Source organism: Amblyomma maculatum, chromosome 5 (genome assembly GCF_055883805.1).
Source record: "Amblyomma maculatum isolate TAMU_Amacu chromosome 5, ASM5588380v1, whole genome shotgun sequence".
Taxonomy (NCBI): domain Eukaryota; kingdom Metazoa; phylum Arthropoda; class Arachnida; order Ixodida; family Ixodidae; genus Amblyomma; species Amblyomma maculatum.
Window position 1 is genome coordinate 36,827,150 of NC_139348.1, and position 70,088 is coordinate 36,897,237.

A 70,088-nucleotide genomic window follows, 5' to 3' on the forward strand; every position below is an offset into this window, starting at 1 on the left:
GTAGGGTCTGCCCGCTTGAAGAGGCGTGCCATGTCCTCGATATATGCCGCGACAGTTTCGTTAGGCATTTGAACTCGAGATTGGAGAGCGCGTTCGGCCCGTTCGGGGCGATCTGAGCTACCGTAAGTAACCGCAAGATGACGCTTGAACTCACTCCAGGAAGACAGCTGGTCTTCATGGTTCTCGAACCATGTCCGAGCGCCATCTTCAAGGCTGAAGTAGACGTTGCGAAGCCGGGCGGCGTCATCCCAGAGGTTGAAGGCAGCTACCCTTTCGTAGTGCTGTAACCAGTCGTCGACGTCTTCATAGGTGTCCCCGTGAAAGGTCTTTGGGACGCGGGGGTTTTGAAACGTCACGTAAGTAGGGGCCGCTCCAGGCATTGCGACGACGTCGTGGCTGCCGGTAGTCATAGCCGATGGGGAAAACTCAGGTGGTAGGCCTCGTTGCCTGCGGCTGGTGCGGTGAACAGGCGTTTCCTCGAATATATGACCAGCACTCCTGCTTAGCGGAGGGGCACGCGACATCAGACCTGTTACTAGTTAGTTTCCTAGTAAGTCGTTTCCTCCATTGTGAGTCAACGCTTTTTAGGTGTAGTTATTTAAATACTTTAGCTGCCCATCTGTTACTGTCCAATTTCTTCAGACGTTCCTCATATAATATTTTACTCTGAGCTTGCCGTACTTCGAAAGATGCCCAGCCCATATCTTCCTGTACCGCCTCATTTGTGGTTTTGCCGTGGGCACCTAGTACTAATCGTCCGACGGCTCTCTGATTTATTTCTGATGTCGACTGTACCTCTAATTTTAGGCACAAAACCGCATTTCCGAAAGTAAGTCCGGACACCATAATTCCTTTCCAAATACCCCTCAAAACCTCATAGCTGTTGTATCCCCACAATGACTTATGCTTCGTTATCCCGGCATTCCTTCGCCCTTTGGCCTTAAGTGATTGCTCATGCTTTCCAATGTATGCCAATCCTTCGTTTACCCATACCCCCAGATATTTGTATTCTGCTACTGCGGGTATTTCGTGGCCTTGTATTTTAAGACCCTGAACAGTTGAGCCGTTGAAAATCATCAGACCCGACTTAACTGCGCTGAAACTGTAGCCTAGAGCGTGCTCTTCGTCTCCGCAATACTTAACTAGAGTTTGCGATTCTTCCAGATTCTCAGCTAGCAGCACAATATCGTTTGCATACATCAAACCGGAGAGGCGCTGCTCTACCGTTCCGTCGCTTCGGCGGAACAGCGCCGCCTGTGGCTGAGTGCCGAGGCAGCTGAGCGGCGTAGTCGTTTCCGTTCTGCGAGGCGTTTTTGAGCATGTCCCTACCCGTCGTTTTGCGGTTGGGCTTTGAGAGCTTTGAGCTGCTTTGAGTAATCGCAAGGAGTATTTTTCGACCGGGAAATCATGAAAAAGGAAAAGGCCGTCCTCGGCAGGGCGTACATGTTTTTTTTTTTTTGAAACCGCCCGGCGCATGGTATTTCTGTTATATACCCGAAAATTCCGCGCGCGTTATTTCACCACGCGCTAGGCACACCTTCGTTAGGCGCTTGTAAAAACGACTTCGAAGACGGGAATTGCGCCTGCACTGCGCGTTCATCTTATATTAGGTCTAGTCGAAACTCGCCTGAAGATCAAATACCGCCGATCCGTGTAGCCGTGGCGCCGTAGTAGTGGTAGTTGCAATGGTCAGCGTTCATGTAAAATGAAAAAGATGCTACACCTGTCTTTTTTGGTTATAGCTAGGCTCAAACGATTCAGAGTAGAATAATAGCAAATGACATCCCAGTTTCAACCTTGCAACGAGAGCTATAAAAGGAGAAAAATAAACAAGCAAGGCAAAAGTAGGATCATATTTATGGTTGGAAAAGCAAACACACATATACTCCCAGCACTTCCTGCACAATTATGCTGCAATAGCTCACTGAACCCGGCCTTCAGACTATCAAACGTAATCATAATATAAGCCAAATAAGGTTGGCCAAACACACATATACTCCCACACTCCCACACAAAGCAAACACACATATACTCCCAGCACTTCCTGCACAATTATGCTGCAATAGCTCACTGAACCCGGCCTTCAGACTATCAAACGTAATCATAATATAAGCCAAATAACGGCCCAAAGCAACTCAGGCTATGAGAGACGCCGTAGTGGAGGACTCCGGAAATTTCGACCACCTGGGGTTCTTTAACGTGCGCTGACATCGCACAGCACACGGACGCCAATTCGTTTCGCCTCCATCGAAACGCAGCCACCGTGGTCGGGATTCGATCCCGGGAGCTCCGGCACAGTGGTCGGGCGTCTTACCACTGCACCACCCCGGCGGGGCTATAAGCCAAATAAGCCAACCATCTCAGCATCATTTTTACTTGTACGACAATGCTCTTGTTGAACACGCCGGAGCTGCTACATATAATTGACTTGGAAAATATTATACTATACATGGCTTTCTCCCGACATGCTGTGGAGGTTGGGAAAATAAAAAAAAAGTACATTACTTGCTAGCGTTCTCTCAGCGCAGAAAGTTCAATGCGATTGACCGCACCTGCCTTGAACATCTGAAGGCTGTTCAGATGTTGTTCAGGCCAATACTGTCAAACTGTTAAATACAATCGAAAGAAAAAAAAACAGTGTGATGTGTTGTAAGATAAGCCACCGACAACTAAGAAAGCATTCTATTGTTAAATGAATCCCTCTTATGGCTCGTTCGCTAAGGTGTTCTACTTTCTCAGCGTGCCACGCACTTGCGGGGCCGATACCTGACCTCGATACCTGATGAGTGTGAGGGGACACGACCATGTATGTAGTTTTCTATTTGCACGTAAAGGAATCCGTATAACTGAAAGCCACTCCTTTTACAACCTTGTCACTGCAGCTTTACCGGACTGCCGCTAAATCTGTTTACATTGGCCATAGAAGCAATTTCTGAGAGAAGTAAAACGGTCTTGTCTTATACTACGCCACAATCAGGAAATCTCGCGTTCACTAAAACGCCAATAAGAAAAGCTGTATTTAGGCGGGCCAGGAAATGGGCGCTGCTGAGAAAATACGTAAACCCGGCCGTGTCGGATGAAACGTGAATGCGAAATAAAAATATATATATATTTGCTACTCGGCTTTCGTAATTAAAAAACGAATGATACATTCATTCTCGTTTCCACAAACTAAATTGTACTGTTTTTCTTGTTCGGCTTTTATATGAAGCCGATAGCAGATTTTGTGACCATGCAGTATTGATTGAGCGGTGAAATGAGTGATTTTATTAGGCGAGACGGACATGCCACAAACAAATGTTAACAAATTCTAAGAGTATCAACGCAGAGCTCTCACCACATTTTCATTGGCTGACAAACTGAGAGGAAAAATGTCAAGATCATGTTAATAGGAACTGTTCATGTCTCCTAGCTGCTCTTTCTGTTAAGAAAAAAAACAACGTAAATTATCTATAACTATATGTCAGCGAAAGTAGCCGCGCAAACGTTGCCTCTGCCCATCACTGAAATCCTGACGCAGCCCGAACGACGATGGTGGCTGCCTTTTCTTTCTCCGTACTGAGCTTTTCTTGTACACAGGCGGGGAAATGCTAGCGTTGTAACTTACGCTGTTGGGTTCCTTAGATGTTCAATTGTCAATAAAGTGATTACAGATGAAGGAGTGCGGCTTCGGCTCCGAGACTCTCGTGCCGTCACTCCTGGGGAACAGAAGGCACAAAGCACCCGGTTACAACCGAAATTAAAAAAATCCAGCACTTTCCATGACCACACAGTAATCAAATACGTAGATTCCTGCCTCTGCCTTTCAAAGAACCATGCTTAGGTCACCCGTCCCTCATGCTTGTGTGGAAACCCGTAGAAATAATCGACGTAAAAGCGTCCGACTAGTTTGCGTAGCTGCCAGTGCAGCCAACAACGCACCACGTTTCACCAGCCTTGTTTGGCCAGACTTCATTTCACTGGATATATTCACACAACCAGCCCAACTTTCTGCTCTCTTGAGGATATATTAACGCACAACATCACCTAAACCTTTCAATTTCCACACAAACCAACGACAAACAGCACGCTCCAATGCGATGGCAATGCACCGGCTCCAGCCGGCGCATGCCGGCGATTGAGAGATACGCCGAGAGGCGGCGCCACTCGTTCAGCTGTCCGGTCCCTATAGGGCCCCGCATACCGGCGTCGTGCGGCCACATTGCCATCGTCGCCGCGCGTCGCTGCATTTTGTTGATTTTGTTTGTGTGTTTCGCCATGTGCTTGTGTTTTCTTGTTTGCCATGCCGGGCAAAGCGTATTTCACAGGAGAGGAAAAGGACTTGCTGACGGAGTTCGTCAAGAAGTACACAAGTGTGATCGAAAAAAAAAGTGACGCAGTTTCGCTGAACGCGAAGGCGAAGGCATGGGAACGCCTCTGTCCGGAATACAACAGCATGCCGCACGTGCGACCAAGGGAGGTGAAACAGCTAAAGAAGAGTATGGGACAATCTGAAGCAAGAACTAAAGAAGGAAAAAGTGAAACAAATTCGAGACGTCAAGGCCACCGGTACGTTCTTGTATAATTTTTTTACCCCACAAATTTTAGTTAGTTTTTTTTCCCCGAAAACTTTCAAATATATATTGTATTATGTTGCAGGCGGTGGACCACGTCCTGAACAAATGTACGACAGATTCGCCCGAATAGAGGCGCGCGTGCCCAATCCATTTGACAGCGATAGGCAGTCGCTAGCCAACCAGCTCCATGCCAGTCAGTCCGTTGCGGACATTATTGGCAGCATGATAACGGGAAACCAACAGCCTGACGACAGCGATGACGGTAAACGGAACGCGATTTCTACGTCCACCACCACTGTGTTTCTAGTTCTGCGGTCACTGTCGCGTGTTTCACTGCTTGCGGTGCAGTAATTGCTCGATTGTTGCTGAGGGCAGGTGTCATTGCCCAAAGGATTTCTGGCCTCGTTTCCTGACCTCTCTATTCTGAGCCATTTCAGAATAAGCGGCTGGGCCACAATTTTTTTTTATTCGAGAAGTTTGCCATATGGCATATGTTAAGAAAGCGTGAAGTCTAGTTTCCGGCCACAGTTGTGTTGTCAATAAATAGGCCCTTTGTTGCTGCTATAATTGTTACGCATATTGCCCTCTTTCTGATGATTATTGGCGTAATTAGCACAGAGCAGTTATTAATAATTAGTAATTATGTAATAAAATACCCTCTATCTGTACAGTTTAAAGCATTTCGCCACATTCCTCAGTCAACCTGCGCATCTCCCAGTGTCGTATTGCTTAGTTGCCATGAATGCAGACAACTGCTTGCTCTTTTCACGTAGAACTAGTGTGAATATGTGAGTAGGTGAACACCGTACGCCTGTTGTAAATGTATATATATACTTCATCTCCCACTGCAACACAGCTGCAGGAGCTTGTGTGTTCAAAAAACTTTCTAGAATACATCATACATTGTGTATCTTGTAATGCTGAACTTAGGAGCTTGTGTGTTCGAAAAACTTTCCAGAGTACATCATACATTGTGTATCTTGTGATGCTGAACATACAGGTGGTCGTGCACCGAAATACTTGTTCAGACTCCATGTATGCTTTTCTTGAACACCATTTATTTGTTGTGTTTCCTATGTTCTAGTAACTTTTTTTTTACAAAATTTGTGATGAATCTCAATAACAACCAGCATCAGCCAGGATTTCCCGCAACTTCGCCATCCCCTAACACCACCAATGGCAGGGGGCTGCCAGCAGAAGCTACGACGATGGCTTCCCGCGCAGAGGAGGCAGTACTGCAGCCGGACTCCAGAGCTGGGCCTATGGCAGCTCGCCGTCGACAAGGTGGTCGGCTTGCTGCTGTTGATACGGCGCTCTCAACAGAGCTGGAAGCTCGCCTTCGAAGCGCCGAGGATGAGCGCAACCGAAGGCACATCGAGCATGAGAGAAGGCTGCAAATGGTAGCAAATGAAGATGCATTAAAACAAGAAAAGTATGCCGGTGAAATGAAAAAACGCAACGTGCAGCACAAAATGAAGATGCGCGTATTGCGGGGCAAACTGAAAGTGCAGAACCTCAAAAAAGCTTTTCTGCTGAAAAAGCTTGAAGCCTTTGGAGAAGCTGGTATCAATGAAACTCGCCACATGGCACAATAAATACCTTTTGTGCAGACACTTTCGTTGCGATTTTAGTTTATCCTAAAGAATGAGCACTATTTCATATGCTAACAACACTTGGCTTTAATTACGCAGCATTAACCTCTGTTTACCTCTACACAGTGTCCATGTCGCTATCATCTTCACTTAGGACACTAGTGAAGCAACGCTGGATGAGGTGCCTGCGATGCGGCGGTGCCCAGAAGTGCGTCAGGTTCACTCACTTCCGTATCTGCATCTTCAGGCTCAGGATCATTGCCATTAGGGACGGGATCCCTCAAAGTGTAAGCAATGTTGCGCCGTGCAGCACATGCGGTTATAATTGCAACCGATCGTTTTATCAGCGTTTTGAGCTTCGTCCTCAAGCAGGCGAATCGTCTCTTTCATACCCCAAAAGCCCGCTAAATTGAGTTTCTTGTTTTAATTTGGCTTCTGTTGTACCTGCAAGGTACATAGAAACATAATGAGCTCACGCTTATTTCACATAGCTTAAGCAAAACGATTTCCTCCAATTGCCTTTTCTCAGCAGCTGTCCAAGGGTTTCTCAAGGGTGTCATTAAGAAGGGCGAACATGCATGCCCTTGATCCCCAAGAAGAATTCCTGTTGTCGCCTTCTGCTCGTACATTACCATCACCCTGCTGTTGGAGAAAATGCGACTGTCGTGAACAGATCCAGGCCAGCTTACCACGATATCATAAAATTGGAGCTCGGGCCCCGAGACCGCCTGTAAAAGTAAAAGAATTATGGAGACAGTAGCATGTGGGTTGCCATATTGTATTTGTACAGATACCGTGTACAGTCTTCTACACGCCTGTCTAAAGGCCTTCTGTGCATTTATGACACTGCTGCTGTCTGATGGATTGGCCAAAGCTTTCTGCGGCATACATAAGCAGCCACTGTCACTTGGCATGTACTCTAGATAAGTACGCAAAATATATGTATTGTGGAAGAAGGCTAGGTAGAGACGGCGAGGTCGTGGCGGCAAGGACAGCGAAGCCTTGTCTAGCGTTTTAATCCGATCACGAACCCAGGCACGCGCCGGAGCCGGCGCTGCGGGACGATGATGATGGTATGTACAAATGAAAGAAGGTCCACAGAAGGCTCACACAATCTGCCCGGGGGGTCGGAAGCGGCCAGCCTGGCCGCTCCTAACTAACCGATGTACCGCGGCGCACAAACGGTTTCAAGCGAGAAACATGAACAATTTCAGTTCCACGGTGGCGTCGATCGGCTGGGGGATCAACAGGCGTGACTTTGTAGTTAACTGGAGAAGTTTGGCTGATGACCTTGTAGGGACCAAGGTAGCGGTGGTGGAATTTGTCACTAAGGCCAGGGGTGCGCAGTGGAGTATAAAGCAGTACTTAGTCACCGGGACGATAAGAGACCACGCGATGCGTGGAATCGTAGCGACTCTTGCGCTCTTCCTGGCACGCTGCTGTGTTGAGGCGGGCAAGATGACGGCATTTGGCCACACGAGATAAGAACTGGGTAGGTACCGATGTGGAGTAGTCGGGCGTAGAGAAGAAGGAAGCGTCGAGAATTGTAGTGGGACGACGGCCATAAACGAGGAAAAATGGAGAATAACCGGTAGTCCGCTGTACTGCTGTGTTATAGGCGAAAGTGACGAATGGTAGAATAGTGTCCCAATTTCGATGATCCGGTGTGATGTACATAGAGATCATATCCGATAAGGTGCGGTGAAATCGCTCAGTCAGCCCATTAGTCTGGGGATGGTAGCTTGAGGTAGTCGTATGAAGGGTGGATGACGCGCAAAGAACTTCGGCAACGACTGTCGATAAGAAGGCCGTCCCTCGGTCACGTAGAAGCACCCGAGGAGCTCCATGATGCAATACAATTGATCGCAAAAAGAAATTTGCTACTTCTTGAGCGGAACCGGTCGGTACAGGTGCTGTCTCAGCGTAGCGTGTAAGGTGGTCGACAGCTGTTATAATCCAATGGTTACCCCCATCGGAGAGAGGCAGGGGACCATATAAATCGATGCCGACTACGTCGAATGGCGTGGCGGGACAGGGAACAGGTTGTAGAAGGCCAGCGGGTGAAGAAGTCGGCCGTTTGCAACGTTGGCACAGAGGGCAGGATGCGACGTATTTGGCAACGCTGGAAGATAGGCCAGGCCAAAAGAATCGTTCTTTCACGCGGTCGTAGGTTTTGTCAACACCAAGGTGACCTGCGTCATCGTGGAGAGCCGCCAGTATACGTGGGCGAAGCACACGCGGCACGACTGGGATCCAGCGAGTGCGATCAGGGCAATACACGAAGCGGAGTAGGATGCCATCTTCGAGCTTGAAATTGCGAAGTTGTCGGCGAAGCCGAGCATTGGGTGGGTCGGAAGCGCCAATAAGGCGGTCGATGATGGGACGGCAGTAGGCATCGGCTAATTGCTGTGAGCGGAGAGCATGTTTGTTCTTAGAGTCGTCGAATGAAACTGTTGTGATATACGTCGGGGAAAGAGACGGTAGGCTGTGGTCATAGGTGGAAATGCATTGGGAAGAAAAACAGCAAGCCGATTCCGAAAGTGGACAGCGAGAAAGAGCGTCGGCGTCTTGGTGTTGGCGACCCGATTTATAAGTGACGTCAAAAGTGTATTCTTGCAGGCGTAGAATCCAACGGCCAAGTCGGCCTGTCAAATTTTTGAGCGAAGACAACCAGCAAAGAGCATGGTGATCGGTCACAACTGTGAAGTGTCGACCGTATAGGTAAGGGCGAAACTTTTGGACAGCCCAGACGACGGCAAGGCACTCCTGCTCGGTAATAGTGTAGTTTTTCTCAGCTGGAGTCATAGTCCGACTGGCGAAGGCAATCACTTTCTCACGCGAAGTTGCATCGCGCTGCAGAAGTACAGCGCCAAGACCGAGACCACTGGCCTCAGTGTGCAGGATGGTTGGAGCGCTGTCACTGAAGTGGCCAAGAACAGGGTCTGATGTGAGGGCGTGCTTCAGGTTATTAAAAGCAGCTTCGCACTGTTCAGTCCACACGAAAGGGCTGCGTGCTTTAAGTAGTTGATGAAGTGGAGCAGCAATACTTGCAATATGCTTTATAAAACACCGGAAATAAGACGCCAGGCCGAGAAAACTGCGCAATTCTGTAGTCCGTTGTGGACGAGCAAACTTCAAGACCGCAATGATTTTTTCAGGGTCTGGACGAATGCCGTCATGGCTGACTAGATGTCCCAATATTTTAATTTCCTTCTGTGCAAAGTGGCACTTCTTAGTGTTGAGCTGAAGGCCCGCTGAAGCGAGACACGTGAGGACCTCATTGAGGCGCGTGATATGGTCGTTAAAAGTTGACGAAAAGATGACAATGTCATCCAAGTAACATAAACAGGTTCTCCATTTTAGGCCACGAAGCACAGCATCGATCATCCTTTCAAATGTCGCTGGTGTGTTACAAAGTCCGAAAGGCATAACATTAAATTCGTAAAGGCCATCGGGAGTTGCGAAAGCGGTTTTTTCTTTATCGTCCTCGTGCATAGGTATTTGCGGATAACCTGAGCGGAGGTCCAAAGTCGAGAAATATTCGGCACCTTGGAGAGAGTCAAGGGCGTCATCAATTCTTGGCATTGGGTATACATCTTTGCGGGTAATTTTGTTGAGTGCGCGGTAATCAACACAAAAGCGTACCGAGCCGTCTTTTTTTTAACTAACACTACTGGGGAGGACCATGGGCTTGTCGAGGGACGAATAATATATCGATGGAGCATGTCATTTACATTTTCTTCAATTACTTTTCGTTCAGAGAGGGAAACCCGATAAGGCCGTCGGCGAACGATAGAGTTACCTTCAGTAATGATGCGATGGTGCGCAACACTAGTCCGTCCCAGTGGTGGGGAAGTGGCATCAAAAATGGCTTGGTGTTGTCGAAGCATTGTCAGCAGTTCTTGGCGTTGGTTCGGCGTGAGGTTAGGATTAATAGTCTTTGTGAGAACAGAAAGATAGAAGTCATGCGAAACACGGTGCTGAGGCAGAGGGGCGGTGAGCACCATCAAGGACAAAGGTGGAACATCCACCATGCAGGGGAGAGAAGTTCCTTTTGTGAGCACGAGGGATTCACGTGAAGTGTTAGTGGCCGCTACTGTCGCTGAGCCGTTGCAGAACCTCACAAGACTAAACGGGAAGGCGATACCGCGTGCAAGATGACGATAAGATGGTGCGATGAGTACGTCTCCGACAGTGATGTGGTCAGAAACAACGGTAAGCAGTTTTTCGCACTGAGGAGGCAGAACAGTATCAGCGGCGGCAACGAGGGGATGATATCGTTCAGAAACTTCAGATGAAAAATCGCTGTCTGTCATATGAATAACACGGTCGCCACAAGAAATTAACACCGAAGCGGTTGACAAAAAATCCTATCCAAAAATTATCTGATGCGCACACGGTGAAAGCACAGCAAACTGCACATGATGGCGGACGCCGTCTATAACAATTCGAACTGTACACTTTGCTGAAGGATGTAGAGGGACGTCATTTGCTCCACGAAGTTCAGGTCCATCATATGGTGTTGTTACTTTCCGCAAACGGTGGCCCAAACCAGAGCGAATAACAGAAATTGCAGCCCCTGTGTCAATCAAAGCTTCGACCGGTAATCCTTCAGCTAAAACGGAAATCATATTGTACGGGTGATGCGGAGGACTTTTGGTAAGTTCGCAGAGTGCAGTTTCACCTCCGGAAACTGCATCGCTTAGTTTTCTGAATGACGGACAGGAACAGTTGTTGCTGGTCGAAGTGGAGAAACAGAGCGGCTGTATGGGGAAAGGGACCGGCGTCGGGATACATGGACACCACTTGGTTCAGACGAGGATACCGGTGGTGGAGAGGATCGACGAGGTGGGCTGGGAATAAGTCGTCGCTGATAATATGAGGGTTCGTCACTTTCGAAGGCGTCATAACCACGCCGCTCGTTCTGAATGCGTCGACGACTGAAGCGGGATATATGTCCTCGTATTCCACAGCAGTAGCACACTGGGCGAGATGGGCGCCAAGGTGCGTAATAGGGTGGAGTAGGCTGAGCCGTCGTCACGGCGTTGATGTGGTGGTAGGGGGATGCCAGTTGGGGCGGCGGAACAAAAGGAGGGGGTGATGCTGCGACGTGCGCGTAAGTCGATGCTGGGCGGGATCGGACGCCATAGGTCGCGTGATTGTGCCAGCTCATCTTTAATGATGTTGCGGAGACGGGCGTCATTAGAAGGTACGGAAGAATGATCGCACCCGTGTCGACAGACAGGCTTGAGAGCTTGGAGCTCCTCCCGGATGATGGCTCGAATCAGTACCCGTAGATCCAGGTCAGCAGAGGTCGGGCCAGTAGCAATGCCGGGCTGCAATCGGGAGGACTGCAGCTGGTCGATGCGCTGGCAGGTCGCAATAATGGAGTCAACAGTAGAAGGATTCTGGGCAATCAGGGTATTATAAGCCACAGAATTAATTCCTTTTAAGATGTGGTGTACGCGTTCAGGTTCCGGCATGGTGGGACTAACACGCCGGCAGAGTGCAAGTATGGCCTCTATGTAAGACGCGTACGACTCATCGGGACCTTGGAGGCGAGAGGCGAGCTTGTTCTTCGCGACCTCAGTTCGAACTGCGGGGTCCGCGAAATATTGGCGGAACTGCTGCTTGAATGTTGTACAGTTGCTGGTGTGGGGTTCGCGGTTAATAAACCAGGTTCTGGTGACCTCAATGAGGTAGAAAGAAACATTAAGAAATTTTAGAGCATCGTCCCACCGGTTGTAGTTACTGCAGCGTTCATAGGTGTCCAGCCACTCGTCTTCATCGCGACGACCAGCGAACAGCGGCGAGTCGCGTTGTCGTGTGGGAAGAGTCGGAGGGAGTGGTGCAGTCGAGGTAGAGGGTCCTGCCGATTCGTGGGGGCTCTCGGTAGACATAATGATGGTGGCAGGCGGTAAACAGCGACCGGAACGTAGCTCCAGCGAGAGGCAGGGCACAAAAGAGCAAGGGGATAAATTCTGAACTCCACCAGTTGTGGAAGAAGGCTAGGTCGAGACGGCGAGGTCGTGGCGGCAAGGACAGCGAAGCCTTGTCTAGCGTTTTAATCCGATCACGAACCCAGGCATGCGCCGGAGCCGGCGCCGCTGGACGATGATGAGGTATGTACAAATGAAAGAAGAAGATGATGGCATGTACAAATGAAAGAAGGTCCACAGAAGGCTCACAGTATATATGCCATACGTTAACTACTTCGCTTTCACATTACAACCTTCTTTTGGGGTGTTTATATTCAGTCTGTGTGTTTACTTTAGTGTGCTGACTAGTGTTGGCACCTTTGTGGTACAGCCTTTGTCAAAAGTTTAGAGCTCGAAGGGTTACTTCTGGGCCACATCGTGTGGCCTGTAATGCAGTCCCAGCGTTCCAAATCTACTGAAGTTAAGCGTTTTTTTTTGTCCTACCCTCACCAATGGGGAGGACTTCCACAAATTCTAAAGCAGTTAGCGCCAGCACACGGCTTTTATAAGCAAATCCTCTGGCCTCTCTAAACGTTTGACAAAGCCTGTACACGTACGGAAGAAACCATAATGCAGTTGACATCATACAAATGTAAAAAAAAAAACATAAAACGAGCGCTCTTCTGGACACGCTTGGCAAGTTGGCAAGGAACCCGATTTGCGTTGTCATTTCTAGAAAGTTGGAAAAAAAAGGAGCGCTCACCTGCACATTTATGGAGAAGACCTCTTTTCTGTTCTTGAACACCTGCGCTTCGTCTCCACCTGGGCTCTTTATGGGCACATGTGTGCAATCTATGCATCCGGTAACGCCGGGGAATCTTGCCAAGGCGTGGAACCTGGTCATTACTGACCTCACTTCAGAAGCGCTTGGCAGCTGGACGTTCTTCGGGTACAGTCGCAGGCAGATCAACTGTGTGACCTCCCAGATGCATCGGCACACGGAGGGTTGCGTTACGCAAACAAAGTCGCCAACAACAGTTTGCATTGCACCGCTGCCGTAAAAGCGTAGTGCGATCAATACCTTCAACATAGCCGGTAGCGGGGCTTCTCTGTTGTCCGTGTTGGAAGGCAGTTGCAGCTCTGCTAGTATTGATGTCACTGCTCGCTTTGAGAAGCGATAACGGGCTAGGAACTCCTCTTCTGTGTAGGGCTCGAGTGGATTGTGCCTGTCGGCGAGATGCCGGAGAGGAGTGACCGCCGGCGGCTTGTCAAAACCGCCGTAAACCAGTTCAGTCGCGCGTCTAAGAAACCTTGCATAACTCTCGAAGCTGTCGTCTTCGGATAAGTAATGAAACGGCATTCTCGCTGCTCGCTGTAACAAGTAAAAATGGCAGAAAACAGCTGTGCTGTCCGCGGGAACTGGCAAGACCCGAACCGAACGTCAGTAGACCGCGGCCATCTTGTCCGCACAAGACACCTGCCCGCAGCTAAGCCATAGCCAAGCGTACTGTGTGCACAGCCGTGCGGAGAAGCATGCGTTCAGGTAGAGATGCGAGATTAGGGAGCATGAAGGGAGCATGCTGACTGCCTGAACTCGAGGAGGCACAAGGTGGCCCTAATTTAGGACCCCTTATTAAGGGACGTTTCAGAATTGACGTCAGGTCGCCTTACAGTGCGTGATGCGCCCTTATTAAGGTAGGGAGCGTTTCAGAATCCGGGCTGTGCCGTCTTAGTTAAGAGACAAGGACGGCAGGTACCTAAGTAGCGTAATAGGAGAAAACAGGGACGTGCTGGCCCCGTCCCCGCTTTGAGATGTAAACATTCTGTCATTCTTGCGTTGTGCTAGATCCGTGCCATTGCTTTTTTGCGGCTTAAGATTGTGTCATGTGGTAAAATGACCGAAGTGGTTGCTGAGGGTGTTCATGGAAGCCGCTCTGGACGAAGGGCAAAGAAATGCCGGGCGAAGAAATGCCGGGATAATGAAGCATAGGGCATTGTGGGGATACAACAGGTATGAGGTCTTGAGGGGTATTTGGAAAGGAATTATGGCGCCCGGACTTACTTTCGGAAATGAGGTTTTGTGCCTAAACTCAGAGCTACAGTCGACATTAAAAATAAATCAGAGAGCCGTTGGACGATTAGCGCTAGGTGCCCACGGCAAAACCACTAATGAGGCGGTACAGGGAGATATGGGCTGGGCATCTTTCGAAGTACGGGAAGCTCAGAGTAAAATATTATATGAGGAACGCCTGAGGAAATTGGACAGTAAGAGATGGGCAGCTAAAGTATTTAAATACCTGTACTTAAAAAGCATTGACTGTAAATGGAGGAAAAGAACTAGGAAACTAACTAGTAAGTATGCTAGTCACAAGGACGGAGAAATAAAGAGCATTAAGCAACAGGCGAAAAACACGGAATGTAAAAATTGGATAAATTCGATGGAAAAGAAACAGAGTGTGGACTTATACCGAAAGTGGAAAACGCAGATCAGGATGAAGCTTTCTTTGATAACTCAAGAGGCAGTGCCCTACTTTTTGAAGCTAGATCAGGGTGCCTTAGAACACGCAGCTACAAAAAGAAATTTAACAATGAAGATGACGCATGTGCTGTATGTGGTAACTCCAGTGAAACGAGTCCCCATATTATACACGAATGTTATGGTATCCATCCGGAATTTAATGCAGGCGCAGTCGCTGTTCCTGAAGCTCTGGGGTTTAGAGATAGCAGTGGCCGGGTGAATAAACCCGCGGTGGAAACCAGCAAAAAACTACTGGAAGATTGGTAGCTTAAAAGCAGAGAAGTGACATAATGTTAGTAATGTAGAAACAAAAATTTAATAAATGAAATTATGGTATAGTTAACCAATCTAAAACAATAATTAAGATATAGGGAGAAAAATTATCATGATGGCTACTGCTACGACCCCGTTTCAAAGGGGGCGCTCCTATATTCCATCCATCCATCCATCCATCCATCCATCCGGCTTGGCTTAATGCTCATATACGCGTTTTTTTTAACCCCGTGCCTTTTTTGCGTTGTTTTCTCAGATAAGGATGTTCGCGCCGCTTCTCGGCATCTTTACAAAATAACTGAAACTGCACTAAATCCCGTCGTCATGTTTTGGGAGGCCGTAAAACTAGAGATGGTCACTCATTTGTGGTTGTTGATCGGCGTGGTGTGCTTTTGTTCGCGTTTTCTCGTTCGTCGAATGCCTGCGGAGCGTCAGTATTGCTTGCTGCCCCTTGCAGATCTCCACCTGTGTCGTCAGCGTGCTTTCAGGGACAGGAAGTATCCTTGCGAGTAGGAGCTTCAGCAGCGATCTCGATTCGACCGTGTCGGCATCCGTTAACCGAACTGCAGTCATGCAGTTGCAGGTGATTCTGACATTGAAGTTTTTGCTACCGGCGGCTTTCTCATAAAGGCTGGTGAACCGGTCGGCGTGGACGAGCCGATGCAAGCCGGTCAGTAGGAAGAGTCGTTCTCGCACTGACTGGACACGGTAAGAGCCGCCGTTGTCATTTCACCCATTTTGCCTGTTGTGATGTTTCTTGACCATTAGAGTCAAGGCAGGAAGAAATACAAGAAAGTGTTTTAAATCGTATACCTTTATTTAGCGGTCGTTGTTATGTACAGGACCCATAGCGGACGTTAGCGACAGCGAAGCAACATTTTCAGGAACGTTTATTTTTTTTCGCTTATTACGGTCATAAGCGTGCGTTGCCTTGGTCGCGCACGACGGTTTACCAAGTCAGGTTTATAGTACCGATTGCGCACCTAGTCGGGAGTTTTTTTTTTGGAAGGCTTGCCATGTGGCATAGAATGAGGCTGTCTTTTAACTTAAAGGGAATCATGCAGTCTGTTTTCTTCAAGGAACCGGAGCAAGCTCCGGCTCTTATTTTTGTCTATTAGCCACAAGTGTAAATGTTCTTCCTTTGTAGCCGACAGTCGATCCAACTTCTTGTAGTCGTCTTATTCTTGACGGTTGCATTCCTGGGCATGTCCATAAATGTGGCGAAGATCCGCCTTGGCAGCTGGCCTTGGACACTTAGGGCATGTGCTCTGCACTGCATCCTCTTCAGAGCCCCATCGGCACGTCACCGACGGAGTAAGGGACGACAAGTCTTGCTGCGCTATAGCATCAGCGTGTAATTTAATCTTGGTTTTGTGCCGCCATATGATTGTCGGCAACCGTGAGCGATGAATATGAGCACCAGAAGTAATATAGGCTTCCTGCTTTACAGCTGGCCATCACAGGATGAGCTGCAGGGCTGCATGAGCGACCTCTGTGCTGCTGGAGGTTTCCCCAGCATCGTGAGTGCCATTGATACCACTCATGTCAAGATCTAGGCCCATGAGCTGTACGAGGAAGCGTACATATAAATAGCCATTTCTACCACTTCATCTTCGTGCAGCTTGTGGTGGACAGTAAGTGCCAGATCCTCGATGTGGTTGCAAAGTGGCCTGGTGGCACATGACGCGCGAGTGCTCATACACAGCGGCCTCGCTCAGCTCTTCAAATTGGGCACTTGGGCACTTACACCGGCATCCTGCCGCAGTGGTTATCCGTGAAGACTTTGGCTCCAGTATACGGACATGTACGGCAAAAAGCGATACAACGCTGCTCACAGCACCACCAGAACAGTGATTGCAAGGTTGGTGCACAGCACATTCTAAATATTGGATTGCATGGTATCCCGGACACTGACCGGTAGTGCGTGTCCGTGTTTTTCGGACAGCTTGGTACAGTTGTAAGCGTTGTTGAGCGAACAATGTATGCTGAAAGAAATTGACTTTGATGTCACATTTGTTTACTAGTTAAATGACACTGCAGTCAAATAACTTTTGCCAAGCCTGTAAGGGGGGGGGGAGGGGTAGCTTTTCAGCAAACAAACAAATTATGATTGAGTGTCAGTCAAATTTTACTTATTGAATGACACATATCAATATTTACTTAGCAATTACATTTGTCCAAAAATCATAGCATTGTTTCGTTTTTTGAGCATGACATATATTTCATTATGGGAAGGTATCAAAATATTTCCATTCATTAATGGTGCAAGGGTATTTACTACATTGCATTGCACCGGACATGTTTACAGGTTGTGTGATAGCCTGGAAGAACAAATGTTCAAAGCATACATTCCATGTACAGCATATTACGAAGCTGTCAGTTCCAGAAACCACAGGTTACTTAGAGCAGATGTGACTTTATTTGAATGCATCATAATGGAGAGGAAAGTTTTATTATTTTGCATTATATGCATTCACTTTGACTGCAGCAACTTGTTTTACGCGCGTCACCAAGTTTATAGTGGCAGTGCGTAGCCCACTCACCATGCTTTTTTGTAGGACAATAGGGCAGTTGAAATGCTGCTTTCATTCTCTCCGTGATCAGCAGCGCATGTCACTGGACCATGTGTGGACCAGCATCATGACGAGCTGCTAACTCCACAATGTGTCCCAGGAGTATGCGAGCAGCATAGGCTAACACACGGAAATGCAAAATGAAGTGTCTGTACATGCTTATCCTCACCGAGGTTATAGATTTATGCTGCGCAAAGGCATGATGCAGCACGATTTCTCCTGATTTAAGTACAGTTACGTGAAATAAATTATGCCTGTGCTAGTCACTGAGTTTAATGTTTTCACTGAGTGACCCCTCATGACCGGATAACTATGCAAATGTGTTTATTTTACTATACGCTACGTCAGTCTTGTATTGACATCCTGAAGCCTACGCAATAGTTTGCATTGAAATTTTTGCTGTCGAGCTGTTTAACGTTGCAGTGCATATAGAGCATAATAACAGATGGAGCATAAACATTTCCTTTTTACTTCATTTTGGTTGCAACATCAGATTCGAGACATGTAAATAGGAGATTGCACTTGAGCACTAAGCTTAATGTCTACCTGCAGTGGAGTTACAGTGGTTAGGGTGCTACACTACTGCACCCGAAGATGAAGGATTGAATGCTGGCTACGGTGGCCTCATTTCGATAGAGGCAAAACGTAGGCGCCCGTCTGCTGTGTAATGTCAGTGAATGTTAAAAGATCCGAGGTGGTCGAAATTTCCCTACCTGTCCACTACTGCATCTCTCGTAGCTTGAGTCACTGTGGAATGTTAAGCCCAATAAATGAAACCAAGCGTGACCTTAACATCGGTTACACCAAGAGTTGGTTCAATGTGGTAAAGTATGGTACTTAACAGATTAGAGATATGTTTTTAAGCTGTGAATTTGTTATTTTAATACCTGCAATATATATTTTGTTGGAGTCTGTGCAGTAAATTGTTAAACATACAATATGTTTTTCCATCACTCAAGGATTGCCATTTTGTAAAGTACTTGCACGGTATCAGAGTGCAATGGTAAACTCTGGAAGACTTGGTGAATGTATGCAAAAGTAGAAGCCCGGGCTACCATATTGTGGTAGGTGTTCACATCCCCAGGTTTTGTGTAAATTTTCTCGTTGTGTGGCAGACATGGCAGCAATGCTCGAACGGGCCATGTGGCATAAAAATAAAATGCGAGCTACCTGCTCAAAGTGTAACGAGTGATTTTGCCATCAACTTTCAATGATCACATCTGTATTATTGGCAGTGCTTACGTTGCAATTACAGTTGTGACAATGAAGAATATATATAGGGCCACAGAAAACTGTCTTATTATTTGCAGGTGTACTATTCAACAGCATTTTGGTTAACCTTGTATTAGAATGTTCATAGCCTTTGCAGCACTGCAGTGTCCAGTTTTCATGTCAACTAAACTTTTCTACATTATACTCTTGCAAGTGCTTCAAAATTATTAATTCCACCCTTTAAGACCAACACCTGTAACCCTCACAAACTGTTCTTTGTTAATTATTCTCTGGTACTCACTATGTAGTGTGACCTGCAGAACAAATATCAGCATGGCTTGTGTGTGTGTAAGGCATCTACAACAGTCATTTTGTACTTTTTTCAAGTATATGTTGTTTTGCTTGTATGATAATATTTCTTGCCAATGTGGGCCACAATTTCCTCAATTGTATGCTGTGAGAACAGTATCTACAAATGATTTCTCTCAATGTCGCGCTGGTGCTGGTCACATGCTTGCATTAAATCACCTCGAGAGCTACTCATCTTGCATATCTGTATGTTGTTGCAATACCACTCAACACCTATGCAAATCGAACACCCAGAACAGGCCAGAATTATATGACTGGAAGGAAAGCACTTGGCCGTTTTTGTTTATCTGCAGGAAAAAAACAACTGTGAGAGCAAATGCTGTGGTTGCACAAGTATACCACATTGCTGTCATGGTGACAACTGCTGTGTTCATATGAACAGCTGTATTTGTCAACAATACTGTAACATATTTGTGTTCGTTTGTGTTTCAGAAATTGGGGTGTGGAGCACTGACATTTTGACATACAAATCGAGTACGTTTGCGGGGAAGAATGCATTAGAATATCTATTCTACAAACTGGTGCAAAAATAATAAAAATGAATAAAAATAATTTTTTTTGCGTCATTTCTGCCGAACACTTGCACATGACTGATATTGTGCATAGGCATACGCCAGAACTAAAAGTACATTACAAATGTTACACAGCTTTGGACATATATTTTTTTTCAATAAGGCCCTGCATGAAACCAATAGGAGCTGTCCTATCGTGGCAGAATGCAGTAAACTTCCATATCTAGCAGCCTTTAAGGATCCAGAAAAAATCTGCGGTATATAAGAAAGCATTGTTTATTTAAGGGGCCTGAATAAATTGACAGAAACCGTTTATACCACAGTATTTGTACCTGATGTGCACTTGCCCGATTTTTGTCTGCTTTTTAAACGAAAGCGTAGTGAGAACGGCGTTATTATCGGGTTTCGTAAAGCGCTTTACTGGGCACACCGTCGCAAAGGCCCTCTCTACAAAACGGCCCCGTCGCGTTTTGAGAATACTTCACTGCATGGTGCACACGATCACGGTGAAGCGTGCAACCTTTAAAATAAAGTGATTGAGAAATTTACGCTATATTTGGTATTCTTACACTAGTTACAAATTTAAATCAACTTTTCGGAAGACGGATCGATTAACAAGCATATTTCAATCGTATAGATTTTTTCGCATAGCCCCTTTAAAACGAAAACCGCATATCTCGCATTTCGTCAATACGTCCTCGTTTTCAATTCAGGGGTGTTGCAGGCATGTGTTATAACTTGTGCCGCTGCTAAGCGCAAGTTTTTATTTTAGTGCTATTGCGGTCCGTTTTGTATACCGCTGGTAAATAGGTTTACAGGCAACGTTCCAAGCGACGGGCCTGTGCCAGCAGTGGGTAAAGAAACCGTGTCGAAGAAAGGATGTGGTGACGGCTCCAAAAATGTGAATTTGTGAGCGTGGCAGCTAGTAAGGCGTTTTTTAAAAATGTAATGATATTGACTATGGGAATAATATTGGTGCATGAGCGACCCGAGAGTCTCGCGTCAAGATAAAATGCATGATTGGTGAATCTTACGTCGAGATAAAATGCATGATCCGTGAATGAGCGACCTTTGGAGATAACGCGAAGAGGTCGAAATTTCGTGAGCCTTCCAATATGGCGTCTTTGTCTCAAGGTGATTTTAGGTTATATTTGCAGCGCACATCACCTCAATGGTAGTTGCAGTGCGAAGAGTGCTCTAAAATTGTGAGGGACAACTCTCAGCTTTTGATAGGTGTTAAATTTTAATAAATGGAACTGGTCGATTCCTATAATATGCCTCAATAGCGATTCAACCGGCACTGACGTCAGCACAGTACCTGTCTTTGAGGACTGCGGTTAATTAAAGCTTCCCAACAGGGCTGCTACGTACAAGTCTGATATCCGCGGCCTACGCGGCCTAACTACGCGGCCTAACATTTTCATTGTGTTTGCTAAAATGGACATTCTGATCGCCAATGAAGCACGCTCGATGGCTACGGTTTCTGCTGCATAAGACGTGAACAACGCGTCATATACATGCGGAGTTAGGCTCTGTTTTAGGCAGCATCGACTCCAGCACGCTTTAATGTGCGCTCGTATTATGCCCCCTAAGAAATTAGACATGCATGAAAATTCGACTTTGGAGGCGGCCCTGTTCAGCTGCTCATCGCTAGAGTCCCAACTGGCCCTGGCCAGCGGGCAATGTTGACAGCTAATTGTCCAGTGGCCTTCCATACTAGGCACTCCACTTATGCAAAGGGCCCTTGACCTGCACTCTTTTTTTTTCTTCAATAAAGATTTTCATCCTCACCACGCCGTGACAGATTGAAAGCATCGTCAGGTGCCACGGCGCGTTCCCTAAGCAAAGGCCAAGATTTCCCATGTATAGGTACCCGCTGTTCTCAAACTAGGTAACCACTGTCTCTATGTGTATGTTAAGACAGCCCTGAATAACTCCGGTCTTGTAGATGTCTGGTCTTACTAAAAACACTGTTTAAGTCTCGAATTAGCTCGGACTTTATCGTGCAAGCGGGCCCAGTTTCTATAAGGTACGAGAGGACGTGTGTAATTACAGTGGCCCTGGCATCGTGCGCGCTCAAGATGTGTGTGACTGAAAAACTGAGTCTATGGATCGAATCTTTTCTGGACGTGTATTCTACCCGCCTGAAACGGCAGATGGTTAGAACAGTAGGGCAAGGCGACAGCTGTAGACCCTTGATTTAGCGCGCGTTCTTTTCAACTCCAATAACCTGTCCTCGATGATGACCTTGAAGATGGCATGCAGCCTCGCGCTTTTACTGGTATTGCGAAGCAGACGGGAGGACGATGCATGACAAGGAGTTCTTTTACGATAAGTGTGAAGTGCTAACCTTCCCGAAGCACTACTTGACCTTCATTGTGCACTGGTACTGTTTGTGTGAGAGTGTGAATGCCAGAGACCCTAAGCCAGACAAGTAGGCAACAAAGTTTGGGGAGCTTTAAGAGGGAGCGGACATGAACCTGCTCCTTCTCTTGCGATCCGTCCGCCCTTGTCGTCGCATCAGTTCACCTCCAGTGGCTAGATCCCGGAAAGGTTCCGACGATTCCGTTCAGGAACCGTTCGCTTCGGTGATGACGTCAAATTTGCGTCAGCGAGGGCGGGGCCAACACAATGGGAGGAAGATGGGAAAGACACCGGCCAAATGACGAGCGCACCAGCTTGCGGCGAACAACGTTATGCCTGTGTGGCTTGTTCGGGGTCTATATAGTGGATATAGTAGCGTCAGGTATGGTTTAGATATAGCAATACTATAGGAACATATATTTCCTCACAAGTTGTATTATGTCTTAGACAGCGCAGGTAACAACTGTCAATCAATTCAACGTTTCTTCTTCTACCTTGATAAATGCCATATACCCATGAAAGAGAATTTGCCAGGATTTAGTGTGGACTGCAAACTGTGCTACAGATACAGAATTAGTGTAATAAGTCATTTAAGGATTTAAGATAACAAAATTTAATGAAAGTTGAAATTACCGAGCAACGTTTTGGAAGTTTGTAAGTTTGTAATACAGTTAGCTAGAGAATCTCTCCGTAAATGTGATGTGGTTACAAAACAACGTTTTCTTGGCTCGTTTTTTTTTTTTTCAGCTGCTAGATCGTGTCCCATGCCAGCGATGTGCCATTGTCTGCTGCTGTTGCTTCTTTGCACGCTTGGTATGGTTCTGATCTCTGCACACCACAAAGGCTTCAAAATGGTGCGAATAGATTGCCAGCCTTTAGGTCCTCATGTTTCGCCGCAGCAGCGCCTTTTGTTGGTTGGATTTGCGAATCGGCACCCTTGCCTAATAAAGGGATCATCGGGGCTGATACCAGAGGTCATCAATGGCAACGTATCGCACTTGTGGTGAAAGCTAGCCGCGGTTCTGAATGACCACAAAATTGGCTGTGGTTTAGCTCTGGTTAACCCTAGTTGAATTCCGAAAACAACGGCGGAAGCTTCTTTTGCCTGCTACATCATGCCCCTATCACGCCCTATCGGTGTAAAATGCGACATTATCGGGGACACTTAAGCTCATCCTTTTAGGATATGACGCGAGAGCGTAAGCTACCAGCCCACATATAAACTCACGCTTCAACCAAGCCGTCTAGACGTACCTGCGTATCGTAGGGGTAACGAGAATGCCAACGATAATGAGCTACCGCTGGACAAGATCATGTTATTGGGCCTACAAATCTGGCTATCCAGAAGGGCTTTCAGGCATGCAGACGTTGATGCGAGGAAAACACAGCAGTATTTTCGCGAAGCCGTTGCGAGAGTTATTGCAGTTCTTAAGACAGAAGACGAAGTGCCTGAGTGGCTTCCGAGAATGGAAGTGTTGCTGCAAATGACTGATTTGTAATGGATCACGCAGCCCAAATCGCGTAGTTTCAACCCATGTTGTGCATTTGTCGCGAAATATTCTCTCTCTTTGTGTGTGTGTGTGTGCGCGTGTGTGTTGAGTAATGTTCTTTATGTGTAAAATCTGATAATAAATAGGTATTAAAGAAAAGAAAGTGGCTCAGCTGGGTAAACCGCTCGGCAGGGGATCCGCGGGTCCTAAGTTTGAAGGTTCGATTCCCCTGTGGTGGCAATTTTTTTTTTATGAGGAGACCCTAGCTGCGCATCTTCACGTGCACGGCGTAGCTGGGGCCTCCCGAGGTCTCTCTGGCTATAGGAGTGTTGCTTTCGCTGCAAAACAAGGCAGAAGGTCTGGCGGAAGCGGCGCGGAGGGACCTTAGCGCGGCGCCGACTGCGGCGCCATCTGGCGGAGCTCGGCTGAAACGGTTGCTGGGCGATGGATGTTCAAGGCGATTCGTGCCTGCCGGCCACCGGCTACGCGACGAGGCAAAACCTTGCGTAATGTTGCTTCCGCAACAAAAAGCCTGCGTCGAAGAGTGTGCAGCAGTGGCGAAAAAGCTGGAAAAAAGAGGTATGTAATTCAGGCCATGACGCAGTAATTGTGCCCGCTGAATACACGTAAGCTGTTGATCGGGTATGTGCCTCTTCCGTCGTGAAACAATTAAGCTTTATTGTTTGTCGAGTCCTCGGGCTTGTATCCTCTCCCTCGGCGGGCGTTGAAGTGCTCAGTGCGTGCGACGAAATTTTCGAAGAGCCATGTGTGACAAAAACACTATATTGACTGCGGTGGTTTTGTGCACGTTCAGGATTGCAGTACTTCACCGCAATTCTGCGCCACAATCCCTTGGGGAGGACAAGATCGCGGATTGCTCTTAAGTCTGCTTAGGACTGCAAATGACGAAAACCAATTCAAAGAACTTTTTTCATTGACTGCTTCGTCATTTTTATCCGCACTATCATCAGCCCTATTACTACTCTCATCCTCACTATTTCTACTATAAACATGCTCATTATAAACTAAATGCTGCAGCATTGTCATTGTTACTATCGTCATTATTATACTCATTAACCGCAGCTTCATTGTCATCACTGCTATCCTTATTATCGGTATGACAACTACAGCGTTGTTGCAATTGCTGCTACCATCCTTGCACTAGACAAGGTGAATTATGACCTGGTTCTTACGAGCTCTCTCTACTACACGAGCACAAGCTTGCAATGTCTTCTTGGTTTTGAAGCTGTCTATGTTATGCAGGTGTTACATTGTGGAAGAAAAAAAGTGCAGGTGATGCATATAATTGTTTTCTTTTTTTACGGCAACTCTCAATTGGAGCCTATGCGTCGTGCCGATGTTTCTCACTCTGGAGGGTGGGGGAGCTGGTCTTCACACTTCTTTGTTCATCAGCTTGTTTCAATGTTTTTCTTCCTAAAAAGAGATAGCCATCTCTTCCTCCTAGCTGTGTTTACGAGACGATTAATTCTCGATTTGCTTATTCTGTGTGCGCCCACTTGGAGTGAGCGGCGTTCGAGGGGTTTTCTTAAGGAAGTTGCCGACACATTCCATTTCCTCACTGTGTGGTTTTCCTTGAAGTGCCTATAGAGTCTATCCACAAGGTAGATGACAAAAGATCTATTTTAGACGGTTCCTGTACTGATGTATTGGCAGGCTTACATTTCCTTTCTGGAGTACAGTGTATTAAAGCGGGTACAACGGATGTGTATTCAATCAGCCACAAATACTTCCTTTTTTAAACTGCACACGTCAACCTTACCTGTCAAAACGCGGCTTCATGCAAAATGAATTTTTGTGCCATGGTCAGTGGACTGTCGCCTGTGTCGCAGTCAGAAACTATAGATATTGGTTTTGTGTATTGTCGTGAGGCCGGATTTTTCTTTCTTTGACGGGTGGGAGGGGGGGGGGGGGGGCAGGCATTCAATGGACTCGCAAAAAGGGGCATTCATATTGTGCCCTCCATTAAAAGGTTTTTGCCTGTAGTGGAAGTTTCTAAGGTTCCATGTAATCGTTTTGTGCTCATGGGATTGTTTAGCCTGTGGAAGAGCCGTATGACGGATCGCCACGCAGAGCCACCACGTTCATCGAAGTCTCTGTCCAGAGAACAGTGTGGTATGGTGCGGGGGTATATGCTGCGCAGGATCGACCTCCTACCTGGCTGCTTTTACTCGATGTATGTATGACTCCCTGAATTTTGATGTGTGTGCAACGTAAGAGCTGGATTCTTTTAGAACTGTGCACGACGGGTTGAGGGATGCGACAAGTCGGGCTTGAAGCCTGCCTGTGGTGGTTATATTTTATGCAATAAAGAAGAAAAGAAGTCCAGCGTAGAAAATAAATTTATGCGCTCCGCTGGAAATCGTACAGCGGTTTCTTGTTTTAGTGCGAAGAACGTTTTCTGGTCACACTTTCTGTACACGGCGCGTGAATCAAGTAAGGCGTTCGATTAAAAAGTGAACTGCAGGTTTTCTGATATTCAGCAGTTTCCGATTCGCCAAATCCTTATTGGCCTCAGTCGAATCAAAAGCTGGCGTTTCGCCGATTTGAAGTCAGAAATATGGTTGGAAAATGCTAAATAAATGACCTCCTCAGAACGGTCCCGTAGATATATGTACCTAAAAATAGTTTTTTTTTTCTTTTCTGCAACACGCATGTTACTAGTTCAGAACATTCATGAACCGCAATCCCAGCACTCATTGTTGTCGTGCGCGCATTCAGGATAACGGTACTCCATCGCATGCGGCGCCACAATACCTTGCGGAGGACATTTAGAGTCACTAGTCTGCTTCCCCAGTTCTCGGCCCCATTCAGAATTCACGGCCTGCAGCGGAAGGCACGCCATGCCTGCGGCAGCCTCAAACTTCTTTTGGGGATGAAACTAATACGAGTGGCTTGTGGCGTAAGTTCAAGCCTGCGCATGGCTGATTACTGGCGGTATCCATGTTCCCTTCTGCACCTGTTCACTACCATGTTATACCATGTTTTGAGTTCTGCACTGCAACGATGCAACGACTGATTGCTGCAGCAATGTTTTCTTGTATGTATATTTTAGGGGCAGGCCAGTAGGAGAGGCTGACACTTTCCACAGGTTAGGTGCCCAGGACTACCTACCAAGCATTCCGGCTGGATATGACAAGCCCTTCGAATTGCGGGCTGAGATTAGGAGTAAGTGTAAATGCCTTGCTGTTACCTGTATTGTCATAAAAAAAAAGAGTACTGTCAAAGAACGCACACACTATGCGGCGACATCTATCTCATATCAAAACTGCTTGCTGTCGGGCCAGTTGGATCTGCATATTTTAGATAAAGTTAGCGCAGAAACTTGGACGGTGGCATAGAAGAGACACACACGACGAAAGACAAAACTCGTTTGCTTCGTCGTGTCTCTCTTATGCCTTCGCCAAAATTTTCTGCAAAACTTCATCTACAAATATATTGCGGATTACCCGAGATTATTAATGAAGTAACTAGCAAGGAGTGCTGGGCTAACTGCACCTTGGCACACTTACTGGCTCACGAGATGCAACAACATTATTAGCGTATGCATTAGGAATGCAACCACGTGCTTCGTCGACACCAGAGCATGAAAGAACCTCAGTTAAATTCAATTCACAGCTGCCCACTGCATCATTCCTAGCCCATGTGCTACATTTCTTTAATTAAATCCCACAAATGCAGTCAAGGTCAGGACACTAAAAAGAGTCCACTCAAATGCTTACCAACAACCACTGCCTCCGCAACAAACAATTAGTTGTTATCTTCAGCTTTAGTTAGCTCTTCCATTCATGGAGTTACACGTCCTTCAATAAAGCAGGAACATTAACAATCACTTCACTCCTTATGTTGACGTGCAAGGTGTTTGTAATAGCTATGACTGTTTTTGAAGTGGAAGCGTCACCATGCTAGGTAGAGCCGGTCTTCGCTTGGGGCTTCAATTTGACCTTCAAAGAGCAGGAGGTCAAACTGTTGCTTTGTGATCCAGGTGTCGTAGAAAAATGTGACATGTACTGTGCCTTTTCTTTTCTATAAACCAACACACAATGTCAGCATGGGATAGCTATTGACCTTCAAGGAGCCACACTATAAAGTGTGGCTATTGTGCCTTCATTTCCCCAAAACAACCGACCGCTTTGCAGTGTAACCTTATGGACCTCCTTGGTATCCAATAGATGACCTTGACCCTTTGATTTTGGTTGACCTTTAACCTCTGACCTTTCACACTTGGAGCTCAGCAGAAAATTAAAAGAAAAATTATGATCCTGCCGCGGTGGCGCAGTGGTCAGGAAGCCCGACTACTGAGCAGAAGTACCCGGGCTCAATCCCGACCGCCGGCGGCTTCGTTTCTACGAAGGCGCAACGGAGAGACGTCCGTGTGCTGTGCGATGTCAGTACACGTTAAAGATGCCCAGGTGGCCAAAATTACTCCGGAGCCTCCAGTACGGCTCCTCTTTCTCTTCTTCCCCGTTCACTCCGATTTTCCTTCCCTTACGGTGCGGTTCATGCGTCTCCCCAGAAGTGTGATAGATACTGCGCCATTCCTTTCCTGTACACTAATTTATAAGAAAAAATATAAAAAGTCCCTGTTTTAAAGGTGGTGTCAGAGATGGAGGGGGGCTGCTCATGGCCCTACGGGGCTGGGAATTGTGGGCCCCTGCCGTTTGCGGCGGGTGCTCGCCGGCCACCAGCAGTTGTATCTGTTGTAGGCTGTCATTGCACCCGCGACTGCTTCGGTGGCGGAGAACGGCTGTATTTGTTGTCCTTATTGTTCTCATCTAAATTAATGACACATACCCACAGAGGGGTACCGGTAATGAATTGGGGTGCAGATATATTTGTTTTTGATATGTATAATTGCGTCGCCAAACAAAATGAAATGATTGCTGGAGAAGAGAGGAGGAAAGTAAAATATGAAAAATCGAAATAAAATGGAGAATTCATAACACACGCAGGAGGTGAAAACTGAGAGATTCGTATCTACAGATTATAAATATCAAAGCCTATTAGCAAGGCAGACGTTTACATTCTATTAAAAGTTTTGAATGGCGCTAAAAACAGACCTGTGGCTGTACCTGAGTATGACGGCACCGAACTGCAAAAAAATCTGGCTGCTCAAATTAAGTCCCAGCTGTTGTAATGGCTTCTCCAAATAACCGCCTTCTTATCATGGTGAAACGGCAGCAGAACAGGAAGAAATGTTCTATTGATTCCGGTGCCCCGCATAATGCGCAGGCAGGAGTAAGCGCCAAACTAGACCTGTGCATATAAAAATTTAGGTAGTAACCGGATTTGCAGGTAGTAATCGCAGATCCGGATCATGATAAGGAAATAACAAGAAGAATAAGATTGGAATGGAGCGCATTTGGCAAGCACTCGCAGATTATGACTAGCAGCTTACCGGTATCGCTCAAGAGGGAAGTATACAATAGTTGCATCTTACCTGTACTCATCTATGGGGCTGAAACGTTGAGGCTAACCACGAGGGTTCTACTTAAGTTGAGGACAGCCCAGAGGACTATGGAACGAAAAATGGTAGGGGTAACATTAAGAGATAGGAAACGTGCAGAGTGGGTCAGAGAAATAACTCAAGTTACCGACATTCTAGGGGAAATTAAGAAGAAGAAATGGGCATGGGCAGGACATGTAGTGCGAAGAGAGGATAACCGATGGTAGATTAGGGTAACAAACTGGATTCCAAGGGAAGGAAAGCGTAGCAGGGGGCGGCAGAAAGTTAGGGGGGTGGATGAGGTTAAGAAGTTCGCAGGGGTCAAGTGGATGCAGCTAGCACAGAACCAGGTTAATTGGAGGAATATGGGAGAGGCCTTCGCCCTGCAGTGAGTATAGTCAGGCTGATGATGATGATATAGAAATTTAGAAGCGGGATAATGCAGCGCAGCTTAGTTAGAGGGACTTCAATCTACCGTGATTTACATGGTCTCCTACTACCGAAATATTTGAGATGGAGGTAATCATTCGGTGTTAATATAGATTCAGTCTGCCTGCTTAATAAGGAGCGCCTACGAAACAGCGCTGCTGTTATGTACGCTGTATCCGGGAGGATAGATAACACGGGGCCATTGAAAGACTCGTTAGCTAGTCTATCAGCAACCTCATTGACTGTCATATTGCTGTGATCTGGTACCAACATCATATGTGTGAGACTGAAATGTGAAATGAGCAATGAAATAAACGTGTTTAAGAATAAACCAATCATATGAACCAATTAGCCCTACAGCAAGTACTTCTTCACGTTTATGATTGACGAATCCATATTCGAAGAAAGCGGCGAGCACAAGGAATAAGAGTGTGTTATTACAGCCTCTGCTGAGTACGATAGGTCTAGATTGCGCAGAGCAAGCACCACCGCCAGAAACTCAACCTAGAAAATTTGGGTGAAATCCTGATGTCAAACAGAAAAAGCCCAGTCTAGAAGCGAACAGTATGTTGCGACGCGCGTCCTCTCCTTCTTTTTCTTTATTCTCTATTTTCTCCTCTGTTTGCACGAAGTAGCGGATGTGGCTCAGCTTTACAGCCTTCAGAGCCTGTAGCAGGCCCGTGCATTTTCCTTTCTTGCTTCCTATAGTCACAGCAACCACAACAACAACAGCTTTCGCTCATCATTAGGTCCAGGTAAAGCCACTCAATAAGCGAAAATTAGCGCCATCTTGTCTCTCTCCTCCTCAGGCGCCGCCGCTCCTCTTCTCGAGTTGCGATCGTGGCTCCCAGCGCGCGAGCGGCTATGCAATTATTTGCAATATAGTAACAAGGCTGTATATGCTCGACAAAAGTCCGTGATGCACCCCGGGCCACACGCAGCCGACCCACACTCGGATGACCGTTGCTCGCAGAAGGCGCGACAATGAACCCGGCCGATTCGATGCAACCAGACCTTCCTCCGCGCCGAATCCCGATTCGCCGACGGGGTCTAAACAATGCCTCGCCACAATGCTTACGTGAGCTGCACCCGAAAACGCAGCAGCACGACATTTCGAACAAATGATTTACATTAACACTGCGAAAGAGGAGCGGGCAGTAGCAAAACACATGACGATATGCGCAGCGCGCGCGTTGTTTGGCACTGTGGGAAAGGAGGCAGCAACGCAACAAGCAAAAAAAAAAAAAAAATAGCGTGCGAGAACACGTGATGGCACTTGGCCAATGGGAATGTCGAACGTCGAAGGAATGCAGAGGAGAGGAGACCGGCGGCAGTCTTCACATGTTGGCGCTACGTTTAGCAAATTTATTGAGGGGTTTTAGCTATTATATGGGCCCGACCTCGTGAGGCAAATTGATCTTTCGGTTTGCCTAAATAAATAATAAATGATCCTGCAAAATTATGCCAGCCACAGGTGTTAGCGTAAGGACCATTTATTTATTGCGGTCTCACGCTGACATAGCTGTGCAGATAGAATAGGCGAACTGAGCATTCGGGCTATATTAGTCGTCATATGTCTTGTTTCCGCGTTATTATGTGAACCTCATGTCTCTCGGCACACGCCACAAAGTGGCAGCTGACAAGGGTACTTTCTAGAGCGTGTACTGTGCGCTCTACGTTCAGCTCATTCGGGAGCCGCGTCCATGATATCCTTCTTCAGCAGTTCTCCTCTCGGCTCCATCCGGTTTCCATGCTGACATGCCGACTATCCTCACATTGGTCACGTACACGTTTTTTGTTTCTCGCATGAACGCCGAAGGCTTTCTTCAACGATCGCAGGGGTTATAACAATGCGTTAAATGGTTTTGGAGAGTTCACCGGTCTTGATTCATGCCAATAATTAATTTGTCCCTCTTTTCACGCAAACCGCCGATAGTAGCAAATATTGGCAGCAAGGTTGGCTTTAGTAATTGTGGCTGTAGAGAGCCAAACGTTCTTTAGCATCGGAGTCGACGAAACGCACAGCAATGACCTTGCTGCCCGAGCGTCTCACACGGTTCTTAAAAGATGATTACCTTACTGCAAATATTTACCGTTTTCTTTAGCGCTTTGCATTTTACGATCGCATTGACTGAATGCAGCCACAACGGCGCGTTATCACTAATCAAATGAGACCTACGCACCTGATGTTTCATGCGAGAATCAAAAACGATAGCTTTGTTTAGTACAATCATAAACTTTTATTCATCTTCAGAAACAGGTTTGGAAGAAGCAAGGAATGTAATCTAGCCATATCCCAGAGTGAATATTGACGAGGGTGGCGCTCAATAGATGTAGGCCCTGGTTCGCTCCTGGACATATCCAGGACGGCTGTGGTACACGGAGCTTCGAGATCCGGTCAGCACCGGGGCGTGGTGGTAGTCGGTCTGGTGGTATGGAAGGCTGCAGCGGTGCACGCGGAAAGAACAGTTTAGACTGGTCCATGTTCAAAAGGAGAATTGACGTTATGGTAGCTTTTGAGACATGAAACATCGACGGGTTAGTGTGTTTTTAGCGACACATCATCATCAGAACTGTTGCTATCATGGTCATTAAAGAAACTATTGAGCAATGATGCAACTTCAGTAAAGATCCATTTCTGTGTTACTATCTTGCACTCGGTTGTCGCTACTGCAATCAGAAACAGGGTCACCTTGTTGGTGTTTGACTTTCATAGGAGGATTGTAAAGCTGTTCTGCGATCTCTTCTCGTATCGTTTTCAACGCTGTTTGCGTGGCGAATTTGATAATAGTTTGCTTGCTGCAGTAGGTCATATTAGAGCAACTTGTTGCTTTACGTAAGCAAATTGCCCGCGGAAACGAACATAAATACGTGCAGCTCTATCATCCTTCCACGTGCCGCAAAGGAAAATGACCGCAGTGATGAATCTAATGTCCTGTAAACGTGGAACAAACGGAGGATTGTTTCTATTGTACCTTCACCTTTAGCCGCAATAACATTGTCATCCTAACTGGTCGGCAAAAGAGAGTTCAGCTAAGAACTAACAGTTCGATGAGTGGGCCCAGTTTGTCATACATATTGAAGAACCTCCCTAAAAGTTTACGACCGCAAACGATTCCTTCTTTATGTTTGTGTGCCGTTAGTGAAAGTTTAGTGTGCTTCTTCAGGAAAAAAGGAAGAGTTCGCGCAACAGACCTATTTTTTTTCCCGCCATACTCTTCCATATAAGCAGAAACTCTTTAAAGTAGCTATTCGCAGTAGAGTGACTATGCAAATACATTTCGTATACCAGGCACTCTGTAATCTCTAGATCACGTGGTTGTGAGTGGAGTCTGAATACATCCCATTGACAAATGCCATAACTGAAAGGTTACTCATTATAAACTTGCTGAGGGCCCTGACCACTTGTAAAGACTGCGCATTCATTCTCCAGGAAGAGACTGTTTTAGATAACAGCGGCGGAGTCTGCTCACCCGGTGAGAGGGTCGTGGTGGACGACGGTGGACTTTGGATGCACCACCTTGCTATCCTCGACAGTGTAGCCGTACTCGTGGTGGGGCACGTGCACCAGCTCCTTATGGGCGGCCACTACGGGAGTCCTGACCACGGTCTGGTGCAACAGCGGTGCCTGAATCACGGCGGCGGGGATGCCGTACGTGAAGACAGCGCCGCAGTGGGCACCAGCAGCCAATAAACAGGCGACGACGACAGTCTGATGAAGAAAGAAATAGAAAAGCTCTCTTACAGTTCTTTTGTCAGGCAGAAACCATAACTATTTAAATAAAAAACTGGTCGGTCTGCAGGCGCGAGCTCTGACGATTCTTTTGGCTAACGAGAGGGCCATTATCAAAGACGGAACAAGATAAATAAATAGAGAAACAAAAACGCGTATATCTGTTGATTCGCTGCTGTGTGGTATTGCTTGCTGTCTGCAGCAGGTTTGGGGATGTTCTCTGTTGCTCAGCGCCTAAAAAGTACGCTAAAAGGTGGTCTGAGGCGACCTCAAGGTGTCGCCATCCTTGTTATATTTGATGACGCATATCAGCTCTGGACTTAAGTCAATAGTGGTTGATCTAGCTATTGTACCAGACCGTAATCTCACCGCAGGTGTCACATTTTAGTGCACTCTTAGTCTCTCCAAATGTTTTTAACATGCGGATTCCTGGCGCCTGTCACTAGATCTGTTTTGGAGCATTGATGGTGGGCAGTTTTGTAACTTTGCATAGACGAAAGAGGTGGCTATATACGTGAAATAAGTTTTAATGACAACCAACGTACCCCATAGTGCGACCGAAAAAAGGAATGGTTGTTGAATGTATCGTATTAGGGGCGTTACTAATTTGCGGATTTGGTGCGAAGCATAAAACTGACCACTCTTCCATTTTGGACATTACAGGTCATCTGCCTCAAAGATGCGCCATGTCAGAAACGACAAAAAAAAAATAATCTGGCTACTTACGAGGGCCTTCATGTTGCTTGGAAGGAAGGAGTTAGCCCAAAGCTCTTGTGCTAATGGCCGAAAGGCACGAGTGTGTTTTCTGCGTGCAAGAGCGGCCACTTTTATACCCGCTGGCGATGCCCGCGTCATCATCACCGAAGGCCTCTCATTGGTGGTGAGCACGCAAACAAGCCCCGTTATATCTACTTTCATAAATAGCCGACTGTTTGATCTATACTTCGCTTTGCAGTCAACATGATCTGAGAACGTGACGGAATGCTAATCGCGAGTCTTCGCCGCACAGACACCAGAGCTCTAGAGCGAACCTTTAGAAATGCTTGGTTTGCTCATTTTGCTTTGCGATGTCTCATGGCTTACACTAAAACTTTTCTTATTTTTTCTTGTTCTTTTCTCCGCAGATCGATAACGGCGGTGTTACCTTTTCCAAAAATCTCATAGATCTAAAACCAGGAAAAAACGTCTCAAAAGCATAGCAGCCTGTCTTGCAGTAAGTACACTGCGAGGCGTGGTCATCTCTGGTCACTTGTCATTCCGGTTCAGATATGCAAAGCGGACGCGCGTGTCACCTGCAGAACCTCTTCCCTCTTGCCGGCGTACACGGCACATGGGCCGCTAGGCGGCTGGCAAGAGTGCAGCTGCTTGTACTCCTGGATAGGAGCAGACGTCGAAATTAATCGACTGTACGTGCGTACGCATAGCTGTGCCTTGCTCGACATGGTCGATTCTTCAACTCCCTCGTGGAGGGCCCTTTCAATATTGTGCTTGGAGCTAAACAGGCAGTTGGAAAGCCTATGCAAAACTTCTTAAATGCGGCAGCGGTTCTTGATGGAGTACATGAATGTGATAGGAAATAGCCTATCACTTATCATGTAGTGAAGGAATTATAGATTAGCGAAAAGTCAGTGACATTTGACCACTGCTGTGAATGCTGGAATAAGTGACAAAACAGCTTGTGTAATATGTGCAATCCATTGTACATATAATACGCAACAGCGTATATAGCTCGTTCAGTCTTAAAGGTGCCGCAACCCAATATTGAGAAATCCATGCCGAAAAAAAATGCATATGTTTTCGAATCAACTTATGAAGTAGCAGTTTGCGCAGTATTCAGGGGGGTGTTATAAAATTTCGGTTCCCATTCAGTTACGCAATTATTAGTCAAGGTGGAGGCCAGTTTTAAGGTGGAGACATTCATTTTAAGTTTAATTGTGCGCTGAGAAGAGAGACAGATACTGCGCCTTCTTTTCCGCTCAAGCCGAACCAATAAATCACGTTTAACGCTTTGCCTAGCTCTGTGCCAGGCTGTCAATGCCAAACAATAGCGGAATATAAACGCGGTGGTAAAGGCGCTAACGTGCCAACTCTTCAGGCGAAGTGTCAGCGTCCTTCTATTAAGGAGAAATCCTTTAATGGCTCATGCTGTCGTGGACAAAATGTGTCCTTCTTTTGCGGCGTTCTGATATTCCGAGGCGGGATGACGTCATAGAGGTCTCGACCAATCACAGAGAACCACCACAGTATGCGTGAATGAGTGCCTTTATGGGCAGATGACAGATCAAATACTAATTAAATAATAATTGATTACCAATTGATGATTAGTAAGCAATTCAGATAATTAACTAGTTAATGACTATTTATTGCTCACAATTACCCGAATAATTATCGATTGGTTAATTAATCAGTTACTAATTAGTGCCGGTTGCGTAGCAGAATGCGGCACTCAGGCTATCGCCTTTCACTACTTTAGTCGCTAAAGTCCCTCGTAATTTTTTTCTTATACAGTTTGTGTATGGCCAGTTTCTTGGCACATTGTATTGATTGATGGCTGCCCTTATTGGCTGGAGCAGGGTTCGAGGTTAAGTAGGCAGGCTGAGTGCCCCCGGCTGTTAGTGGCCGAAATGTCAGATACGGCAAAATAGAATTGAATTAAAGTAGATCTTGGTTGAAAATAGGAGAAAGTTTTAGCAACCAGTGAATTTATGCAAATACCTAGACGTCGTGAAGGAAAACGGCACTGGCTGGTGTTTGCTCTTATGTTTGTTACCACTGTTTTGTTTCCATTCCAAGTACACATCTTGGTCAGTTATTATCGATTGTATATATTGTTACGAAGCAGCAAGCCGATGAAAACAGGAGAAGAGAGAGCAGAGAGATGTTCGATGGCAGTGAGATGATGTTTAATGAAATGTTGCCGGGCCTAGCGCGAGCGCTCCTGTCCGCGCCACTGCCCGCTTCTTTCTTGATGGTCCGTAACATGACCCGGGTCCACCAAGCGATCGTCCTGATCGTGGACGCGGAAGTTTACCGATGTCGATGATTCCATGGCATGATGATGGGTGTGTCTGGATGCTTGAAAAAGAAGAGGAAGAAGGAAGAACAGAACGGCTTGCCAGCACGATGATTCCCGATGAACCTTGGCCCAGGATACTCTCGGGCCACACGTTTCCACGACACGATGGCGGAGGTCAAGGCACGCACCGCATGGCATAGGCAGGGGAGGATGTCTTGAAGTGTAGCGGTGTCTTGGGTCGTGGGGTGTTTGGTCGGCACATCTGGTCACTGGGGTCACATATGGTCTTTCGGGTCTTTTCTTGTGTGTTGTGGTAATGTGTGGCGTCTCGGGTCAGTCTCTCCTTCGTAGTGTCTTGTGGTCGGGGCGGAGGAAAGGCAAGGTCTTGCTAGGTCCGGCAGGCAGGGGAACAGCCATGCGCTGCTTCCTAACCTTCAGCCGACGGCGCAAGAAGTCGCAGGGCACCGAAGCTTCAGACTAAAATGAGGGGGTGATGATAAAGTACCCAGAACCTCCATCCAAATCTTATAAAGCGGCAAGCCGATGAAAACAGGAGAACAGAGGACAGAGCGATGTTCGATGAACGTGAGATGATGTTTAATGAAACGTTGCCGGGCGTAGCGCGAGCGCTCCTGTCCGCGCCACTGCCCGCTTCTTCTTTCTTGATCGTCCGTAAGAATATAAACAACAACAAAAACGGAATAATATGGTGGGAGTTAATTGATGTGGCTTTTTAATTAAAATTTGTTAGTTTTACGTACATGTATAAGTCACAACCAATGTGATATGCAGCGGGGCAGGCGTACAGAGCGTATTAAAACAAATAGCCCTTTTGCACGAAACTCTTCCTAGATCGATTACGAAATATTAGAAACATTTGGGCCGATCTGCGTCCTCTCTGCCTGGTGGAGCTTTGCATGGCCGAGAGATGAGCCATCATGCTGGTAACGGGATTGCTTTCCTTGAAAGCCAGTAAATAGAGCCACGTTAACTACATATTTATTATAACATCGCAACTCTCAATTTTTGAGACGATTTACAATTTTTACAGCGATACTTCGTTCCTCAAGCCATGAGTGTAATTGCGCTATGAGCTTTGCTAAATGATACATTTCATTGAACGAAACTGTAGACTCAGTTGTTCGACCTTTAAGAGTATTGCTTTCCCGGGGCTAAAACATGTCGATTTTGTATAAGGTTGCTTACATTTAGTTGACACAGCTTGATTGCAGGCGTGCGTGAGCGCTCGAGCGTGTGTTATGTGCGTGTGCGTATGTGTGTGTGTGTGTGTGTAAGTGCGTCTCATGGATGCCAACTGTCGCTGAAAGGAAATAAAAGCGTAGAGAAACGTTTTTGCTTTTATTTAGGTGTTAGCCTACACGAAACGGCTGTTTAATATTTTACCGCAAAAAAGAAGAACGATATATTACGATACGCATATATAGATGCAGGTAACCCTGATATATAGGCGGTCAAGTTTATATATGCGTTTCACTAAATTACGAATATATATGTTTAACACTAGTTTGCTTCTGCAATGCAGTATCCGCTTGAATTCGTACTGCGAAAATGAAGCCACGCCTCACTGCTAATTTTACGTCGCCATTGTTTTTCCGACTTGAACATATCGTTTGCATCGAGTTTCGAAAGCGGTATTGTCTTCGCCCAAACTAAGGAGATATACCGATTATTGCGCCACCATTGGCGGTGAAATAAAAAAAAACTCAGAAGTTACCGTTTATGGTTTATATAGCAGTCGATAGTGTGAGGGCGGCCGTAGTGAAAGGTTCCGGGCGGTTTCCACCACTTGGGCTTCTTTAATGTGCACTAGCATCGCACACTGCATAGCATCTTTCGTTTTGTTTTCACCAAAATAGGGCTGCCGCGACGGGGATCGGACACGTAATGTCTGATCAGTAATCGAGTCCGTTAACCACCGAGCCGTATCAGCGGGGTCATTATAAAGCTACTGGCTCAATAGTTACATACGTGCGCCGTTCCGGTGACGAAGTCGTGCTGCTTTATTGATCTGTTTTACCCTTATATTTGGTGGTCGGTAAAAGATTTACATATGTGGTAACTTTGAATCCATGCAGGCATCCCACCATTTCAAGGGCCGAAATGGAGAGCTCACTCCCTGGACTTCACAGGCATATTTTCAGAGCAAAAAAGCAGATCGACAGAAGAAGAGACGAACACGGACACTTTGTTTTTCAGCGTTAAAATATGCTTGCTAAGTCTGAACACTAACTAGCCCAACATTTAAGTCTTTTGAAGTACAGGATGGCCAAGCTAACTTTAGCCAAGGGATAAAAATGCAACATTTGAGCTGGGACAGGAAAACCACCTGTTTACAGCTGCCAGCTGTCTTGCGCACCACAAGCAATTTTTATTTTGCATTCTAGTAATTAGTATTTAAGATAATGTTTCTTATTTACTATTACAATTAGACAATAAATGTGATTTGGAAAGTTGGAGAGCACCTTCAGAAAGCCCCAATCCATTTATTTGCGGCATAGAAAGTCGCGAGTGTATTTTTTCTCGAGTTCCAAACAAAGCCCGCGAAATACAAAAACAATAACGTGACAAGCACATTCGTGCGCCATGATTGTCCTGCTCTAAACCGTGGATTCAGTTAACAAAATCACCTGCGGCCGTGTCTCGATGGCCCAGTTCCAGTGTTAGGCTGATATGTTGGCGATGGCTGCAGCCCGCTAAGCCAGATCGCCGCGCTCGCTGCAACGTGCACCGTCACATGCACCGACAGGCTCACGCGGCCGAAGAAAATACCGGACACATATCGGCCTGCCGCTGCGAGCCACGGCCGCAGCATTTTTGTTCTCTCAAGCCACCGTTGAGAGCAGACCAATCGGGGTGCGCGAATGCGTTAGTCACGCGATTGGTTCTGTAATTCACGGGCTTTGTTTGGAGCTTGAGAAACGAAACGCGTGAGTCTTTAATTATCGCAAATAAATGCCGTGGGGTTCCTCAAGGTGCTCTTGAACTTAATAAATCACAAATATTGTCTCTTCATTATGCAGTAAATTGGAGAAAATCAATATTTTCTCAAGACGAAAGTATACAACAGTTGCTCCTTACCTGTACTCCCCTATGGGGCGTACAGAGGGTTCTATTTAAGAGGGTTCTACTTAAGTTGAGGACAGCGCAGAGGGATAGGGAGCGAAAAATGATAGGGGCAACATTAAGAGATAGGAAACGTGCAGAGTGGGTTAGAGAAATAACTCCAGTCACCGACATACTAGTGGAAATCAAGAAGAAGAAATGGGCATGGGCAGGACATGTAGCGCGAGGAAAGGATAACCGATGGTCGCTTAGGGCAACAAACTGGATTCCAAGGGAAGGAAAGCGTAGCAGGGGGAGGCAAAAATTAGGTGGGTGGAAGAGGTTAAGAAGTTCGTAGGCAAGTGGATGCAGCTATCACAGGACCGGCTTAATCGAAGCAATATGGAGAGGCTTTCCCCCTGCAGTGGGCTGATGATGGTGACGATGATGAAATATTTAAATAATTTCTTATTTGCAAAAAAAAAGAAAAGAATGCCTGTGATGCGCAAGAGGACTGGCAGTTCTATGTAAATGATTTACCTGGCCTGCCTCTAATGTTTAATATTGAACCATTGGCTAAAATTAGCTGGGCCACTGTGTATAAAGTTCCTTCGAGCAGACCTTCAAGCAGCAACAGCCCCGCCGCAAGCTGCTGCAGTCTTAAAAACCCTAAACAGAGGAGTGTGACAAGGTGAATATCGTTAGGAACTACTACGAGACTATAATAAATGATGGCAGCAGCTGTGAATTTGATATGTCTTATCCGATACAACGACCTCGAATTTCACAAGCGGGGGCTGTAATTCTAAGTACCAATTATTGCCTTATTTGTATTGTTTCCTTCGCAAGCAAAGTCATCGAAAAAGGGTAATGGTAGTTGCGGTATTACAGGGAGTCAGCAGAGCCGGCGGGACGATGCTGTGCTCGCACGCTACCAATGATATACAATAAAACAAGGAAGTGATGTAAATGACATGGTCTTACTGATTGGTTTCCGATTGAGAAAGGAGTGAGGCAAGGCTGCATACTGTCGCCCTGCCTATTTAACCTATACGCAGAGTGCATCATAAGGAAGGCCGGTCTGGTCGAGTCTTCAGCTGGAGTGAAGATTGCTGGAAAACGTATCAACAACCTTAGATATGCGGATGATGCCACTTTAATGGCAGAAAGTGAAATGGAACTCAATAGAGTTCTGATGCGCGTACAAGAAGAGAGTGAGAAGTCTCGGCTTAAACTGAACATTAAAAAGACAAAGATCATGGCGTCTTGCCCTATCAAGTCCTGGAGCATCAATGGACAAGAAGTGGAAGCTGTGACAGATTTTCTGTTCTTGGGCTCCAACATTGCCTCGGAAGGAGATTGCAGCCATGAAATTAGGAGACGCCTGCTTCTGGGAAAGAGAGCAATGGTTAGCCTTGACCACCTAGTAAAGAGCAGAGACATTAGTCTGCCAACCAAAATTCGTATAACTCGTGCTGTGGTCTTTCCAGTTGTGATGTATGGATGCGAGAGTTGGACTGTGAAAAAGGCTGACCGCCGAAGAATTGACGTGTTTGAATTGTGGTGCTGGCGAAGACTCTTGAGAGTTCCTTGGACTGCCAGAAGATCAAATCAGTCGATATTGTCAACCATAAACCCTGACTGCTTATTGGAGGGTCAAATTCTAAAGTTGAAGCTCAGCTACTTTGGTCATCTGATGAGAAGAGAGGAGTCGCTGGAGAAAGATTTGATATTGGGAAAGGTTGAGGGTCGCCGGGGAAGGGGTAGGCAGCGAACGCGATGGTTAGATAGCATCCTCGACGCACTGCAGATGAAGTTATGTGATGTTATGAAGATAGTGAGAGACCGGAAAGCGTGGCGTGACATGGTCCATAGGGTCACGAAGAGTCGGACACGACTGAACGACTGAACTGAACTAAACTGACTGTTGCTGTCCTCATTTTGCTTCACTACTGACGATGTCTATCGAAGTGCGCGTTATTTCATCATACTTCACCCATCTAGCCGTGTACATGTCCGATACAGACACAGAAACTATTGAATAATATTAGTTTTTGCTTTTTGTATTACTCTAATGTTGCTTTCCTCATTTCGCTTCACTACTGACGATATCTAAGGAAGTGCGCGTTATTTCATCATCAGTTCAGTTCAGTCGTTCAGTCGTGTCCGACTCTTCGTGACCCTATGAACCATATCACGCCACGCTTTCCGGTCTCTCACTATGTTGCTAACATCGCATAACTTCATCTGCAGCGCCGCGGGGATGCCATCTAATGCATTTCATCATACTTCACCAGTTAGCGGCGTACACGTCCGATACAAACACATAAATTTTCATCATCATCATCAGCCTGACTATACCCACTGCAAAGCGAAGGCCTCTAACATATTTCTCCACTTAACCGGGTTCTGTGCTAGCTGCATCCACTTGACCCCCGCGAATTTCTTAACCTCATCTGCCCACCTAACTTTCTGCCGCCCCCTGCTACGCTTTCCTTCCCTTGGAATCCAGTTTGTTACCCTAAGCGGCCATCTGTTATCCTCTCTTCGCACTACATGTCCTGCCCATGTCCATTTCTTCTTCTTAATTTCCACTAGAATGTCGGTAACTTGAGTTATTTCTCTGACCCACTCTGCACGCTTCCTATCTGTGAATGTTACCCCTACCATTTTTGTTTCATAGCCCTCTGGTAAAACTCTCTTGGTTAGCCTCATGTTTCCGCCCCTTAGGGCGGAAACGTGGAAACAGAAATTTTGAACATTGTCAAAAAAAGTTCTGGAAATAAATTTTTTCGTATCATTAATAATATATATAAATAATGGCAAAACCAATATATCAGAAGATATTTAATCGATACGCCTAAAAGTTCTCTCAATAAAATGCGCCCAGTAGTCTGTGCAAGTTTGACGTAATTGTTGCGCGCGCAAGACAAACCACAGAAGTAAACTTTTATAACCGTCGGAAACTCAGACCAATTATTTCAATGCGATCAATTACAAACAAACTTCACTAGTATATTTAGAGCATCTTACAACATTCAACAGCTGCCTCAAAATAATTTAAAACGCATACACCAGTTTGGGTTTATAAGGGAAGTCTTAATTACTTATTAGAGCAAAGGAAAACCTTCAGACGCAAACCTTTCCTCAGCATCGAATGCTTATCCCATTTGTATCAACATATTTATAACAAGAATCTTAGTCTCTCATGTCTAATCAATATGTTCTGATGCCTCACGTGTCATAGGCTATCTCTGGCGGGCTTAAAATTCAGCATCTCCGGAAGCTAGAACACTGGCTTACCAAACATTCGTCCCCTCCAACCTCGAGTTCGCTTCAATAAGATTTTCTGGAGGACAGCTTTGTGGCGGACAAACATCAGCGTTTATTCATCCTCAATAAGCTCGAAGTGATATGATGATGGTGGACTGCTATCGAGCCATTGGTCAGAGGTAGAGTGATCATTGATGAGGCCTGTTTTCAGTAGACGTAGGCCCTGGTGCGCTCCTGGACGTATCCTGGCCGGCTGTGGTACACGGAGCTCCGGGATCCGGTCAGCACCGGGGCGTGGTGGTAGTCGGTTTGCTGGTACGGAAGGCTGGCCAAGGAACAAAATGAAGACATTTAAGTCGTAGAAGTAACGGTTGATATTGCCGATGGTGATTTTCAGATATTTGCTCTAAGGCGGGTACATTGCGCTGGGCGCATATGTATTGTCCCCCCCAATACCACACTCGTCGTCCCCATTTCGGTAATGGTATAGTGTCTATATTGAAATAAAAAAGCAATGCCTTCTAGTGGCGCCACTTCATATCTATCCTTCTTTTCAAAAGCATCAAGAACAACTGCAAATTGGCTGCTGTATGAAATCAGTTAATATGAAAACTCTCTTTCAACTACCAGTCACATCGTTTTCTGAAATTTGTGCAGTTCATCTCACTACATCATACGCCTGTTGCAATAAAACACATCTAGAAAAGTTAGCTTATTGGTATCGAGTAAGTAAAAAGTAGTCGCGAACTACAGGATGAAAGTAAAATATTTTAGTTTAAAAAAGGATTTACGGCTCACTGATGATACATTATCCGCGTGCAGTAATATTAGCGTGATAAAAGTAACATGATGGAAGGACCAAAACAATAGAGAGTGGCCTTGTTTTTTCACACATAATTTGTGCCCTGAAAAGCTCCTTTCAAAGTGTATTATAATTAGAAAAGTGAATATGTACGTATTTGCATGCAGTACTGTTGATTGAGTGCTTATTCTACTTTAGTCAAATTATTCTGCAGACTTTTCAAAGACCACCGATCTGCCATTCTGAAAAATGTGAATGTTAAGAGGAAATGGGACGCTATTCGGCTTTTCGGTACTTTCATCGTATATTTTACATCAATTCATTTGATGCTTACAGGCAGCAGTCATCCCGCCCTGACACACCGTGTTAATGTCTGCGAAAGCGAGCTCTCTGAATACGAGCACAGGAGTCTCCTCACCCGGTGAGTGCATCGTGGTGGACGACGGTGGACTTTGGGTGGACCACCTTGCTGTTCTCGATGGTGTATCCGTATTCGTGGTGGGGCACGTGCACCAGTTCCTTGTGCTCGGCCACCACGGGCGCCCTCACCACGGTCTGGTGCACCACTGGTGCGTGCAACACCGGTGCGTGCACCAGAGCGGAGGGGACGCCGTAGGTGAAGACGGCGCCGCAGTGCGCGCCGGCAACCAGAAGGCAGGCGATGGCGAAGGTCTGCAGGGAAGGAATCGGATCCTAAAGCAATTGAACTCTTAGGCTGCACTTACGTGGTACCCATTTCCTGGGACGCAGCAATCGCACGCAAGTTTGCTGGAATTTGGTTGTTCCTGTAAGTGCTTTATGGAAAGTTTTTAAAGCACTTTTAATATGAACTGCGTTGTGCTGTTTAATAATCATTTAAATCTGCAAACGGTGTTGTCTGCACCAATCAAGCAACTTGACTTAAAGTTACCATTCACAGCCCGTATAAAATGTGCTATTGAGAGTATCGCTCTGGGAAAGTTTGAAGCTCATTTTTAAAGTAAAGGTACTGTGCGATTGCTAATCAGATCGACAATTGTGGTGCGCCTTTACACTTCACGGTGGTTTTCTAAACGTGCGAGAACACGGCCATTCCGACTTACGAGGGTCCTCATGGTGGAAGGTGGAGTTTGCACGAGCGGAGCTGGCTGTTTGTGCAGGAGAGGGATATGAGCCCAGAGTGTGCCTTGCTCTAGCGAGACAGCCTGCTTTTATACTCGTGCACGGTATACCCTCCCCTCTCCTTAAGCGAGGCCTTTCATTGGCGGTTAGCAGACAAATAAGGTGCGGAAGGCGGCTTACGTGTGTTCCTTAAACAAACTGGTGTTTCACTCCCCGCAGTGCAGTTAACATGACCTGAGGACGTGACAGAATGTTACTCGCGAGCCGTTCTCGCTTAGACACAGCAGATCACGATGCAACCATCTCTGTCGATTCCTTTTGATTTTCCTGCTTTTAGGTGTTTAATTGCCTCTTGCCGATATTCTATTTTTCCTTGTTTTGTCCGTCGCATATATATAACGGGGCGGTACTCTGTAGTGTAGAAGTTCATAAAGCTCATGACAAAAAGGAGAAAAGTTTGCCGGTATGGAGGCAATACACGACGAAGCGTGGTCGCCTCTGGTCGTTGGCCATTCTAGTTAAGACACGAAGATCGCAAGCGCGCCTCAGCCGCGTGCGTGTTTGCTCTCTGAGGTGCGTGCCGAAGGAGCCTTTCGCCGGGGATGCATGTAGCTTAGTATTTAGTCACATATATGAGACGGCGAGCGCAAGTCGAAATTGCTACATTTATCGGGATACACCAAAAGAACGAAACCCTGCGTCTGATGTTTTTGCAAAGTACTTTGGCGCTGCGTGAGGAATGATTGTGGGCGTAACCTTACTGTACTTGAGGGTTATTCTTGTCATGAGTTTTCATGAGATCGCAGACAGAACGGGAGGGGGGGGGGGGGGGGTGCGCTGGGACGAATGGCAAAAACGGCTACGTAACACGAAATGTTGTGACGAAAATATGCGTCGCTGGAGCTGTTATCACACGTGATACCCGGCCTGGTGGGATTGTTGTTTGTGCTTTTATAAAGAATTTGGATCCATGTGTGCATTAGGTGCACTGTAATTTCTTGGCCAACGCAGCTGCTTTGGTTACGGTAGAGTCTGCTGTACGAACAGTATTTACACAATAAATTAATAAGTTCATGTACATGATCACAACAGCCTGAAAGGTGGGGAAGCGGAAAACATACTGAGCTGCTTGTGGTCTGTTTCACATGCTGTCTCACGTTTTGTGGTGTTTGCAGTCAGCCCATTTTTACGTGGAACCGTCGCTTGAAACCACTCCCGCATCGATTTGAACATATCGAATGTGTATCCACTGTCGCAAATAATATCGGGAGTCTCTGTGCGCCATGTAGCGTAACGCGCGTTTACATCTAAGTAGTCGCTTCATCAATTGGATGCAGCTAAAACAGGACCGGGTGAATTGGAGGAATATTGGAGAGGCCATCGCCCTGCGGTGGGTATAGTCAGGCTGCTGCTGATAAACCGCTTCATAATTGAGTTCGAAGCAGCTTCTCAAGAGCTACGTTTACACAGTCCGAGTCTCTGCTATCGTTTGTGATCACTGTCTGATTCTCTGTTCATATATTATACATTTTGTTTTGGTTTCCCTTCATTAACTATTACCGTATAATATTTTCCTACGAGTGTCACATGCAGTGCTTTTTGAATCCGCGATTTTGTCTATTTTCGGATCCTCAGCCTTCACCACCCCTTTATCTACTACCCTTAGCCGCGCGGCGCTGCATATGTATTTTGTATCAATTTATTTATCCTTTTATTTATACATACGGCAGCGTAATTAAGAGTTATAGCAGAAGTGGGTGAGTAAGACATGCATGGAAACCTGCAGTGCGGTGGTGATCAAATAAAAAAAATATTTCATCATCATCATTATCATCAGCTAGATTATAACCTCTGCTGGACGAAGGCCTCTCCCAAATTCCTCCAACTAACCCGGTCCTGTGCTAGCTGCATCCACTTGACCCCTCCGACCTTCTTAACTTCATTCGCCCACCTAACTTTCTGCCGCCCCTTGCTACGCTTTCCTTCCCTTGGTATCCAGTTTGTTACCCTAAGCGACCATCGGTTATCCTCTCTTCGCACTACATGTACTGCCCATGCCCATTTCTTCTTCTTGATTTCTACTAGAATGTCAGTGACTTGAGTTATTTTTCTGACCCACTCTGGAAGTTTCCTATCTCTTAACGTTATCCCTACCATTTTTCTTTCCATAGCCCTCTGCGTTTTCCTCAACTTAAGTACAACCCTCTCTGTTAGCCTCCACGTTTCAGCCCCATAGGTAAGTACAGGTAAGATGCAACTGTTGTATACTTTCCTCTTGAGCGATACCGGTAAGCTGTATAGTCATAACCTGGGAGTGCTTGCCAAATGTGCTCCATCCCAATCTTATTCTTCTTTGTTATTTCCTTTTCGTAGTGCGGATCTGCGGTTACTACCTGTCCTAAGTAGACATATTCGCCGACTACTTCCAGTATTTCGCTACCTAATGTAAACTGCTGCTTCTTCCCGATGCTGTTGAATATTACCTTAGTCTTCTGCATATTGATTTTCAAGCCTACCTTTTTCTTTTCCTATCTAGGTCTGTCGTGAACGTGGTTGACCTTTTCAAACCGCGGTTTACGAGAAATGGTCTAGGCAAAATTCTGCGTATTTATTTTTCACCGACACAGCAGAGTTGCTGGTGGAATAACAATTGGGTAATATCAGTTTGGCAGGTTTAGTGAAGGGCCTACAGAAACAAGGACAGTTTTCGTTGCGTGCGTTTGTTGTGGAATGGAAGGATTTGTATTCTCTGCCCGAAGACAAGTCCACTTGCCGAAACGTTGGGTCGACCTGCGAACTGAGGCATACCCCATTTACGCTTGTTCAGTGCTCCTTCATACTGCCAGATCATGGTATCTTCAGTACTTTTAATGACGCTATCACGAATGCGTGACGAGCTGAAGTTCAGAAGTGCTTCAGGGCTGTCGGGTAAAGTGTTTTTGAGCTTTAGACGTCGTATTTGAAATGCGCCTTTCTGAGATTAGGCGAAGTTGTTCATGTGAAAAACTCGGATGTGTACATCGACTCACCCGTCGCCCCAGTTTCAAGGGAAAGTTTCTTTGCAAAGGGAGAGTGCGCTTCTCGGTGTAATTTTGGAGGTATGACATGACTACAAATTTGAGGTTAACTAACTGGCTTTAGTCAGAGAAGTGGATGTTCCTCACCGAGCTGTGAACAGGCTGAGGGCTTTCAAACGAAGTTGAATGGGCTTAATATTCACTAAACATTCTGCAGGACGGTGCGTTCTAGTACTTTGATCACAAATTGTTGTTTGAAGTGGAAAACGTCTTTCGGCGTTATAATCTGAGCTCAGCTCAGCGAATATCAATTCTGAGTTTTGCCACCCGAGTTGGTGCGCACCCGAAATAAACGATAGCTCTACAGTGCAAGCATAGTGCCTCTGTGATGATGGAGGCTTACGTGGAGGCTAACCAGGAAGCTTTTACTCAAGTTGAGGATAACGTAGAGGGCTATGGAACGAAAAATGGTAGGGGTAACATTAAGAAATAGGAAGCGTGCAGGCTAGGTCAGAGAAATAACTCATGTTACTGACATTCTAGTGGAAATGAAGGAGAAGAAATGGGCATGGACGGGACACGTAGTGCGAAGAGAGGATAACTGATGGTCGCGTAAGGTAACAAACTGAATTCCAAGGGAAGGAAAGCGTAGCAGGGGGCGGCCGAAAATTAGGTGGGCGGATGAGATTTAGAAGTTCGCAGGGGTCAAGTGGATGCAGCTAGCACAGAACCGGGGTAACTGGAGAAATTTGGGAGAGGCCTTCGCCCTGCAGTGGGTATAGTCAGGCTGATGATGATGAATGATGGATTCCCAAATACGCTCCTCATTTATGCATACCCATTCCTGTTATGCAAAATTACGAAACCTTGCGATGGCAGTGAGGTGAATAAGCAGGCTGCTCAGAAAAAGAAACTAGCTGTAGTTTCATACGTGCAGAAGTTGCCGCGTGAACCTAGAAAGTTGGCTTGTGGTTCGACATTCAAGGGTTCTTGCAGTGCCGCAAATAATATCGTGCGTGTTTGTTAATTGGGCAAAAAAGAGAGGAACATGAGGGCGCAACAAAATCTCGATGCGGTGTTGATCAAAAGTTTGAGTTTGTTCCATTCAAGGTTGGCGTCCAGTATGTAGTTTCCGTATCTTGAAACAGGCTAATCGGCAGGTGCTTAAATGTGCGCTTGCAGGAACAAAAGAGGTTTATAAAAACTGGGTACGGTTGAAAACGGGTTGAACATTGTCGAGAATGCGAGAATGCAATGTGAAGCGCGACTGGTCATCTTGATTGTGAGCACGCGTTCTCTGGGAGCACTGGGATACTTCGTGAAAATGTGGAAGCCTTCCACATCACAAAACGGAGAGACAACTGCGTTAGGAAGCCGTCTCTTGCTGCACAAGAAAGAAGTTCCAAATATTTTCCCACATATCAGTGACCTGTTCGGGTTATATCTTGTATTTTATTGTTTTATAACGGTTTGACACACGCAGCAGGAGGTTTATTCGATGCTTTACTAATATTAGACTCTCACTTGAGAGTCAGCGTTTGTCGCAGGTCCTCTTCTTGTGTCCTTATCTTTTTCGCCCCATTCAGAACTCGTAGCACTGCAGCGAGTTTATTTCTGTGCACCTAAAATATTATGCATGTTTCCTGCTGCGGTTATTGCAATACTTTGCAGCCAAATATACTCTTAACTTATGCACTTTTATTAATGCGAAAGCATTACTTCGCTATGTTCACTGGTTTCTGTTCGCACACCGCGTCCGCAGGCCGTGTCCGCAAAATAGTGTCCGCCACAGTGTGAGTAATTGAGAAGTGGTAGAGGTTAATGAGTGGTGCCAATCAATTGAGGGTGACGTAACGTTGTGTTATAAATAATAATTATGCCATTAAGTTAATTAGGTAACTAATTACAGGCATAACTGTAAAAGTTGACCGCTGCAGTTGTGAGTAATTGAGGAGTGGTAGAAGTTAATGAGTGGTGTCAATCGATAGAGGGTGACATAATGTTATGGCCGGAAAAATAACTAGTTCAAAAAGGTAATTATGTAATTAATTAGAGGCAAAAGACGCAAATTTGTGTCCGCAGCAGTTGTAACTGAGAGGTTAATGAGTGGTGTCAATCAACACAGGATGACATAATGTGTCCGAAAGAATAATTAGGTCAACAAGTTAATTAGGTAATTAATTAGAGGCAGAAATGTAAAAGGAAAGGCGAAAATGTCTCATTATGCAGTGGCTTCGCGCCACATTTGAATGCATCAAATACTAAAATAGTTAATTTAACCAGTCAGTTAAGGTGACATCAAGGATGTGAAGTCACGCAACCTGAAGTCGAGCCAAGAAAGGGCATAGGAAGGAACTGGCGCCCAATAGGGGCTTTACAAAAGTTAGCGCCATCTAGTGAAAGAAACAGAAACTGCGCGCGGCGGCCATGTTTTGCTCAGTCCGCCCGCGCCTACCATCGAGTACGCTGTCAACGTGCGCCTTCGTAGCACCCGTGCATGCACAGAAAGGTGCATTGGAATGCTTACAAACGATTGTTTCATCTTTTAACATCACAGCAGTCGCTGTTAGCTCCAAGCTCTATTCGGAATGATGCCAGCATGTTGTTGCGTGCCCTTGTGCAGCCAGCGCACCGTCGTAGACGCGCAGGGAATCAAGGTATACGCGTGTATGCGAACGTTCGTTTGCAGTACTAATCGGCTTTACAAGGGTCACTTGTATCGTGTAAAGCATTACTGCACGCCCCTCTGACTGGGAGCTAGTTCACAGAATGGGCTATCACCTAAAACAGCAAGGTTGTTTTGAGCGCTATGGAGCCTCGTGAACTTGAAGGATAAGCTTATGTTGCGATGGAGGACACGGGAGAAGGAGCAATGCATGTATAACGAACGCTATTGTGCTAATACGTTCTTTGAAAGATTTTGTACGTAGGTTGCATTTACCATTTTGTATTGGATTTAAGACACGGGCATGATTACCGAAACTACTTTTCACAGCCGTACGAAATGGTAGTGCTTGGTGCAGAGAGCAATACGGTTGTCTAGTGCGCCCGAGGTGCGTGTTTCACCCTGCAAAAGCAAGCGGCTGCCAAACCCGCGGCGTCTAGAAAAGCAGGAAAAGATGACACCCCACTAGTGTGTTGTAACATGCTCACGTGCAGCCCGTTTCGACCGGTCCACGTCCAGAGCGCGCAGCTCAGGTTTTATACCTGCCAGCGCGGCTGATAAAATAACGAAGCGCGCGCTTCACTTTTGTGTGTTTTTTCGAGTCACCCGATGGTTCGCTAATTCACAGCTACCTGAAATTCACAGGAATTTTTAAATATGTCGATTTCTTGTTTATTCCCTTTGTCAGAAAGTAAACATTTGAAGCGTAATCTCATATGAAAGCGCGCACATTGGAAGCTTCGAGGAACTCGGAGGAGGAGGAACTCGGCTGAAACGAAAAGAATTTTGAAAAGTCAATTCACATCACAGCGAAGTGTTTGTGCTTTGTGCAACTGGCTGTGTTCATAAAATCAGATTTATATTATGTCATATCGTTATAGAAAGATTAGGGGGTCACTTAAGCTCCGCCGTTAAAGGTATAACGCGATAGTGCCTCTCTCTCATACACACACACGCACGATGTTTACTTTCTTCACGTGTTATATTTTAGCTCTTTTATTTATTTATTTAATTTAACCAATTACTGCAAGTCGTAACTGGCCCTAGCAGGAGGGGCGAAAATAATACAATGCAGTGAAATATGAATTCATCAAAAGTAACATACTACACACAAGTGTAGTGTTATATGTTGTTATATATGTTATGTTTCTGTTACGTATGTTATGTTATATTTCTATCATATCTTTATTTTTTTGACGTTGTATATTTTTATACACCAATACGCATGCGTCAGCAACAATTGGCTTTTGAACACATTCTCCAATTATTTCAATTAATCGATTACACATTCTAAATTTTCTTCCTTAGCATCACCAAGCACTGGTTTTTCATTCTGACACCTTTAAACCCTTACTTTCCAATTTTTTTCTTTTTTTCGTTTCTTTATTTCATCAATTGATCAAATAATTATAAAGATTTAGCTCGTCATCGCCTATCGCACACCAATCAATATTCAATCACTGGAAGCACAAATTACCATGGCACTTTTTTTTTTTACGCAGCCCCCGATTATTTCCGAGACTAATGCCAACTACTGCGTCGACGGCATGGGAAGGAAAGTGCTCAGCGCCAGTCCAAATTACGTCAAATTACGCGATGCTTTTATCACAAAATAAAATGCATCCTCGCTCATTTCACCAACAAAGTATCTTCCAGTGGGATGAGCGACGGCGATTGCGCAAACCAAGGAAACAAACTCGCGATGATCTCTCATAGGCATTTAAGTAAACAGCAATGGCGCACAGACAAAAAAAATCCATATTACAGAACTCTGGATACTGTACCTGGATTGGGATGACGCTGCGGATTGCCGAGGGGCCCATGCACGATTCGTAGAGCAATTTGTAACTTCGCTCGGCAGCGCGGCTGGTGGGCCCCGCCAGATCTCGGCTGTCAAAATACGCTTCTAGGCGTCGCTAACAGAAATCGCCAGGGACCGAAGAGAGGTCCAAGCACAGCACACTACGTTAAAACGTGAAAAGCGCGAACAGAACGGCGAGCGCTGACGGACGGACACGAAGCGAACGGATTGAGCGAACAAAATATGGCGGCCAGCGCGGGATCAGCGTGCCGCTCACGGTTGCCAGACGTACTTTTGTAAACCTCTATTTGAAAGTACCAAAGAGTAAAGTAGTTAATTAAGGCAATCAATAAGGGTTACGTCAAGAATGTGACGTCACGCAACCGGAAGTAGAGCCGAAAAAGGGCACAGGAAGTGAGTGGCGTAATTTGAAAGTACCAAAAACCAAAAAGGGAAAACAAGTGAAATAATGTGACGTAGAGGACGTGACGTCACGCAACCGGAAGTAGAACTAAAAAAGAAACTAGGAAGGGATTGGCGAGCAATTTGACAGTACCAGAGACTAAAATGGGTAAACAGGAAGTGATATAAGCAACTAGAAGCAACCAGAAGCAAACAGCTGAATCCGTGCTTTCGCATTACTCCAATGCAGTTTCTGCAGTTCTCTTTAATTTTTCGTTAACATTGCACCTGTCATCTTATTAAAATATATGGTCGCTAATAAATCACGTGTACCTGGATCGCATCGTAGGCATGTCCTACGTAATTTTAAGCAAGACTTTAAAAATGAAAAGCGTGAACGCAAATGGAACCAATTGAATATAATTTTCAATCTAGCTAGACTTACTCAGGCTATATTTTATTTCTCAATAAGTAATGGAATCATATATTTATTTACTGAACTTTCTTAGTAATGGCGGAATACCCGAAGTGTGATAAACAAAGATTCAAAGCACCTTCAGATACCTCGCAACAGGTTCTTTTTCGTGACAATTTTAACCTCACGAAAGGAAGAAAAAAACTAGGAGGAAAAGATTGGGACGGATAAGATTAGGGAAGTACTCGCAAATTATAGTAGCAGCTTGCCGGTATAGGTCAAGAGGAATTATATAACAATTGCACCTTATCGGTACTTACCTGTGGGGCTGAAACGTGCAAGGTAATGAAAAGGGTCCTACTTAAGCTGAGATCAATGCCGAGAGCTAGGAATGGAAAATGATAGGTGTAGCGTTAAGAGATTGGAAGCGTGCAGAGTGGGTCAGAGAAATAACTCGTGCTGCTGGCATTCTAGTGGAAAGCAAGCAGAAATGGGCATGGTCAGGGCATGTAGTGCGTATTCAGAACCACCGATGTTCGCTTAAAGTAACCAAAATCATTCCAAGGGAAGGAAAGCGTAGCAAATGTCGGTAGGAATTTAGGTTGGCGGATGAGGGCAAGACTTTCGGAGGGGTCAAGTGGATGCAGATAGTACCAGAACAGGTTATTTGGAGGAAATTGGGAAAGGCCTCCACTCCGAAGTGGGCAAGTGCGACTTATAGTGGCCACGAGACCACACAAGGTTTCTGGAAGAATAAACTCATTTGAATTGACGATGAGGATGTATCGCGTGTGACTTTTTTTTGCGACCCTTAGAAAGCCTCGTGGTCGTGCAGTGATTACTGTGCTCGACTACTGTTGGGATCGAATCCCGGCCGCGGTGGCCGCTTTTTATTCGAGGCGAAAACCAAGTCATCCGTCTGCTGTGCGATATCAGTGCACGTTAAAGAGCTCCAGGTTGTCCAAAGTTTCGGAACCCTCCACTACGGCATCTTTCATGGCTTGAATAACTTTTGGCGTCAAGCCCCATAAAGCAAACGAAACGAAACTATAAAAATTATGCGAAATATGCAACAAAATAATATGACGTGGAGCTTGCGCACGGTACAGCTATTGCGATGCTCTCAAGCGTGCAGTGGATGCATAAAAGGTAGATGGGACAGGCCAGGTGGAAGCGACAGGGCGTTCTGCCAGTTGTGGCCTCTGCTTCGAGTCGAATGACCGCGAAAATACGTGTTGCTGGTTGAGCGTCACAGAGGCGATAAAATAACTAAGACTGCGAAAGAGAAGGAAGGTCCCTTAGAATTGGCCTGCACTGGCTGTACTATCAATTTATTTTTTATAGCACTAGTTCTCAAAAGTTCTGCAGTAGTACCAAGGGATACTGTGAGCGAGCAGCGATGGCAGGTGTCAAAACGAATGCGCGAAGGTAGGCATATAACCTAGCAGCCGCCAACGTGCACGCAGTGTGCGGAACTTTGTCGCCTGCCGTATAGCATGTCCGTTATGGTCCATTTCAAGGCTTCCGTAGACCTACTGCACTGGGTAAGTGGCGACGACTACGGCGGGGTTCACGTTGACTGCCACAGGTTTGATGAATATTTGGGCAATGTGGCTGCGCCTGTGTTGGGAGCGAATGTTGCAGCCAGTTGCCACGAGTATAAGCTTGATTCAGACTGCCTGGGGAGGCGTTTAACAAGATCAGGGGTAATAAATAAATTAAGGGTTTCTGCCTACAGTTCAAACGCATTGGTTTTGCTGAAAAGACGTGCATTTTTCAGCGGTTGACAATGGCTTACAAACGTCGATTTACTCCGTAGGCAATAAATTTGATGTCACAGAGGCCCCTAGGTGTACATGCTTGCCTGATTTAGGTCACTAATCACAGAATAAGCGGTGTTGTCATATATATGGTAGCTGGTTCTGCTTTGCGGAAAAGACCTGTATCAACTTTCTGCTCGGAACGGGCCGCAAACCGCAGCTACCCGCTTGCAAAGGCTAAAACCTACATCCCACGACACGGTACGAGAACAAGAATAAAAAAGAAAGCACTACATAGGGCAATGCGACAACACTATATTTGTCATTCGGCATCACCGCTATATGTCGCCACAGCTACAAATACTGTTCCTGACAAACAAGAAAATACTAATCACCAGCATGCAATTTAACTATCATGTATACATAGCAACTCGATTGTAATTTACGAGCGCTGCGACGGAGAACAACAACGAGAGAGTAATGACAAGGACAGGCGCTACTATCAACTGAAAGTTTATTCGAAGAACACAGAATAAATACTCGCAGAAGACAACCAAAGGCACCTGCGCTTCACAGATTTTTCCTATGTATCCAGATATAAAATCTCACAATCTTGGATGCTTACAGATGGTGAGCTCACGCACGTGTCACTGTTCTTATGGATGTGATATGAATCTGACAGTTCTCTAGTCATTTGATCTTTGTGTCTAAACTGAATCTTGGTTTTGTTAAAAAGCGGTAGGCATTGTTTCTTACTAGGCACATTTGACCCACTAGGTTTATTCAATTGACAGTCTCTATAATGAAGGGCCAAATTGGATGACGGGGCACTATTCAAAGAAGTGTTATGTTGGCGCAGGCGCGTATTAATACATTTGCCGGTTTGCCCTATATAATTTTTCTCACATTTAAAAGGTACTTGATACACAACCCCTTCTTCACATGCGACTAAACGCGAATCATGGTCCTCTTGGTACGCACTGTTTCTTGTTCTACTTTTTTGTTTCTGATCTCTAGCCCTTCTGTCAACAGCCGCACAAATTTTGCCCACCTTATTAGGAACCGAAAATAACATTTTAACTCCATATCTACGGCCGATTTGCTTAAGCCTATGGGATAACCGATGGGTATACGGGATCACTGCATACTTCCTTCTATCGCTATTGATATGGACCCGTGTATCCTCTCTACCAAAAGCCTTAATCTTCTTTATGATTTTATTGCTAGCTAGAATTATCACATCTATCGGGAAGCCCGCTAACCTTAACCTTTGAACCTGTTGTTTGAAACTGCTATCGATAGCGTGAACACATGGTTTTGTAACAGCAGAACTTAAACAAGCTCGTAATTCGCAATCATGTACCAACTAGCTCAACTTTCCGTATTACTACATAGCAACTCGCATCCCTTAGTAGTTAACCATCCCGAACAAAACCTTGCAGAACAATACGCAGCGTCGTCTGCTCTTATCCGGACGGCACGTGCGCCATTCTGTACTTTGATGCGAAACCTTTACTACGGCATGTATCAGCCAAGGTCAACGTAACAGGTGGCTTGGCCTTTAACGAGCCAGATGCCACAGTGTGGCTATATAGCTTAACTATGCTACCACCTATGGTGTATCACCACTTGACCTGTCACCTTTGGCTTTTCACCTTTTACCACAAATGCAGGCAATACGTGTTCCCTCCTGTAGTCGACGGCATCCTCGACTCCATAGTGCCGGCAATTTATTGGCTGCAAAGCCATATCTGTCTAACCAAAGAAAAACCAAGCAAAACGACGCTTTCGATTAGTCTAACTTTTAGCCTTTGGAGCGGGTGCGCGATGAATGAGAACGGCTTCCGAACTAATCCTGCATCTTGACAAAACGAGGACAGAAGTTCAGGGATGGCGCGCGGCACCGGAAAAAGAAGGAAAGTGACGCTGCATTTTTTGAACTAATGCAGCCGATGCAGTAAAATCGAAGAGATCTGAAAGCGGCTTTCTGGTTCTGTTTCCAAGAATGAGCACTGAATTATAGCCTTTACGCGACAAAAGGTGGAGGCTTAGACGCCAACTACCAGAGCAATGCCCTGTCGGGAAGCACGGACAGCGAATGATAACAACTATGAAAAAATTAGAATACGTTTCGGAACTCCATTTTTTTTCCGACATAAAAAGTAACTTGAAAGCATTCCACAATTATAACGGCCAAAGTTTTTACAATAATGTTTCTTATAGGATGTTTATGAGATGGAATAGCCAATAGAATAAGGTTTAAAGCCCACATAAAATATTTGAGAAATTAGTGATTTCACTCGGAAAACATTTTACACACAAAAAAAAATATTGGCTGTGTTTCACCTTCGGTTAGACCTAGTGTGAAGCGATAACTGAAGCATGGTTACACATGGTAAAGCTCTTTATTCGACAGGAGGTTTTTCCTTGGTTATGACTACGAAGAGGCTCCGGTGATCCGTAAAGAAGTTCGCCTTGGTTCGAACTTGGTGTATCCGTAGATACGGCTGGACAGGTCCTCGCTAACAATTGCTAACCCTGAACAGGGGTGCCTTGGATTTAGTAAAACTGTCCTTGCATGTCGGGCGCACAACAGCCTGTAGTACCGTTTGTGGATCCCATTCCGGGAAAGCCGCATGAGTAATGGGATATATCGATTCACTCACCAGAGTCAAATCATTTCTGTGCCGGAGTAGTTCGCACACACCACACACAATTCCGAACGAATTGTTGGGGAACTTCTGGTAAAAATGTGGCGCAGAACTTTTGAACTCACTTATATGGATCGCATGTTTCATCTGGAGAATCGATGCAAGTTTCCCCGTTGTTATTCGATCACTGCTGTTGCTGACGGTGTTGATGCAGAAGCGGTGAGTGCGGCGCCGGCGGCCATCGATGGTGCTTGTCACCCACACCTTGCAGCATCGTCTCGGTGGCATTTCGCAAGACGCTCCTTGCGTTGTTCCAGCGTTTCCGCCGCTTTTTTTGGCTTTAGCCTCTTCGCTCCTCCTTCGAAACCGTTGAGTTCGCAACGCAATGTCTCTCGGATCGTCGGATGCAGCCGACCGACGATCGTAGCGACCACGGCTGCTCAGTTGGTCTTCCTCCGAGTCCATGGCATGACTCCGGCTGAGGCACTGTATATATACTCGAGATTCACGTCAGTGTTCATGTGTCTCGCCACGCAGCTGCTCACCCGTTAAGCTTGTTTCCAGGTCAGCTGACCTTTGACCTTCACTTTCACCTTGATATTGAATGTGATCTTGACTTTTGGTAGGAATATAGCTACACAAAGTGGTTGTGGCTTATGTTCCAACTTCACCTGCAGTATATCTTGTAAAAAAAGATGACCTGGCCCCAGCGCGTTGCAACGAGACGCGAGCACCGGCTGATCTAGTCAGGACCTGCCAGCGGCTACGTTGTGTAGTATCCCTAGGCGCTGAGCGCCAATTTATATTTTGATTTGGTTTAAAAGGTATAACATCCGAAGTGACTCAGGTTATAGGGGCCGACAGACGCTTTTTTTATGCAAGGGTTGGATGCAGAGTAGTTGTTTTGTTCTTGCAAAAGGAAAAGCACAGAAAAATGTCGCTGGTTTTTCTCCTTTTAAGGCGCTGTTTTTGCGAGGTTCTGGAACAGATTGTGAATGTCTACGTTTTTGTCCTTGTATACGTGTAGGCGTACGGGAGTTGTTTGAGCCAGACATAGGCTCGATCTCTGACAGTAACACTCAACTGACAACTTTGCTGAAAAACATAGGCGTTTATTCGCTTTCAGCTAATAGGTGGGGATGGGGGGGGGGGAGGAAAGGGGAGGGAGTTTATGATGATATCGGAGTTCAGTAGACGTAAGCTCTGGTACGTTCCTGGACGTATCCCGGACGGCTATGGTACACGGAGCTACGTGATCCGGTGAGCACTGGCGCGTGGTGGTAGTCGGTTTGCTGGTATGGAAGGCTGCAGTGGAAGCATGGACGAGAGGCTATTAAGTGATGGGAATAAAGGCCAACATTGCCGGCAGCTTTCTGAAGCATCTGTCATGTTCGAACTTCACTGGGAGGGATGCATCAACAAATTCTATGCAATATCCAGCCTAAACGCCATTAATTTATCCAAATGAGGAAATAAAAGAAATACATTGGCGAAGTGAATGCCGTAATGCGTATTGTTTTCGACCACTAGAAATAGGCGAGGTGTGTGCGTAGGCAAAATGAATACCTAACTATGTCCCATTTCTCCTGCAATTACCGGCGCGATTAATATTTCTTGAAGTAACCCCCTACAGAGATACCTATTACTTTTTGGTATAAAGTGTCTTTGCGTGGACAAGCTTGTTCGCCTTATGTTAGCTGCCTGTTGCCGGCATAAATCAAAACAATACAATGGCAAAGAAGGCATATAGATGAAAATATTTGGTTTGATATCTTCGTGTTGAGGTTAAACATTTTCCTTTAGCTAACAGGATGGAAGATTTAGCAATAATTGGCAACATTATTTGCCGCGATGCAATTCTCTGTGGCCGTCCTGAATGTGGCTGTGAATTCACTGCGGACGGCGACTTGAGTATACATTTAGAATGTGACATAAAGTCTCAGGAAACAAGTGCTCTCTATTCAATTTACTGAATCTGCTTACCCGGTGAGGGGGTCGTGGTGGACGACGGTGGACTTTGGGTGGACTACCTTGCTGTTCTCGATGGTGTATCCGTATTCATGATGGGGCACGTGCACCAGCTCCTTGTGCTCGGCCACCACGGGCGCCCTCACCACGGTTTGGTGCACCACTGGTGCGTGTAACACCGGTGCGTGCACCACAGCGGAGGGGACGCCGTAGGTGAAGACGGCGCCGCAGTGCGCGCCGGCAACCAGAAGGCAGAATACGACAAGTGTCTGCAGGGAAGGAATCAAATGCTAAAGCAATTGAATGCTTAGGCGGCACTATATCATGCGAAATCGTGGTGCTCATTTCCAGTGATGTAGAGAGCAGCAGTTACAGGTAAGCTAGCTGAAATTTGATTGATCCTTTAGTAGCCATCGGCAGTGTCTAAAGCACGTTTGGTATCAGCTGCATTGAGCTGTTCATTAACAATTTGGAATCTATAAAGCGAGTTGTCTGCACGAAATAAACAATTCGAGTTATATTGACAATACACAGCCAGTATAATGGATCGTTCTGGAAAAAGTTTAAGTTCATTCTTGAACTAAAGGTGATTGCTAATCATTTGAAAAATTGCAGTGCATCTTTCTGACAATTCACCGGGGGCTTCTAAACGTGGGAAAACTTGGCCGTTCTGACTTACGAGGGTCCTCATATTTCTGGAAGGTGGAGTTTGCGAGAACAGGAGCTGGCTTCTTGTACAGGTCAGGGATGAGCCCAGAGTGTGTCTTGCCCTAGCAAGGCTGACTGCTTTTATACTCGCCGACAGTGTACCCGTCCCTCTCCTTAAGCGAGTCCCTTCATTGGTCGTTAGCAGGTAAGTAATATTCAAAAGATGCCTTACATCTGCTCCGTAAACAAACGGGTGTTTCACCTCCCGCCGTGCAGTTAACATGACCTGAGGACGTGACAGAATGTTACTCGCCTGCCCTTCCCGCTTAGACTCTGCAGACCGCGATAAAACTTTTTCAGTCGATTCCTTTCAATTTTCCTGCTTTTATGCGTTTTATTGCCTCCTGCCGATATGCTATTTTTCTTGTTTTGTCCGGCGCATGTAGATAACTTCGCAGTACTCTGTAGTGTAGAAGTCCATAAAGGTGATGCTAATAACAAAAAAGTTTGCGAAGAACGACCGGTGTGGTGGCAATACACAACGAAGCGTAGTCGCCTCTGGTCGTTGGCCATTCTATAGTTAACAGGCTCCGATCGCACGTGAACTTCAGCCTGCGTTTGAGCTTTGCGTTTGTGGCGCGTACTGCAAACGCTATGCTAGCTCACATTCGGTCACCTGCATGGCACGTCTTGCGCAATTCGCAAGGTGTTATATTTACCTGGATACACCACTAGAACAGAAGCAGTACTCTGATGTTTTTCCTTTGTTTATTGGCTTCACGTGAGGACTACGTTCTGCCCATCATAAGTGTGCGGGACACCCAAGTTGTGTAGCAGGTCTAGCGAGTCGACATGCATAACACAATACTGCCTAAGAAGCACGAAAGATGGTGGCGCAAGTACAGACGTCGCTTGGGGTGATGTCGCACTTGGTACCCAACCTTGTTACATTGAAGCTTAATGGGCTCAGAAGGAATTCGATGGAGAAGATTTAGAATGCATAGCGTATGTGTTGCAGGCGGCCGCAGCATAGCTACGGCATTCTGGCTTCCAACGAAGAATTTGTGGGTTCAGATCTGCTCCACGTTTCCTTTTTCATTGTGGGAGCACTGCACGTGGATCCATTAGGCAATTTCGCGATGCTCTGAACCTCCAGAGTAGTACGTGCGCACTAATAGATTGTTAAGTGGAGATATGTACAGCGCTGCGCAAAAGTGCAGAGCACGCAATTTGAGCAAACTGCATGCCAGCGTTTCCTGGTGGCCCAGCGACCGTTTTCACTAGTTGCATCCGGTAACCCGCATAATATGCTTGCCCACTTACTCCAGTACTTTTGTCAGGTGCGCATTTTTATATAGAAAATCAGCAATCGCTACGGATCGCGTGGTCTATTCATTTTTGCATAGCGCTGTGCATGTGGGGGCGGATATGAGTATACGAAGCACGACATTGATTTCAAATACCACACACGCATTCCCTGTCATAACCAAAGGAACCTCATTTCTCCACAAGAAAGCGTGCAAGCGCACATTACCTACTGGTATAAAACTTAGCTGGGAATTTCAATTAGGGAACGCTTGAAATATGTTTGATGTCGATAGCATGCTGCGTCTACTTCGGCCCGCACTGTACTGTACATAATACAAACAGGGTAGTAATCCGTAACACAGGAGAATGAAGAATCGGAAGCTGTAGTAGTACTACACACACACACACACACACACACACACACACACACACACACACACACACACACACACACACACACACACACACACACACACACACACACACACACACACACACACACACACACACACACACACACACACACACACACACACACACACACACACACACACACACACACACACACACACACACACACGCACACGCACACGCACACGCACACGCACGCACACACACACACACACACACACACACACACACACACACACACACACACACACACACACACACACACACACACACACACACACACACACACACACACACACACACACACACACACACACACACACACATATATATATATATATATATATATATATATATATATATATATATATATATATATATATATATAGATATATATATATATACATATATATATTTGGTGTCAATGTGCTCACAATGTGTGTGAGATAATATCCGCGAACTCCGCGCTCGTGCCGAGGAGAATAACATGTTTGCCTAGATGCAATCAGTGCGCTTGAAATCGCAGCCGCCGTGAAAGCATTACGCTTAGAGGATCATAGTCATTGCCATGTGAATAGGAAACGTGATTGGTCAGTGACCTATAAGGGGGGGAGGGGGTATCTATATTGGCCCGTTAGGTTTTCGCGACGGGACGAAATTGCGTGGAGACAACTCCACAGCCGATGAGCAAAGTTTCTCAGCCAACAACCAGCTGATGACTGCAACAACGGCTCGTTGACACGCTTACTACGTGATAACATCGGCGAGAAATTTATGTGACACGGTATTCATCACACGGATGAAACACGGCTTCCCCCAGTACTAAAAAACCGTCGCTAAAGGCCTTCGTGTTTATTCCTACATCGCAAGAGACCCGCCAGCGTCTGCCGTGCACAATTATTTCTGCATACCAAACTTTGGGATATATTTAGAAACCGGTGACCAAAAGGCCGATTGTGTGAATACCTTGGTCTTAAAGTGACTGTCAAATGGTGTCATTAGTCTAAATTCAACCGTCGCACGCATATCGCATAATGCTAAGTTTCATAGCTTTCCGACTTCGGGTCGCAAGCTGCTAATCTATCAGCGGTGCAGCTGAAGTGAACGGAAGGTAATTTTATACCTGGCTTTTCTTCATTGGGGAGATGGTCCATAGTTAGAGCGCCGCTATGGACGATGGCTGTAATTATGGAAGGTCGCCTTGTCGCCAACGCACCCAACAACTTGCTTTGTCAAGATCGACAAGTCTCGTTCCGAATGAGACCATTCCGGAAAGTGGTCTGCGATTCGGCTTTGCAGATGTGAACTTGGGAAGAGCTGAACGGATTTCTGGTCTCACGCAATAGTCGATGACTTTCCCTTCACCACGCACAAGTGTGTACGTAGGTCTTAAGAGTTGATTCGAGAGCGTACCTGTTTTTGCGACACGTTTGGAGAATGTTGACGAGACACCTGGTTACGTCCATGGTGTCCATTAGGAGGCACGATATATGTACAATACCGTAAAATTAGCTGCAGTTAAATACACATAAATACAAATAATTAAGACGTGCGAAAACACTGTATGGAATGGCATTGCAAGTTTTGCTTGACAGTTTGGCATTGTGGGACTGGCATAAGGTTTGGCAAAGTGTTAAATGCCTTTAAATGTTTTGGCTTTTGGGGAATGAAAACGCACCGCATCCTCCAGTGAAATTAAAAATTAGTCAACAAATTTGGATTCTTTAGAGCGATGAACTTTTAACGTGTGAAGAAGAAATACTGACGCTTGCGTTCTTTCTCGTTTCCTTACATATTGTAAATATCAGCCACTAGCCTATAACCTGAAAACAACCATTAACGAATACAGATATACAGAGACGGCCGCGGAGGCCACTTTTCGATGAAGGCGAAAAGAAAGGTGCCCACGTGCTGTGTGATTTGAGTATACTTTAAAAAACCTCAAGTGGTGGATATTTCCGGAGCACTCCACTACAGCGTCTCTCATAGCATGAGTCGGTTTGGGATGTTTAACTTCACCAGGCATAAACGAAGCCGATACACAGAGGGTAGGAACACAATGCAATGACGTTGTCGTATTGTGTACATATAGGATCGTTATAGTTTGCTTCCTCTTGCATCGTATATAATTTCATTGATCTTGGAAGGGTTTCATATTAGTTGATTGCTGGTTAGATTATCTGAAATTAGCATTGTTGCAAATTGTCAGGCTTGTCATTTTGTTGTCGCTGATACTGTTTCGTAGCGTAATTTCCACTGCTTTTATTATGATGATGATCATCATCATCATCAGCCTGACTATACCCACCGCAGGGTGAAGGTCTCTCCCATAATTCTCCAATTAACCCGGTTCTGTGCTAGCTGCACCCACTTGACCCTTGCGAACTTCTTAACCTCATCCGCCCACCTAAATTTCTGCCTCCACCTACTACGCTTTCCTTCCCTTGGAATCCAGTTTGTTACCCTAAGCGACCATCGGTTATCCTCTCCTCGCACTATATGTCCTGCCCATGCCCATTTCTTCTTCTTAATTTCCACTAGAATGTCAGTAACGAGTTATTTTTCTGACCCACTCTGCACGCTTCCTATCTCTTAGTGTTACCCCTACCATATGTCGTTCCATAGCCCTCTGAATTGGCCTGAACTTAAGTAGAAATTGGGCATAAGCAAAAACCAGATGCATGGGTTAAGGGACAAGGCGGGCAACGTCATCACGAATATGGACACGATAGTCAAAGTAGCCGAGGAGTTCTATACAGATCTCTACAGTACCCAAAGTAGTCAGGACCGTAATGAGATTGGCGATAGGAAAAAACAGTGAGACGTTCCACCAGTGACGAAGGACGAAGTCAAGAAAGCATTAGAAACTATGAAAAGGGGGAAATCAGCTGGACAGGATCAGATAACATTAGGTTTGTTGAAGGACGGGGGGATATCGTGCTAGAAAAACTGGCCACCTTGTATACGCAGCGCCTCGTGTCATCGACGGTACCGGAACCATGGAAAAATGCAAACATTATCCTCATTCATAAGAAAGGGGACTCTAAGGACCTTACAATTACAGACCAATCAGCTTACTGTCTGTTACGTATAAACTATTTACTAAGGTAATCGTTAATAGAATCAGGCCAACCTTGGACTGAAATCAAGCAAAGGACCAAGCAGGTTTTCGGAAACGGTACTCTACTATCGATCATATTCATACCATCAACCAGGTGATTGAAAAATGCTCGGAATATAACCAGCCCTTATACATAGCATTCATCGATTACGAAAAAGCATTTGACTCAGTTGAAACCTCGGAGGTGATACAGGCGTTGCGAAATCAAGGGGTAGACAAGCCGTACGTGAAAGTGCTGGAAGATATATTTAGTGGCTGCACAGCAACCATAGTTCTGCATAAAGAAAGATACAAAATTCCCATCAAGAAAGGTGTTAGGCAAGGAGACTCCCCAGTACTATTGTCAGCTTGCTTAAAGGAAGTATTCAGAGACTTGGAATGGGAGCAGTTTGGGATAAGGGTAGATGGAGAATACCTCAGTAATCTGCGATTTGCTGATGGCATTGCCTTGCTAAGTAACACGGGGTATGAACTTTAAATAATGATTGATGGCCTAGACAGGGAAAGTAGAAGGGTAGGCTTAAAAATTAATATGCAGAAGGCTGAGGTAATGTTCAACAGCCTCGGTAAGGAACAGCAGTTTACGTTAGATAGCGAAGCACTGGAAGTAGTAGGCGAATGTGCCTACTTAGGACAGGTAGTAAACGCAGATCCGGACCATGAAAAGGAAATAACAAGAAGAATAAGATTGGGATGTTGCGCATTTGGCAAGCACTCTCAGATTATGACTAGCAGCTTACCGGTATCGCTCAAGAGGAAAGTATACAACAGTTGCATCTGCCCTGTACTCACCTATGGGGCTGAAACGTGGAGGCTAACCAAGAGGGTTCTACTTTATTATAATGCTGCCAGGTAAATGGTCTGTCGTGCTTCGTCAAAATTTCTATGTATTTAGCTTTTAACCCCAAAGACCATGAAGTACTTTTATGAAAAATGAAGATGTAATATGTTGTAATTAGCAATGCCACCTAAACTTAAAAATATTAAAGTCAGCAAAAAGGGGTACATAGGTTGTCCATATTTATCCCTATCGCAAGCTGGCATTCAAATTCAACAGCAGGTGAATTCTAATTCGGACGCGAAGGGGTATGACACCACTATGAAGAACGGTTTATTCAAAATTTCGATACGAAATTACCTGCGCGTTTCTTCCGAGATGTTTCCGTTACCTCCTCAAACGTAAGGTATGGAGACGTATTTTGCGCCACAAGAGCTGCATACGCTATTGCCTAAAACTATCGCAGCGAAAACCCCGTGCCCGAACTCTCATGCCGTAATCTTCTACAAATATATCCGCATCGCATTCCGGTTGGAGTTGTTTTTTAAATTACAGTCTGCAGCCTCTTTCATCGTTGCTTGTGTGTACATATAAAAATTGTAACTCGTGCTTATTTGTACACATGCATGCACAGTTTAGCAATATTAAATTTTAGCATTTCACTGCAGCTCGTGTTTTTTTTTCTTTTTAATATTCTAGTGTTTTTTGGCTTGCCACCGCGTAACCACATGCTCATATGGCTGAAGTCAGTCCTCATCCCGTGATACATCACGGATTTTTTTATGCTTTATTTATTAGAGCATGTCTAGTGGGTGAGGAAAACAAGGAATAAGGAATTGTATGCGTGACAAAGAAAGACATCGCCTTGCTAAATATTCTAGGGAATAAACTGCAAAGAATGATATATGACCTAGACAGGAAAAGCAGGAAGGTAGGCTTGAAAATCAATAGGCAGAAGACTAAGATAACGTTCAGCCGCCAAGAGAAGGAACGCAGTAGGTAGCGCAACACTTGAAGTGGTCTAGGTGGTATGGGAATATACTTAGGACAGGCAGTTACCGCAGAAGTGCAAAATTCCGGGCTAGTTGGTTCTGCATAATGAAATAAAACAGCGCAAGGAACGGGCCGAAACACGGAGGGGACAAAAAAAAAAAAAAAAAATAAGCGCCCGTGTCCGTGCATCTTTCCCTCCGTGTTTCGTCCAGTTCCTTGCGCTGTTTTATTTCATTATGCAGTAACCGCCGACCCGGACCATGAAAGGGAAATAACCGGGAGAATAAGATTAGGATGGAGCTCATTTGTCAAGTACTCGCAGGTTATGACTACCAGCTTACCGGTACCGCTAAAGTGTAAGGTATGTCTATTTAATTTGCACAATATGTTCAATTACGCCTGATAAATTTGGCCCCTCGCATAACTGCGTATGGCCAATTTATAGTCTCTGAGTATAGTAGTAGCTTCGATGTTAATGCTGGCATGGGCGATTGTCGCCTCTTCTGCCGTTTCCGAGAATCTCGTTTTGGTAGGCCGGATGCTATCAATCTGCTTTGCGTGTACATCGCCTCTAGCGCAAATATTTGTTTCTGTGGATATTCAGCGTCGTCTACATTTACCGCATGTTCATCTTGGCTGTATATTCTGTGTAGAGATTTTTCCTTAGCTCTCCTTCTCCCCTCTTGATGGGCAGGATGAATATTCTTAGGTAGGGGTTTGACTGGTATTGCCTTAGCGATACTTTTAGGTGCCCATGTCTCGGTATGTAGTGGTGGCAGCCCAATGCCTAGTCCTGAACGATCAAGTATGGAGCTTCCTGTTTTGGTGCAGGAAAGCCGGCTTAATGAAATGCAATTAATTGAGTTCAGTGCGCCTCCTTAAGCACATCTAATGTGTTGTGTACTCCCAAGCCGAGGAATCTTTCTGTGGAGGTACAATACCGTAGCCCTAATGCTACCTTGTAGGCTTACCTAATTATAGCCTCTACTTTAGCTTTTTCTGTACAGTTTAATTTTAGCCCTCGGAACGCGGTGCAAAGAATGGCCGAGGAACAAATATCTGTTACATGATTCTCATAACTGGCACCCCATTGACATCCGCCAAGGGTGGCGTCTATTGCTACACGATGCCTATTGCTCCTTTTGTGTGTCATTAAGTTTCCAGACGCACGTACACAGACTGATGATTTATCGCATAATTGTCGGATAGCAAGGCTAAGAATCAACTTTCGCCTGAAAATACATGTAATGTCAACTCGTGTATACCTCTCAAACCTTGATAGCAAGGCGCATGAAAACGTAGATGAAGGCGCTTATTAGAACATTAGTGAATAATAGCCTTTTTTGTTTCTTTTTAGGCAGCTCTGAAAACAATTCATGTAGAATTGATGACTATATTTCTGGTGCATTTACGGATATCGTTTTTTTTTTCGTTTCAAGAAAGTGCATCCTATTTCCATAATACAACATTTTGGGCGAGTTGGTTACATACATTCATTATTACAGCGCAAAGACGGACGGGACAAGAGGAGGACACAACAGCGCTGACTGTCAACTAAATTTTATTCGAGACCAGTAGGTTTTTATACCGCCTGGCGATCAGAAACGAAAAAAAAAAAACAGGAAAACATGCTAGAATAGCAACAGGAATGTGCAAGGGCACAGGAATGAAGATTGGCCGACACGTATCAGATTTCACATTCTAGATATTTGACCTCTTTCTGGGACAATGCCACTGATGGTGCGCTTATGCAATCGTCCTGCAATCTTATAATCATACAAGCTTCTATAATCTCTCAAGTTAACGCGTCTCGGTGTTTCCCTTTGACACTGCATTGCCTGTACATAGGTTCACATTGATAGTCACTATCATCTTCTGCGCAGCAGTCCCTGCAATGTTTGGCTACGTGGCCCGAGGTAGCAACACGTGCGACATTATCACTGTGCTCTTTTAGCCTTTTGTTGAGACAGCGGCCAGTCTGCCCAATGTACTTTTTCCCACAGGACATGGGCAGAGAATACACCACACCTTCTTGACACGGGACAAAATGATCCACATGTTTAACTTTGCACCTGCGCGGCTCAATAGTCGTGCAATTAACTTTTCTGCACATCCTGGAAAGTTTTTCCGGCGCTGAAAATACATCAACCCCCGCCCGACTTCCAATTTTTCGGAGGTTGTGCGACACCTGATGGAGGTAAGGCAAACCAACAACCTTCCTTCTTTCCCTTTGCCTAACCGGTAGGCTTTTCAGCTGCTTTTCTGCCACCGACACTAGCACACCGGACGAATAACCAGCCATTGTAAGGCGATCAACTTGTTTCGCAAAGCTTTGTCCCATACTATGCTCGCAACACTTCTTTAAAACATTATTAAAAACAGAATGAATAATGGCCCTTTTTACAAGTTTAGAATGAGCTGATGCGTATGGCAGGATGGGTTTTTTAGCTCGAGGCTCGTACGACCAACACACATGGGACGGAGGTCTCGAATAAAATTTAGTTGACAGTCAGCGCTGTTGTGTCCTCCTCTTGTCCCGTCCGTCTTTGCGCTGTAATAATGAAAGCATCCTATTTCTGGTGCTTTTATGTGTATTCGGAACATGCTAGGCAAGTACGTTTGGCAACTATTTGTATGGTTTGTGCTAGCGTGAAAAAAAAAAGGCAATGAGTAGTAATGCTTTGAATGTAAACTGTCAGTCTATTTCTGGAGCATTTATCATCCCTGCATACCAATCCGAACTTGGTACAGTCCATTTTTATTAGGTTTGAAATACACTCATACATACACTAACGTATTTTAAAACGTATGTAGTGCTGTACTTCTAGTACATTTATAATCTATGCATTGTGCATTTTAAGTATAGGCGCAAAATAATAACAAACTAATGTGAAAAAAACGCGATAAATTTCAAATACAGTTTGCGCACACCATTTTTTCTCTAAGGAAATAGCTGTGTGTTTGAACCACTCAGCCACCGGGTGTAATTATGCCATCGTAATAAGCAGTCGTGAGCGCCGAACAACCGATAGTTTTCAAAGAGTTAACGCTCGATATCCGTAGCCGCATCGATGTAGCTTGATTGCGTCATTTTTTAAAACTATTCGGTTGATGCTTCTATCAGATTTCGAAGTATCGGTTTATAGCGAGCCTACTTTTTCGTGCTTTCGGCACACAGGTTGACGATACCCTGCGTGCGTGCAGGCATACAGGTTGATGATACCGGTTTTCAATAGACGCAGGCTCTGGTGCGCTTGTGGACGTATCGAGGACGGCTGTAGTATACACGGAGATACAGGGTGAGCTCTGGCGCGTGGTGGTAGTGGGTTTGCTTGTATGGAAGGCTGCAGTGGGAGCATGGACGAGAAGCCATGAATGACGGGAATAAAAGCCGACAGTACCTTCACCTTTCTGAGAGTAATGCGCAAACTGCAATGCGCGGGGCGCATTAAGAAATTCCTCGCAATCACCAACAGCGTCGTCGTTGTTTTATGTAAGTGGCAAAATAGAGCAATTGTTTCGGCGAAATAGCATTCCATATTGTGTCGTGCTTCCTACTATTAGAAGCTGGCGTAGTATATGCGGGTTGAGAACTAATTTACAATTATCTCGAATTTCGACAACAATTACCTATTGGCATATTTGTTCTAAAAGTTACCTGTGCTGCGACATAAATTACTTCCTGCTCTATATTATCTTGTGACAACACTCGTTCGTATAACAGCTTCTGGCTGCCAGCAGAAGTCAATGCAATACCAGACGAATGAATATTGTCGGGCTTGCGATTTCGTATTAAGAATAAATTCTTTCTTTTAAGTAACCAGACAAGACTTGCCTAAACTCTACGCCAAAACTGAGTAGAATAACGTCCGCGGAAACTAGGGCACTTCAT

General features: G+C 45.6%; 3 protein-coding genes and 1 pseudogene across 3 annotated transcripts; 1 reads left to right on the plus strand and 3 right to left on the minus strand.

The window, feature by feature from the left end:
• Positions 1–4,282: 4,282 nt before the first annotated feature.
• On the plus strand, positions 4,283–6,151 carry LOC146188046 (uncharacterized; annotated as a pseudogene).
• A 25,443-nt stretch (positions 6,152–31,594) lies between these two features.
• On the minus strand, positions 31,595–34,445 carry LOC146188047 (uncharacterized). The gene is made up of 3 exons (XM_084604982.1): positions 34,296–34,445; positions 32,744–32,982; positions 31,595–31,712 (listed from the first exon to the last, which is right to left on the minus strand). The coding sequence occupies exons 1-3, from the start codon at positions 34,443–34,445 to the stop codon at positions 31,595–31,597; spliced, it is 507 nt and encodes a 168-aa protein (XP_084461108.1).
• An 8,117-nt stretch (positions 34,446–42,562) lies between these two features.
• On the minus strand, positions 42,563–57,434 carry LOC146188048 (uncharacterized). Its single transcript, XM_084604983.1, has 4 exons — positions 57,095–57,434; positions 52,879–52,886; positions 43,576–43,829; positions 42,563–42,680 (listed from the first exon to the last, which is right to left on the minus strand). Exons 1-4 carry the CDS (start codon positions 57,432–57,434, stop codon positions 42,563–42,565), a joined length of 720 nt encoding a protein of 239 aa, XP_084461109.1.
• Positions 57,435–58,149: 715 nt separating this feature from the next.
• Positions 58,150–59,628, minus strand: LOC146188049 (uncharacterized). The gene is made up of 3 exons (XM_084604984.1): positions 59,617–59,628; positions 58,953–59,206; positions 58,150–58,274 (listed from the first exon to the last, which is right to left on the minus strand). The coding sequence occupies exons 1-3, from the start codon at positions 59,626–59,628 to the stop codon at positions 58,157–58,159; spliced, it is 384 nt and encodes a 127-aa protein (XP_084461110.1). The 3' UTR covers positions 58,150–58,156.
• Positions 59,629–70,088: the final 10,460 nt, after the last annotated feature.

Excerpts from the sequence above, each read along its gene's own strand:
- LOC146188047 (XM_084604982.1), bottom strand. The coding sequence starts at position 34,445 with ATGTCGAGCAAGGCACAGCTATGCGTACGCACGTACAGTCGATTAATT. Across the intron at positions 32,983-34,295 it reads AGAGGGAAGAGGTTCTGCAG|ACTGTCGTCGTCGCCTGTTT; the intron begins GTGACACGCGCG and ends TTTCTTCATCAG. Across the intron at positions 31,713-32,743 it reads CACCACGACCCTCTCACCGG|CCTTCCATACCACCAGACCG; the intron begins GTGAGCAGACTC and ends GCACCGCTGCAG.
- LOC146188048 (XM_084604983.1), bottom strand. The coding sequence starts at position 57,434 with ATGGACTCGGAGGAAGACCAACTGAGCAGCCGTGGTCGCTACGATCGT. Across the intron at positions 42,681-43,575 it reads CACCACGATGCACTCACCGG|CCTTCCGTACCAGCAAACCG; the intron begins GTGAGGAGACTC and ends TTCCTTGGCCAG.
- LOC146188049 (XM_084604984.1), bottom strand. Across the intron at positions 58,275-58,952 it reads CACCACGACCCCCTCACCGG|CCTTCCATACCAGCAAACCG; the intron begins GTAAGCAGATTC and ends CTTCCACTGCAG.